The 72,089-nt window shown below is 36.7% G+C and overlaps 4 protein-coding genes across 5 annotated transcripts; 2 read left to right on the forward strand and 2 right to left on the reverse strand.

Moving 5' to 3' along the window:
• Positions 1 to 3,287: 3,287 nt before the first annotated feature.
• Positions 3,288 to 13,294, reverse strand: LOC149789740 (uncharacterized). 2 transcript variants are annotated; one of them, XM_089971759.1, is made up of 11 exons: positions 13,082 to 13,294; positions 12,316 to 12,447; positions 11,037 to 11,204; positions 10,585 to 10,721; positions 8,253 to 8,336; positions 7,872 to 8,052; positions 7,494 to 7,583; positions 7,182 to 7,267; positions 5,944 to 6,005; positions 5,068 to 5,252; positions 3,288 to 4,657 (listed from the first exon to the last, which is right to left on the reverse strand). In XM_089971759.1, the coding sequence occupies exons 5-10, from the start codon at positions 8,262 to 8,264 to the stop codon at positions 5,207 to 5,209; spliced, it is 477 nt and encodes a 158-aa protein (XP_089827885.1). In that variant the 5' UTR covers positions 8,265 to 8,336; positions 10,585 to 10,721; positions 11,037 to 11,204; positions 12,316 to 12,447; positions 13,082 to 13,294; the 3' UTR covers positions 3,288 to 4,657; positions 5,068 to 5,206. The 2 variants fall into 2 exon arrangements, with proteins under 2 accessions (XP_089827885.1, XP_089827884.1); XM_089971758.1 differs by lacking the exons at positions 10,585 to 10,721; positions 11,037 to 11,204; positions 12,316 to 12,447; positions 13,082 to 13,294 and having other exon boundaries at positions 7,872 to 8,663.
• Positions 13,295 to 13,762: 468 nt separating this feature from the next.
• On the reverse strand, positions 13,763 to 15,985 carry LOC149789741 (uncharacterized). Its single transcript, XM_089971760.1, has 3 exons — positions 15,778 to 15,985; positions 14,450 to 14,706; positions 13,763 to 13,871 (listed from the first exon to the last, which is right to left on the reverse strand). The coding sequence occupies exons 1-3, from the start codon at positions 15,929 to 15,931 to the stop codon at positions 13,824 to 13,826; spliced, it is 459 nt and encodes a 152-aa protein (XP_089827886.1). The 5' UTR covers positions 15,932 to 15,985; the 3' UTR covers positions 13,763 to 13,823.
• A 2,078-nt stretch (positions 15,986 to 18,063) lies between these two features.
• LOC149789742 (uncharacterized) lies at positions 18,064 to 20,287 on the forward strand. The gene has a single exon (XM_089971749.1). The coding sequence runs from the start codon at positions 18,209 to 18,211 to the stop codon at positions 19,622 to 19,624; it is 1,416 nt and encodes a 471-aa protein (XP_089827875.1). The 5' UTR covers positions 18,064 to 18,208; the 3' UTR covers positions 19,625 to 20,287.
• Positions 20,288 to 47,705: 27,418 nt separating this feature from the next.
• Positions 47,706 to 54,524, forward strand: LOC149789743 (uncharacterized). The gene has a single exon (XM_089971755.1). It carries the CDS (start codon positions 48,688 to 48,690, stop codon positions 49,498 to 49,500), a length of 813 nt encoding a protein of 270 aa, XP_089827881.1. The 5' UTR covers positions 47,706 to 48,687; the 3' UTR covers positions 49,501 to 54,524.
• Positions 54,525 to 72,089: the final 17,565 nt, after the last annotated feature.

Genomic DNA, 72,089 nt, shown 5'->3' on the forward strand with positions numbered 1-72,089 from the left:
AAAGTTCATTTCCAAATGCCGTGCTCACAGGGGGCCCGGCCAAACAGGTCCAAATTGACCCGCGTTTAATAAGGCCGTTCCTGCATACACAAGTAAAATAGCAAGTGAATATATGCCATATAAAACAAGGAATGAAATAAGATGAAGATTAAACACACACATTTTTGAAAGTGATAGTATTCATACCATTAATACAATGTGCTCCCAGTAAAAAGTAACAGAGGGTAATTTAAATACGATAGATTCCTCTTACATTTAATTATACATACCTATTTTAAAGAGAAAAATTACTAGTTCTACAAACATGAACAAAGTCAAATCACTTGAATTAAATATCTTTGTTACTTTTCTGATGGATGGATTAATGGATGGATGGATAAGATAAGATAAGATAAGATAAGATAGATAGATAGATAGATAGATAGATAGATAAATAGATTTAGTTAATACTAATAACTTTTCAAACGAGATGTTTACAAAATTACAAAACTCATGTCGGAACTGTGTTTACCCTGTATTTCGCTATGGATTATTTTTTTTGCACAATTTGCTAATGGTAAAGAAGATTATAGCATATAACAATACATGTCCTATTTTTAATTTTTAAAAAAGGCAAAGTCGTGCTAACGATACAATATAGAACAAGCATAAATAACATCATTCACTGATCGTGAGGTCTCAAAATGCATTTCGTTCGGATTAACAGAAACATATCTTTTTCTCAGTTTCCGTACCTACTCTTTTTTTTGGCGTGCAGGTCAAATAATTTTTTTCTGACCATAAGCAATTTTCTTCCCACAATAAAAACAAGTTCCTAATTTTCCGAATGCTATAAGGAGTCCGGATTTATTTCCTCCAAAGGTAACAGCATTAGACATCATGCTAGATTAAGACGCTTACTATTTCTCCAAACAAATTTAAGCGTTTAATAGACATAGATTATATGATACAATAGTTTTGCTCACAGTTCCAGTTTAAAGCAAATAATATCAGGCAAAAGTAGATTTATGTAATTTATATACACACTGATTAAATAACGCTCGCATAGCATCGTTTTGTTGAGTAATAACAACTAGGTTTTATTTTCTTCTTCAAATGAATAAAATTCTCTCATGCAGCTATGATTAATTTTCAGTAACTGGACATACCGATCGGGAAATTTAAGTTCCAAGACTGCTAGTCCTAGATCATGCTATCTTACACATGATCTTTCGTTAATCGGTCATTATTGCAAGCTTGCTGTATATACTCCTTCAAAACTACTATGATGATTGTCATAGAAAAACTTAAAAGACACGTTTCTGAATGAAAATGTCTTGGACGTCTAACATTGCTCAGTTAAAAAACTTATCACTACTACCCTTAAGATGACATATCGACATGGAGTTTTCACCACAGGGGCTCGTACCTTTGCTTATACACGGTACTTGTCATACATATACTATTATCGATTTAGTATATGTATGACAGGTACAGTGTATAAACAACGATATGAGGCCATGAGGTCTTCACTACAAGATTCCTAATTTTATCTGTTGTTGTTGGGTTTAACGCCATTCTTCAGCACAGGATAGGCTATATATGGTGGACAGTATTACTGGTGGAGAAAGAACCCGGGAAAATCAAGGAAAGAACCACCGACCCAGGAGAAGCTACTGGCAAGCTTTCTCACGAATATTGGCCGAATCCAAGACTAGAACCCAAGCAGACAGATGTGAGATGGCAGTGATCCGTACCGGACAGCGCTTTAGACCACTCGGCCACCTTATTGTTATCTAAACGAAAAGGCAGATATAACATGTAAGGGCAAGACTATATGGGCGGGAGGGGGTAGGATGGGGGCCACATTTTTTTTCACCAAATTTGGGATTTTGCAGTTGGCCAAAATGAAACTGTTGACAATCTGACATACAATATTGCTGGTAAGTATGAAAATCTTTTAATCACTGCTTGGGAGAAACTGATGGTTGTATTGATATGGTTCTTTTCATTGCAAGGCTTCCGATAATGTCTGGTTGGTTATAAATGAAAAGGATAATAATCACATATATATGCAAGATGACTGGAACACTCAGCAGTTGAAATAAAAATAAAAGGTCTTATCTTGATGGGTCTAAAATCCTTGTGACCAGTAGAGCATCAGCCCCTGTTTGTGACTTCTGCTTCAGCATGAATCCAGAAATGCAAGTATTGTTGCCTTTTTGGAGTCGTATTTGAAACACTCATCAAAGGTAAATATGAGTTGTTGGAATAAATGTGAGAAATCATGTCACCATAGGCTCATTTCTCACAAATCTATAGCAATTCCTGAACTAAGTGCAAGTCTGTATTGATGCATGGCATTCTCTTGTTGCATGTGTACATCTAGCGCATATTAATTTCACCTCATTTGTTTAGATTATTTGAATACTGTAAACTGCGCATGTACATTAATAGTTATTTTAGCAAATGACTATTTTGAGACTGTACTCAGTACAATGTTTTGCAAAAGAATGTTCAGTACGATTAATGAGTTTTATTCCTGGCTATGTTGGATTTCAGACATGTATTTTATAATGTCTCCTTTATGTGTAAATGTATGTGAACATAAATGAGTGTTTAATGCGGACACAATTTTTCCTAATGATACAATAATCTACTTTATACCATCTCTGACAAAAATAAAATACCCGCATTGTACACATGTTCACGTGTAATTATACACTATGTTCCAGTTTTGCAAATCAGCATCAAAATTGGGTCAGAAATGTTGTACCCATAATGGTTATTATCTTAAGACAGCCATGTTTGAAAATGTACATTACTGCAATTACAAGTATTTAATAAAGTAGAAAGATTGCACACGATAATTCTTTGAATTTGTTTGTTACAGGAATTTTAATGTTACTCATGTGAATGAAATCTTGTGAGTAAATTTTATGTGATCACTATTATTTAATACAAGTTGCTGAAATTGTTATTTCGCCATGTCATGAAAGAGTGAGAACATAAAAAAACGTTGTTATAAGGCTTAATGCCATTTTTTAGCAAAAATTAGGCTATAAATGACGGTCAGTATAAATGGTGAAGGAAGAACTGGGTAAAACTCCAGAAAGAATCACCGACCACTTGGCCATTCAGAAATAAGACATGTAAGTCAAAACAGTGAAATAATACATCAACAAGTCAGGTAATTTAAAATAATACATCAACAAGTCAGGTAATTTAAAATAATACATAACCATATGTTTGTGTTATATACAAAACAAAACACAGATATGTTTGACAATTTATTGTGAACAGCATAAAACTAAACATGACTTGCCTATTTCAATGATTAAACAGAAAATGTATTCCATGCAATACGGCCAAGTTAGATAAATATGATAGTGTTACATTAGATATGCAACATGAATGTAGAGAATTCAAATCAAGTCAAGTCGATGAAGGATGAACATTTTCCACATGCCTAGTTGTGTATGGTTTCATTTATTACAGCAACTCTCAGAGACATTGCTTAAAGCAAAGTTGATGTGTGCTATTTACCATTATTCCCAAGATCAAACGGTGTTTTCTACTAATTCAAGGTAGTTGTGTATACAAGTTTTATTTGCAGTTTCACTGACCACCTGTCCTCCAGATTGGTTACATTTCAATGACTGTATGATCAAAACAAGGCAACACAATTTTTAAACTGCACTATATATACAGAAGAGGAGACTGAAGTGATTAGATACATGTACATGAAATGCATGCTTGCCAACACTAAACACCAAATATGATACAATCCTTCAATGCAATCAGGGTTAATGATCATATGTAAAACCTTTAGACTGAGGTAAACCATTGATGCAGTAACCAATTATATATGATAACATCTGTGTCTCTGAATCAATCAGGACCAATAAATAGAACAGTAATCTTCAAATTTACGGTTCATACCATGTCAGTAGATATTATATAAACAGCAATAATTTGCACAACTAAATTATATTCAAGGAAACGTTTGCCCTGCTAACGAATGAGTATGTAACAGTGATAAAATTATTACATAAAAAGTGGTTAAAATTTAGTCTTCATCTTCTTCTGAAGCTTCAACTTCATCTTCCAATTCATCCTCATCAGCTTCCATCAGATTCTTTTAATTCATCCTCATCAGCTTCTTCTAGTTTTATTTCATCAGATGCCAAATGAAGAATAATTGCATCAATGTCTCCTCCCAAATAAGGCTCAGTCAGTTGAACAGTTGTATGGAAGTTCAAGGGAATATGTTCAATGTCAATTTTTCCTTTGAACATTTCTCTCAGGTATGCCAATTTTTTCTCAGTATTAAGACCCTCAGACAAAAGAACTGACTGGTCTACTCTATTTACAGAATTGTGAAATACATTAAACAATGACTCATGCTGCGTCTGGTAATATTTAATTGTGCAATTCATCTCTGTTTTTATCATATCAATCTCTTCCTCACACCTATCAATGGTTTCAAGTAAATCAATCAAAACTTCATCAGCAACATCTGGACCTGTTGTACTAAGCTTTAAAGTATCAAAATCTAATCTCTCTGGGTTAGGTGACTTTGGTCCCTCCTCCAAATTGTACTATGTAAGCATTCGCTTCAATGTGGCATTAACCTTTTTCAACAGTTTTCCTACCCTGATTGCCAGAGCTTGTCCACCTAAAAGAAAATAAAACAAGAGCTGAATCACATTTCTTTATGAAAATTCCAACTTGTTTATTATCAGTAAGATATAACTGGATAATTAATAAGATGTAACGGAATCAGGAATACGATGTAACTGAACAGACAGTTCCATTGTGTATGGTCAGTCTTCTATAACAAAATTTTCAACTGGGTCTGAAATTTTCAATGTCAATATTCATAATGTAATCTGGTAAAATATGATGGCTGTGTTAAAAAGACCTTACCTGCCTATTGCTTTACCTTTGGTAGAGCCATGTAGAATATAATCCTACCCAAATCAGGGTTCATTCCACATTTACTAACCAATATAATAATTATTTAATTATTCCAATCCTGTTTTCAATGACAATTAGTCCAAATGTTTCTTGTTTACCAATACTTACGAGCATATTTCTTCATCATTTCCAACAAGAAAGACCTTTCTGACATTAATGTTTGCATTTTTTCGATCATGGTATGCAATTTTTTCTGCTTTGTAGAATCTATATTTTTTCTGAAGGCTTCTATTTCCAATGACCACCTTTATGTCTTAAAGGCTGTCTCATACCGTTTCAGATCCCGTTCTGTCCTGAAATGAACACACACACTTACACTATTCTTTGTGTAAGATATGGTAATGCATTCCAAAACTTCATCATCACAAGATTTAGTAAATTTGAAAATTAGGTGGAACAAACAAATTATGATAATTTCTAGGTCAATTATTTAAATACAAGTTCACTAACAAATCAATTACTATAAAAGTCACATTAATGAATACTTTAAAAACATATTACCATCCTTGCACAATTTATTCATAATCATTTTGAATACATTCTGGGCCATGGACATGATTTGAGGGCACTAGGAAAAACTATCCAGTAGGCCCCTATTTGTAAATTGTCTTTGGTGGTGGGCCTCCTGAACATTGGGCCTCTGGATTTTTTTCCTAGTTGTCCTACCATGCACGTGTCCATGGGTAGAATGAAACAATCTTTCTTGAAGATCCATTTTTAAAAGATGGAAAGAAAGTCAGAGATGAAAACAAAATGAGGACTAAACTAATATCTATTAAAATTAATAAAGTAGTGTTTAATGTTAATTATTTCGTCACCATTGTGACACTGAGAAATCATGATTAGAAAGTAAAATATGAAGGAAAAAAAACTCTTCTGCATGTTTGCAATGCCACACTATTAAAAATTAATGTACATGCACTAATTTCATTCCAGACACTGACATGGGTGATAATAAACAGTCAAAAGAGAAAAAGAAGTTACCTAGTTATTTTCTTCTTCATATTTTCCTTCACCTCTGGGTCTACAACTGCAAGAATGCTTGACTGAAAAGAGGCATTATGCAAAATATACTCTGTTTAAAGACATATCTGCTCAATTCATTTGAGTAAATCTAAATAATGTATTTAAAGTAAATATATGCAACAAAAGTCATTTAAGATGTTAAAATACCACCAAGATAATAATCTGAATTTCAACACTTACAGTGAGGCATAATGAAATACACTGACAATGAGTAAAATTAAAGAGAAGACCACCGCCCCCATATCTAAATTGCACCAATCTTATATTTCTTATGAATTCTGCAAAAATCTGTTAGACAAATATTTCATGTAAATTCTTTCTCAGTTGTGGCATAAGGCTACTTGTTGGGTAAATTAATATTATTTTTCACGAAGCTGAACTTGGCAGGAAATATAAAAAGCACCTGAAATGGGCGTACTTCTTTAAGTCAACTGCATAGATCTCTGATGGAGTGAACTGATTGTGAAAATAAATAATTAGGACAAAATTGTTAATTTATAGCAAGGTATTCTTATGCCTTGATTTGAAGAAAAAAAAAACACAAATAAAAATTCTTTTCTTTCTTTGGCCAAAGATGTAAAATCAGTTAACATATTTCATATACTGAAGCTGTTTTTTGCGTAGTAATGGAAATATTACTTTAAAATATGAAAGTTATAGTTCTTTAAACTAAGAACTGCAAAATCAATATAAACCTTATATGGGTCAAATAGTACATATGCACAAAGTGAATGGAATGTCTACAACATCAATCTTACACTGCCACTATGGCTGATGCAATGAACAGAAGAACAGGTCTCAATTATTATTATTATTATTATTATTATAACAGTAATGCAATCTTTGTTTTATGAAGACATATAATATACAGGAAAATTATTCTTTTCTGATGAACTTAAACCACAGTTTACTTATCATAACAAAAGGAGACTGACATAATATAAGTAAACAATAATTGTGCATGTTAACAAGCATAACAATAAGGAATTAGTCTGTCCTGCAACTTTGTTAAAACTGCTGTTAAAACCATGAGAACATGAAGCAGTAATTGGTAGTCCCAATAATCATCATAGTGTATAACAGACTTGCTTTTTTAATACTGTACAAGTGAAAATATTGAATGGTTGGTGATCATTCTTAGCTATTGTGAGGGAATACCATAAAAAATATTCTTAAAGACAATTGCATGGGCATACCTTGTTCCCCTTTCTAATAGTGCTGGTAGTGGCATGCAGCTGTTTCTTTGTTGCTGACCACTGTCTGACATCATGAGCAGAAACTCCTAAAATGGAAAAATGAATTCATATTTGACTTTAAGAATGTTCAAATATTGAAGAAACAAAATATAAAGAAACTATTTGTTGAGTGTCATATTCAAAACTATTTGTAAAAAATATAACAAATATTTTAAAAGTCAAGAAGATGTTATAAAAAAAAGCATGCTAACATATTAGGATTTTTCATTCTGGGTGGTAAACCATCAACACACAAACTAAAGATATTATTACCTGATATTTTTCCAAGTGTTTCCTGCAGCATCTGGGAGCATTTTCGTCTCAAGTCTTCTGCTCTGAAAAGCTTATCTGAGAGTGCTTTACCTGCAACAAGATATCTAAAGAGCTCATGAAAACAGCAAATTATTATGATGACTAGAAGAAAAAGCAAACATTATTGTTGTAGAAATTGCCCATTTAAGTTGTACACATGTATAGTGATCAAAATAATAACTTGGTTTCATGAAGATTGATCTAAAATTCAAAAGTCTCCATAAATCAGAGGAACCACAAAAAGATACTATCACTACTTTATTGTCTTACAAAAGTTGAATACTTTAAGATATACTTTGATATCTCATTATGTAAACAATGAAAGAATGTTTTAAATACCTTGTTTGTGAGTCACTTTCTGTCCATAATGAATGAGTCCATTCACAAGGAGGTCAGTTCTATTTTCTGGAGAAATGTCTTTGGAAATGTTGGAAAATTTTCCCAAAAATGACCAGAGACATTCAACACATTCTTCATCTGACAGTCCCAAGCCAGTGGTTCTTCGTGGATTGTACAAAATCTGAAATAAAATTATGAACTGATGTTGGCAACTCTGTATTACACAGTCAAGCTTCACAAGTTTAACAACATAAAAAATACACAAGTATTGTTCAGTTAACAATTTATGGGTATTAGAATGCAGTGTTGTATACAGGAATTTATTCATTTATAAAAATATAATATGCATTAGAAATTTAAATTATAGGAAACTATGCAAACCTGACATGACATCTTGTGACCATAACAGTAAAATGCTGGAATTGAAAGTTTCACTGCATCTAGAAGATCCACCCACTGATTTTTCTAAAACAAACATATAAAGACATAAAGAAACAGAAATGTTCTTTGTATAAGTAGTGGGAAAGAGACAACAGTGAGTTGTATAATTTTGCCATAATAATAGTGCACTTTTAGAGATGCATCTGAAAGAAAGGTTCAATAGTGTATATAAACTTAATGATTCTGGTTTGATTCCCACAATCAGATCAAATGAATCAGCTAACTTGCTTTGTCCAGTTGCTTTACTCAACCTTCTTCTGTATCATATCAACTTCAAGCGTTTCAGTGCAGTAAAATACAAAATCCATATAAATAAAAAATCTGAAGCATCTACATAAGTATGCATGATATTAAACAAGATTTAATATTTCTAAAATAAATAATGCTAAATTTGTGCTTTATTGCTTTGGAGTGTCTAAATATATAGATATGAAACATGACTATTCCTTGAAGATATGTCTTAAAATGACTTCATTTTATGCAATGTCTAAATGTTTTAAAAAGCCAATGAAATAAAGCCAATATTATCAATTTAATTAAAGGTTTATTGTTAGCAAATTTCCGTATTTAAGAAAATAGTTGCCCAATTAATGAGATACATGTTGCATAAGCTTAAATTAAATTTTGCAATCATAACATGAGCAATACACCTTATGTTTTTAAAGTATTAACTCTCATAACTGAGGAAATGTGTTATATTATTTAAATCCATAAAACAGCAAAGTTGTACAGGAGAAATATTCTAATGAAACAGGGTGGTCAATACCTTCAGGTGGCTTTCTAACACACAAGCTATATCATACATAACATGTAGATCAACATTCTTGTTTTCCACTACTACCTTTTCCAAAAGTATCCAATTATGTAAATAAATGAATATAGATATACTAGGATGCTAAAATCTACTGGTTATTCATTTCAAAAGTATGAGGTATGGTTTTAAGATGGGCCAAAATTCAATAACTCAGAACGAGTTCATATGCATAAGTACTCCTGTGTCATGAATTGTAATAGAAAATCATTTACGGTAGGTGGAATACTCTCAAGTGCTCTCCATTTGTCGAGAAGAAAATGTTCAGTGAGGACATAAAAGTTTAGAACATTTATTGATATTTAGTATAATGATCCCATATTGTGATACAAGATATAACTTGTCAGCAGACTTACAAATTTGTCTCCACAATGTATTATTCATCTTCTACATATGTTTCCTTCAAAGACATTTCATCAATTTGAAATATTGCATATAACAAAAGAAGTTTGGAAAAGAGGGTATAAATACAAGGAACTGAAATTCTTAAAAATGTATCCATGTGAATAAATGGAAGATGGTCTTCGTATAGTATCACGTGCAATACCTGTTTATCTATGTACAAAATAATTCATAATTATCAACTTTAGCATAGTTATTTTCCATTATTATTATTATTGAAAAAAGAACAATGGTATGAAAGCAACAATGTACCTATCTCTATGCTTTTCATGTGATAGTCCTCTATGAAAACAGCGCATGCTTTTCTAATTAAAAAATCTTTATTGACCAGTCAAACTAATACGGAAAGGGGCCATCCATTTAGTATGTATGCATGGGTGTGTGTGACCCAAATGTATACGCTTGCGTATGGGTGGGTGTGTGTATTTACTGATAATGTATGTACGCTTAGATAATGGCGTGTGTGTGTGTGTGTGTGTGTGTGTGTGTGAAGCCTTCATAATAATTCATCTAATGCGTTACCTGTTTGATTGGGTTCAGTCGGCATTTGACTTTTAGCAGACACTTAACAAACTGTTTAAAGTTATGCAGCTTATTTCTTTGATGCAGCCAGACATTCAACGTCGGTGGACCATCTGTTTCATTAAACAGGTATTATTAATCCTTTATAGTTTCTGCATGGATGAAATATAGACCGTTCTATAGAATTCGGGAGGGGGGAGGGGAGGGGGGCGTCAAGCGTACGTATGCAAGGTGGTGGTGTAAAAAAGTATGCATGTGTACAGGGAGGGGGGAAGGTAGAGCTTTGCCAGATTTTTGCGTACGTACTAAATGGATGTACCCAAACTCGGTAATTAAAAGTTGTTACAGTAACTTCTCAATTAGCACATTTCTTATTTTCTGAGTGATTCAAATACTGCATAAAGCATGAAGTTACTGTCAACCTTACTCTATGAAAATAAAACTCTTGATATCCCAGAATGCATATTTGTTATATTCCATATCAGGAAATCCCAAAAAGAAACATTTCATACCAAGCATTAAATTTACAAACATTACCTTTCACCATGTTTACGGTTGAAGAAAAGGTACGGGAACTCATGGCGGAATGCTGATCCAAAGACTGCTGTAACATTAATTTTTTTGTTCTTGACTTTGGATCTAAGTGCATTTCCTGCTTGAAATTCATTACAGTCCTGCAATACAGTAAGGACTTGCATTTAAAAGATCAATCCATGCACATAAGAATTCATACCAAGGCCTTCCACTCATTATGATCAAATTAAGTGGAAAAAGCACATCAATGTTCTACTTTGATTGTTAGCAACATGTAAGCAACTTTATATCAAAATAAACTTGAACAATTTCCCAAAGCAAATTCTTCAAAATCTCTTTATGACAAATTGCAGATTTTTCTCCATTTCTTTTCTTCTCTTTATTATAAGATTAAGAACTGATTTTTGGGGGTTCTTCAAATATCAAACCAAATATATTGCTTATATGATACTTACTACTTCATTTTTGGTTGAACCACTTGAATAATTTTCAATGAATTTATCCACTTCCATCATGTCCAAAAAGAAATTTCCTTCATGCTTGGGCTTGGAAGTGGTATATCCAGATGCAAGCCTCCTCACCAGCTGGAAATTGGCATCAAATGACACTATCTTCTTGGGATTCTAAAATATTGCCCAAAATAATATCAAAATATTTTACAAATTAATCCTGTGTACATTTATTATCTTGCTTGCAAGAATGTTGTGAAAATGAGAAACTCTAGTACTTTTAACATTAGTGATCCTGATTTTCAATGTGATGATTTAAAAATACAACATAGTGTTTAAAAATTACAATTAATTGTAATGAAAACATCCAACTAGTAGAATTAACAGTGAACTTAATCTCAGCCCTCAATGACATTAAGAATGATTGGTGCCTTTCTTATTCTAAATGTATATAAAATTTGGTTGACAGAATATAACTTTCACTATTGCATTGAGAAGAAAACTTGTAAGGAGGAGTCCATTTAGAATACATGACAAAAAATGGCCAATTTCAATCCACCTTCCCATATTTAATGGTGTACTTTTTCCTACCCTGTGAGTACACTTTGGCTTATACTTGATCACACCCACTTAATATGCAAGTGCAATGCACTGAATGGAATACTGCCCTCTTACAATAAAAAATTATCTACTGCACATATTTATAAGTTATTTCCTTGATGCTTTTCATTTTTAAAATGAGTAATGGGGTGTAAACAAATTGGAAGGTGTGCCAATACTATGGGCTATTTGTTGCTGGCTAAGACATATAAGTTTTACTCACAGCTATAATATAGTTTATGTCATTAGGCACATATGTACTAAATGGTCTTATCTCCCCTTCCCAATGCACACGTATGCAAATTTCAAACCCACCTATCCCCTTTGTGCACCATTACTAAACGAACAGCCCCTAAATGTTCAATAAGCATATTTCTGAGATCAAGAGGTATAACACCCAACACTACCAAGTATAATGTATAAACAACAGTATTCAGCTGGAGGGAACCAAAACGTAAGGAATTTACATGTTCTAAAGTTTATTTGTTTACATTATTTATTAGTAACACAGAAAGGACATGCATTAATCTCCTGGTTCATTATTTCTCACAGCATTGGACTCGTATGTTATATTTGACAAACAAAGTTTAATACTGACAAGAAAATTAAGAAAAAAAAAAGGTTGAAATATTTATGAACATTTATAATTCATTTTTTATATAAAAAAGGAAGATAATAAATGTACTTAAAAGCATGCTGGACACTGAGTCCCTGTACCAAGATCTTCACAAAGACGCTTGGGGTGGCGAAGTCTGTGTTGGAAATTTTGATACTGGATCAGGCACTCTTTCATCAAAATTTTGTACACATTGTTCATCTGGAAAAGAGAAATATATAATAAAATTGAAACCAGATTTATGTTCACTTCTGATTCTATTAATAAAATCTGCCTGCTTAAAACAGGTTTCCTTGCAACATGCTATATTACAATACTTTTTCTCATGACAGTGATTGAACACAGCTACACAATGTAGAAATTATGTATGAGACTTAGCACAACACAACAAAGTATGAAACACTTGGATGCAAAATAGAACAATTGCAATGAAGAAATCACTGTAAACTCATTCTAAAATTAATTATCAGAACATCTTTTACATTTCTAACTTAACAATATATACAATAATAAAATGAACCTTAGACACAGTTTTGAAAAGCAAATTTAAAAAAAGCCAACATTAACAAACTCCACTTATCCAAATGTCTCTGTGTCTATACAACATGTGGAAACAAATTTCAACTAGTACTCTTCAATGATACACTGCAGCATTAAAACTTCAACGTAATTAGAATTAAACAAATTACTTCAAATCCAGCAATTAAGCATTTCTTATTAAAGATAGTGTCTACAAGAGTTTAAGATTTCTCTATGACATGCCTTTGACTAAATGTATATACATTTAAGAAAATATTTCAATCTACCTCTTAAAATTTAAAATGTAAGCATCTACCTCTGACTCAATCAGGCCTTGCTGATGTTTAGAGTGCTTAGCTTTCAAAGCTTCACAAAATCCTTTAGCAGACACCTGGCACTCCAACATAAGTGCTGTCAACCACTCAAGAAGGCCTATGTGGAAAGCAAGTACTGGCTTCTTTGGTGATGATGGCCACAGGTAGCTTCTCATCATGGTCTCAGCTGGAAGTTCACAACTGCAAAATTTCATGACTCGCTTATGTTGTCTGCCTGGAAAAAATGCATGTAGAATGTTCAGTCTTTGGTTCCAAAGATATGAACATATTTACAGTCATTTGTTGATAAATTCAACTTACAATAGCAGGGAATACAGACAACTGTATCATTTCATAGAATGCATTGGAACAATTGTTCCTATACATTGTTTCTTGGAGATCAAGGATATATTAAATGTCTTCCCAATGTTAACATTTTAACAAAAATCAATATATTTCTTCCTTAAACCACATATGTCACTGTATGGGTAGTCTGTATAATGTATGCTTAACCTCCTAACATGATAAAAAAATGTTAGCTCTGAACAAAATCTTAGGATTAAATTCACTGGTGAATATCGGATCAATTGCTCCCACACTGCAGAAAGTGACAGCTTCTTTCTAAAATCACAAAGGTTTCAAACATTTAACTATTTATATATTAACATTTTATGACATATTACCTTTGTCGTCTATTATGACAATGTCTTGGTGATAGCTGGATACGCAAGTATGATTGTCTGGTCATGTCCATACTGGTGTATCCAAGTGAACATATATAAAGGTACCATTCTGGGAAAAGAGAAATCAGTGATTAGAATCTTATTTGAAAATCTGAATATGTGAAAGTGAAAATAAAAGCACGTTGTATGACCTGTCAGCACAATAAAGTTGAATAAATTAGCTCTTTTGTTGACATAATCTGAAAAGTGAAATTGGACAAAAACTAGATTTACAGCCTGAAGTTTAGGTGCCAAAGAAATCTAGTACAAGATCTGTCCAAGCAGAACTGGACCTTACTGTATTTTCAAAGCAAATTTTCTGCCAATAAATACACAAAATTGTACTTTTCTGATTGTTTTCTTCTTCTTTAAGTTATCAGCATGACTATTTCAATACCACCATTGTTCAGATTATACCGTATCCATCCTTGTAAATTTTCTTAACCAAAGATTTGCAAAAAGTAAGTTTATATACAGTTGCATCCAGATACATTCCTATCTAAATAAGCATATATAAACTTTACTTAAAAAAAGCACAAATGCTTATTATCAAGGCTCTACAGTATTTTAACAGATTTCTGATAAACAAAGAATAAACCTTTTAAGCAAGATGTATGTTGTATAATCTATTTTCCTTTATCGTTATACCTTAAATGCTTCAAACGTGTGAAGATGAGGCAGGCTGTGGAAAATACCTATGCAAGCCTGACAATATAGTGCTGATGTACCATAATCCATACAATGAAAAATTTGGTCAACAGTCTGGGTACATGAGATGCAGGTGTGGCTAGGAGGCATGAAGGTCACTTCCATTCCAATATTCAAAAGTTGATCCTGGATTACAGTCCAGTTTTCCACTCTTTTGGACTTCTGCTTCTGGTATGTGGTCAACTGGGCACATGGATCTAAAAATAAAAAAAAGAATTTAAGTTAACTAGCAATGTGGAAGTGTTGATAAATTCTTGCTTAGCATACTGTCATGAAACCACACTCATGGATGGATAGACAAATGTGTAAAACATCATGCAACCAATGTTACATATTGTGAGTACTTTTGAAAACAAACCTATGTGCACAACACTACCAATATAGATCAAAACTGCAATTATTGCTTAAAAAGTGAAAAATATGTTGAAATATGCATTTAAAGAAAAAAAAAAATTCCCAGACCATTAGGCAGGACGGGTTGCTGGTTGCATGTCAGAGTATAATAAAAATAAGTGCACCCTCTGTATGAGAAAGGGCATCTGCTACACACACACAGATATATATATATATATATATATATATAAATAATATATATATATATATATAAGTTACTTTATTATATTTATTAAGTTATGACTCTGAGGCTAATTTCTTGGTGGTGAGGGCTGTGGGGAGGTTACAGAGATAGACCCCAGGGTAACAAGGTGTTCTAGTATGATATGTGCTGACATCTTGGTCACTTTATCACAATGATCGCACATGCCAACTGTCAAGTATTTCTAAAATCACAAATACTATTAGCCCATGGATGAATAAAATTTCAGAAAGTGTGCATACAATAAAAACATAACTATTATTGACCTAAGTTTTATGCACCTAGCTTGAAGGGTCTAATATAGAGAATTTACACTACATAACACATGTACAACCATGAAGGTCTATATCACAATATCCCAGCACTTAATCTATGAAAGGGAGGGCATACAATTAATTAAACATTCAGGTGCAAACAAACAGGTTAAGAAAAACTGTGTTTTAAGCTTACCCATCTTCTCTGACAAACTGCTTTTGTCTTTTACATGTACAAATGAATGGCTATTTACACCCTTTTTTTTACAGCCATATCCTTTTAATTTATGTTGTGGAGCAAATGACATTGAATAGCACATAGAAACAAGTTTCCCTGTACCTTATGTTAAATCTCCATGGCAGAAAAAGCTCCATTAAATAACTCAGTGCAGCCGAACAGTTTCAACATTATAACTCACCTTCAAATTCTTTATTTCCTACATCAAATGATGTCTGCATGCCTGCTTGTACTGGCACAGTATGATTATCTGCTAAAGGCACATCATGCGAAATACTTGCAACTGAGTTGTCACTGGCAAATGTATCTGAAAGCCTTTCATATCTGATCCTCATACAGCCACCTCTCAGAGAGATATATCTTCTCTTGGCTCGTTTTCTGCATTTTGTCAAAACCATTATGCTACAAAAAAATAATAATGGCAATAACATTAATAATAATAAATCTACAATTAGAGTAGTTAAAAGCCACCAGAAAAACATTTAAGAAATCAGTCCAAACATGATGGATAAATGACCAAGTAATTCCTTAACTACTCCACAAGAGTGTAAAAGAAACTTACATATTATAATAGAGGATACTACAGGCTAATGGCAGTTTCAAAATGTGTAATATTTGAACTGAATTCCCCAATAGTGGTAATATGAATTTAAGCTATGTGAATAAACATCAAGTTCCAAAAAGTATGATAACATGTACGATATGGCCAATCATATTACACGTTTTTGTGGTATGAGTGTTTTGACAACATAACATGTAGGCTATTAAGTGCTTAGGCAACTGAAGTAAAGTGTCTTCAAGGACACACAACATTTAACTGATCCAAGCTGATGTAATGGTAGGGTTTGAACTTGTAATCTTCTGATCTCAAGTCTGGCACATTCACTATTAAGTCACTTTTAATGATGGCTGCTTTGGTGGCCATACTGGATGTAAAATCTACATTTTAATTTAGGAGAAACTATGCATCATTTAAATATCTTCTAGTGAAAACTCCTTACTGACATGTGTCCTTATTGGATGTCAGAGCAGTGCTATTTTCATTTAGAAAATGGGATGGATGTGTAGAAAGTTTTATGGCAATCTGATATGTATTTTAGGACATGCAGCAATGGCAAGTTTGTGCTAATGGATGGACATACACTGTATGTTGGAAGAGAGATGAAAGAAGAACAGACCATCTCAAAAGACCTTCTGGTCTTTGACCAGCAGAGCCAAACACTCCTCAATTATCCTTAAGTCGATTAGCCCATGGCTAAAGTAATTTGTTGCTCCATGTTCTGATGGTGATATGTTTTAACGCAGTGTCATCAACTCAAAGTTCACCAAATAATGTCATAAAAATGTTTTCACTAATCATCATTGAGACTGAAAAAGTCTTTGAAATTTCATTAATACTTGTGAAATGAAATAAAATATACTCATACAAATCTTTAATAACAACTCGAATATTAGACAGCAAATCAGCTAGTGAACATGTTATGAAAATGTGAAACACAGTGGGTGACAAAATCAGTGACACTGTTTAGAATACTGTGATACATTCTTAAAGTTTTATGTGAAGCTGTCTTTACCAACTTTATTTAGGTGGTTCTTTCTTAACATAATTTGTATATATTTAAAAAGTGCCTGTAAGGTATATTTCATAAGTAAGTATGCAGCCTCTAATTAAAAATCTCCTTTAATATTATATCTTTCTCAACGATTATTTGCACTTCTACAAAAACAAGTATTGAAAGTTGCCCAACTGTTCAGAAGCACCAGAAAAGTACATTCAATGCCATATTCTGCATAAATGACATAAATCTAATTATTTTTTATTTACAAGTGAACAATTTTTGTTGATGCTTATAGCTTCAAGGACAAAATCTTTATATAATAAAAAAACTATGCTTAAAATAATTAGTTATGAACTGTTGTTGAAATGCTAAATTATGTTTGTTTCATTTTCCCAATAAACTTTGTGCTTCCTATGTGCTACTGAAGTTGCCCTGGAATATAACTTTTTTTGGTAGCAACGGACGTGAAGTGCGTCTAAAAAAGAGATGCACAACAAGAACTTAACTGAATAAAGGGTCGCTTGGTTGAAAGCATGTGATTAAGAGTACTAGAAAATATATCATTGTTATTTATTATCCATACTTTGCAAAAATAAATAAATGTTTTCAAAGGAAATGAGATGTATCACTGTGAACGCTTTACATTTCTGAAAAGTAAAAGTTCTTAAGTGCGTAAAAAGCGATGACTCCAATAATGATGTCTTAGCACATTGATGTACAGAATATTACTTTTAATCCTACTTGGTTACAAACTAGCCCATTTTTTTCTTGTATTTAGAACCCTATTTACAAATGTAAATTTACTGACAATTTTAATTTCGTTTGGAACGTACCCGTTTATTCGTCTAGGCAAAGTTCTATCACTGACCGGATGTTTGATAGAAATGACGCACATGCGTAAGAACAGTCCCAGTGGCAGTTAACAATGTTAAGCCTTGAAGGCATATAACGTATACTGTACAGTAGAAACGTATACGTTGCTCACGCCTGCGAGCTTTAACAGTGCTAACAAATTTAGCATTGAAGGCTTTAACAATGTAGGGATCGGGTGAAATGTTTAATCGGAGTGGATCTTTAAAAACTAACATGAGGATACATACTGGAGAAAACCCTTTCAAGTGTGAGATGTGCGATAAAATGTTTAATCAGAGTGGATCTTTAAAAACTCACATGAGGTTACATACTGGTGAAAAACCATATAAGTGTACAATATATGATAAAATATTAAAGCGGAGTGGACATTTAAATCATCACATTAGGATCCATAATGGAGAAAAACCATTCAGATGTGAAATGTGTGACCAAATGTTTAATCGGAGTGGATCTTTAGAAACTCACATGAGGTTACATACTGGTGAAAAACCATATAAGTGTGCAACGTGTGATCAGATGTTCAAACATAGTGGAGTTTTAAAACGGCACATGAGAATTCATACTGGAGAAAAACCATTTAAGTGTGAAGTGTGTGATAAAATGTTTAATCAGAAGGGGTTTCTAAAACAGCACATGAAGATACATACTGGAGAAAAACCATTCAAGTGTGAAGTGTGTGAGAACATGTTTAATCAGAAGGTGCATTTAAAACAGCACATGAGGATACATACTGGAGAAAAACCATTCAAGTGTGAAATGTGCCATAAAATGTTTAATCAGAGTGGATCTTTAAAAACTCACATGAGGTTACATACTGGTGAAAAACCATATCAGTGTACAATGTGTGATAAAATGTTTAAAGATAGTGGAGTTTTTAAAGGGCACATTGGAATTCATACTGGAGAAAAACCATTTAAGTGTGAAGTGTGTGAGAACATGTTTAATCAGAAGGGGCATTTAAAACAGCACATGAGGATACATACTGGAGAAAAACCTTTCAAGTGTGAAATGTGCGATAAAATGTTTAATCGGAGTGGATCTTTAAAAACTCACATGAGGATACATACTGGAGAAAAACCTTTCAAGTGTGAAATGTGCAATAAAATGTTTACTCGGAGTGGATCTTTAAGAACTCACATGAGGTTGCATACTGGTGAAAAACCATATAAGTGTACAATATGTGATAAAATATTTAAGAGGAGTGGACATTTAAATCAGCACATTAGGATCCATAATAGAGAAAAACCATTCAAATGTGAAATGTGTGACAAAATGTTTACTCGGAGTGAATCTTTAAAAACTCACATGAGGTTACATACTGGTGAAAAACCATATAAGTGTACAATGTGTGATAAAATGTTTAAAGATAGTGGAGGTTTTAAAGGGCACATGAGAAGTCATACTGGAGAAAAACCATTAAAGTGTGAAGTGTGTGAGAAGATGTTTAATCAGAAGGGACATTTAAAAGAGCACATGAGGATACATACAGGAGAAAAACCATTCAAGTGTGAAATATGTGATAAAATGTTTAAGCAGAGTGGACATGTAAAAAAGCACATGAGGATACATACTGGAGAAAAACCATTCAAGTGTTAAGTGTGTGATAACATGTTTGATCAGAAGGGGCATTTAAATCAGCACATGAGGATCCATAATAGAGAAAAAACATTCAAATGTGAAATGTGCGATAAAATGTTTAATCAGAGTGGATTTTTAAAAACTCGCATGAGGTTTCATACTCGTTAAATACCATATAAGTGTACAATGTGTGATCAAATGTTTAAAGAATAGATAGTGGAGTTTTAAAACAGCACATGAAGACACATACTGGAGAAAAACCTTTCAAGTGTGAAATGTGCAATAAAATGTTTAATCAGAGTGGATCTTTAAAAACTCGCATGAGGTTACATACTGGTGAAAAACCATATAATTGTACAATGTGGGATCAAATGTTTAAACATAGTGGAGTTTTAAAATGGCACATGAGAATTCATACTGGAGAAAACCATTCAAGTGTGAAGTGTGTGATTAAATGTTTAAACAGAGTAGAGATTTAAAGCAGTACATGATGATTCATATGGGGGTGGGGGTGGAATCATTCAAGTGTGAAGTTTGTGATAAAAATGTTTAAACGAGGTTGAACATTTAAAACAGAGGATTCATATTTAAGTTAAATGGTTATCAACATATGGTAACTTGATGACAAAAAGAAAGATTAACGTTACAATTATATGTTAAAATAAAAATGATCATTTTAAATTAGTGGTAATATGAATTTAAGCTATGTGAATAAACATCAAGTTCCAAAAAGTATGATAACATGTACGATATGGCCAATCATATTACACGTTTTTGTGGTATGAGTGTTTTGACAACATAAATACATTGTAGTCTTTTCTTTGTTAACTTCACTTGACTTGGCCAGACTTTGTGCAACTTTGTCAGGTTTTGTGTGGCTTTGTTAGATCTAGTAGTATTTAGTAGAAATTCAGATGAAGCACATGGAGTACTCGCTCCATAAAAAAATTGCCTCTCGTGAAATTGCCCCATGGAGATTTTGCCCCAATATATCTGTAGAAGTCTCCTCATGGTGGTTGGAGAAATCGCTCCAGGTTGAAAATCCAATTTATAAAATGTATGACTGCTGTGGTGGCCTAATGGTTAGAGCATCCACCTTGGATGCAGAAGGTCACTGGTTTGAACTTTGGCCAAGTCCTACCAAAGACTAACAAATTTAGTACTTATAGCTACCTCACTAGGCCCTCAGCATTAGGAGATTAGTATTAGGGCTGGTCGGCCTGGTGTCAAGATAATGTGGCTGGGTGGGAGATCATGCTACATGTCTGTGGCATGATGCCTCAGTTCCAGACATCACTATCAATTGACACACTGCTGATGTTGTAACAATATTGACTGAAAAATTCTTAAAGCTACATTTAAAATCCAAACCACTTACACACACACACATAAAATGTAAAAACATGTTCCGTATTTCTATTCTAAATGCATGTGTAAATGTGATTTCTGACTGTCAACATCAAGACCCACCCCATGACCATCTTGAACTTATAAACCAGAAAAACCAATTTGATATTTACCTTCTAGGCTCATCCAGATAAATAAATTATTTTAAAGATATAAATATTTACCTGACAACAATAGTTGCATCATAAAGCAAGTTTTTAATTTTACAAGAAGTTGTAGCACAACTACTTTATTGTTTGCTAATGAACTTTTGAACCTGTATTTGAGCGAGATTGTCAAGAAATTCCCATGTGTCTCTTCAGTTCAAATTTGCAGTAATTTTAATTTTTGCCATGAAGGAAATGTATACACACTACATACTATTCATTGTTGTTTCAATTCAGCTTAATAACTTATTAAATTTATCAAATGTTGAATTGTTTAATATTTTAAAAATATCAGATTAGTTTGCTAAGACTTAAGTATCTCTTGCCATTTATGTTGAATTTTCTAAAAATGACTATAAACCTGACCTAGTTCCTCGTTTAAATTACTGATGGATTAAGTCTAAAGTAATGTATTCCAATGTCATAGCCCAATGTTTACACATTACATTTTTTCAAAGACGTACACAGAATAGGTGGACACACTGTGAGTCATGAAAACACTAGGGTAATATTATGTGTCCAGAATTAATTTGAACAGAATGTTCCAGTGCCAAAGCACATTTCAAACCCTAAGCATTGTAGTATTTTATTTCAGTTAATTCTTTATGAAAGTCAGTTAGGGTTTTCTCTGGATTTTACACCTCACTAAGCATGTTACAGTTGATGGGAGGGGAAGCGCTGATTCCTGTTGGTGAAGTTAGTGGACAAACAGAGGGGTGAAGCCTTCGGATTATCCGCAGATAGATCACTTATTCTAGTCCATGATTGTTTCTATTAAAAGAGATATTTGGTGATTTAATTTAGAAATTACTAAAATAAGAGGCAAAGATTAAATTCTATTAAAATCAATGGGGTTCAATTACAATAAATAGGTAACTACTTACAATGAAGGGTCTGTTTCTGATGGAGAAAAAATTGATGAGGGAAATTAGAAAACTACAGAATAGTGTGATATATTATGTAATAAATGGTGTGTGTGGTTTGGATGTTTAACATGGCTTTAACAATTTTTCAGTCATATCGCTACGATGGCTGCAGTGTGACATTTTATAGTGATATCTAGCACTAGGGCATCATGCCGCAGACATGTAGAATGATGTCCCACCCAGTCACATTATTCTGACAACAGGCTGACCAGTCCTAACAGTAAACTCTTAATACTGAGTGCCAAGTGAGGCAGCTGTTAGTACCTATTTTGTAAGTCTTTGGTATGACTTTGCCGGGGATCAAACCCACGACCTCCTGCATCCAAGGCGGATGCTCTAACCACTAGGCCACCGGAGTGGTCAGTAATAAATGGAGTTGCGCAGAAGTTTGGACTTTTTTGGACACCACACAGATCATGGTGACAGTACTATACAGCATTAACAACAGCAAACTAGGGGCCCCGAGTGGTCTAAAGCGCTCTCCTTTACGGATCACTGTCATCTCACCTCTGTCTGCGAGGGTTTTGAGTCTCAGAATCAGCCAATGTGGGTATGTGAGAAAGCTTGCCAGTAGCTTCTCCTGGGTCGGTGGTTCTTTCCGGGGTTTTCCTGGGTTTTTCCTCCACCATTAATACTGGCCACCATGTATAGCCTATTGTGTGCTGAAAAATGGTGTTAAACCCTACAACAACAACAGCAACAGCAACCTTCAATTCCACAATGGGTTGTAATAATGGTCTGACATATACAGAACTGAAGTAAACTCTTGCTATTAAATAAAAGGGGGCTTTGTTCGAATTTCAGTGAGAATGTTACACACCATGAATTATAATCGCAATTAGGTAATATAATAATTGAAGGTGTGATATTGTAGACAACGAATTGAAATGTTATATATATGATCTGATGTTTAGTCATAGTGGAAACTATAAGGTACACATACAGATGTAGAAAAAAGCATCAAGCATCAGATATAATGTCTGGTACAGGTAGAAGTGAAATCCAACATTTTTTATTTTACATGGGCTCTCTGGGTAACATAAATCAAAATCTACTGTAGCTCCATTCAAAGTATTTATTAAGAACAAGTTCACATTTAGTTTGTAATGCTTTACCTTAACTATTTTGTATCCTGAAATCTCAGCAGAGTATGTAATCACCTTTATTTAGTGTTTTTATGCACCATAGTCGTTCTGCCACGGATGAATTCATCTGTGATGTATATAAAGTATATAAATTCAATTATGTAGTCCAGGTCAGTCACATTTTATCATCCAGACATGATAATACAAACATTTACATTATTTATATTTAACTTCTCAGTTACATTTTAGTCTTACTATCTGGAACCTCGTTGCTACCTGCAAGCACTATTTATGATGTGTTGTTTACATGAACAGTTTTTCTAAGGCTAAATTCCCAAAAATGGCATGCAAGCATCATGTAACAACTTGGAATAAACCTCATAGCACTGTAATATAACCCTACTGGGCAATAGCAACAGTAGTGTAATATAACCCTACTGGGTAATAGCAACAGTAGTGTAATATAACCCTACTGGGTAATAGCAACAGTTCCTTGAGATTTTTATCATCTTAATACAAGTTGTTGGAGACTTTCATACTCTCATTCAACTTTCTTGGCTAAGCACCGTCTATCAAATAATTGCTCTTTTTCTCTAGCAAATTTGACATGAGTTTGTCCAGCTTCTTTTATATAGTTTCTGAATTTTTGCCGATAAGCTTCAGGGACTAACTCACAACCCCTTTGGAAGCATTTTTTAACCACATCATAGTAACCACTTTGGTGAATTGACAATGAGGTGTAGATATCACTAGCCTTAGCAGTGAGTGCACCTTGCAGTAATAGAGTTCAATGCTCCCTTGAAGATTCATATTTGTGATTTGTTTTCAATGTTCATATAAGGTTTTTCCTACTTTCAAACTATTCTTTTAGGACTCCTGCATTTAATTTTGTCCTTCTTGGACTAAAGTTTTAAAAATGGCATGCATCAACATGGAATAACCTCCATTGTGAAATATATGCATCATAACAATACATTGGAATAACGCCATAACTGTGAAACACAAGTCTATGGGGCAATAGTAAAATTCACTTTAGACATTTAATATCTTCCTACTATTCATGTCATGCAGCATTTCCGATCTATGTCTCTCCTTTAAAATAGTCTTTTCAGAACTAAATTCCCCCAAAAGGTACACAGGCATATTGCAACAACTTTGGAACAACAATTTAGGTTGTGAGATTAAAACCTACAGGACAATAGTAGCAGTCCTTTGAGATTTTTAATATGTTCCAAAGTATTCGTTAAGTCGACGACGGAGATGTGTACAGGACAGGCCCTCTGTCTTGGCACCAGTGGTGAAACAGATGGGTACAAAATAGCAAATAATACGGGGTAGTGGGTGTCAAATCTAGGAGTAAATAGACGTGTGGGGTTTGTGTGGCATCGTCGTATGCATGAGTTAACCAAGGTGTTCCTAACTGTTTGGCTAAGACTTGCACTTGCGATTTATCTATAGGGCTTTTAAACAAGACCACATAATGAACATTGAGGCTGATGGTGTGATGGGCTTTACTTTGTTGAAACAAATTTTGAGTAATGTAAAAAACACTGGCATTACGATGATGCCCTTTGCGCGTAAACCATAGTCTAATTTCTTCCTCGTCTTCTCCTAACATGTCATCAAAAATGACCAGATGGGTTTGACTGGGGTCAGACACGATTCCGTCGTCTTCGCTATGAATGCCTTCCACAAACACGATGGAATCGCCTTGACTTTCTCGCAAGAGGCTGTATGCCGATTGCCACTCTTTGTAACACCACGCGATTCATTGAGGTGGACGATCGATCAAATGTTTGACAAGTTCGGTTTTGCCTGAACCGCTAGGCCCTGCAATTATTATGTTAAAGGGATGGCGAAGATACAAGGCCTCGAAACTGGCACGATCTATGTGTTCGTTGATGACATTGAAAGTGGAGGAAGAGGGAGCAGAGACAGCAGAGATATACATAGTGCAAGGAATATCACTTTTGACATAAAGACAGACGAGTTTTTTTTATACTTTTTTCAGGACACATTTATTGCAAGTTAAAATGGAACAACACGAAAGACAAAAATACATAAAGGCCAAATGGTTAAGTACAACGATAAAATACTCATCAAAACGATCTAAGTGGAATATAAACAAGTCACTGTACAACATGTTTTTGGTAACCAAGATGTCATAGGGACAGTGTGTAATGTTCTTACAGGCTCTGCATGGGGTAATGTCACACAAGTGTCCTCCCTGAATGGTCTTTTAGGAATGTCCATGACAGTCCTGTCCTGAAGGGACCAATTGGCCTCGGTGACGGGTTCTTCTGGTACTGTCACTAACACAGGTTTAAAAGTGACTTTTTCCTTGGAAGTTTGAATAGAGGATCACAACTCTTGAGCATCATGGGCAACTTCGTTTGGTCCAAGCCTCAAAACCCCAATTTTTCCAGTCGCGTACATCTGTCTAGTGAGCGTGTAGGTCACAAGATACACACACAAACATCATCATCATCATCATCATACACATCTTCAGTACCAAAAAGTTGACGAATCTTTTTTTCCCGTAGAGGTCGAAAAGTATCCAGATGAAAACGCAAGGCTTTTAACAAAATGAGTCTCTCGTGGACATTTAAAAGGACCACTTTCATGTTTTATTTGGTGACAAGTACTGATCGTAAAGAGTCCACAAGGAATCAGCAGGTAAACAAAAAACCAGAAAACAAGTCACTAAGACACACATCACACGTCGACCCAAATTCAATGGACACATTTCTCGTAATAAGTGTTGGTAATCTTCCACTATTTTAATAGTCTCATTGATTTCCTTCAACGGAATCTGTTGTATCACTTCTTATAAAATTGTGGCATGGTAACCCGTTTTATTCTCTCTTTTTTCGGAGTTAATGAGCGTACTTTCTGCACAGAGATGATCATATGCTCAGAGATGCTCCAGTGACGAATATAAATTGTTTAGTCACTAGTTCACACACTACACATCGCATAGAATGTTCCTCTAAAAACATAATTCGATAACGTAAAAGTTTTTGGTAATCCTCTAACTCTTCCTCTGGAATTCGTTTTAGTATGACCAACATGTAACAAGTAGGATGAGTAGACAGCAAAGTCTTCTGGTCCTCGTCCAGTTATACAATGTCTGACCGCTAGAACAGTTTCATATGAATCAGTCCTTTTATACCATTCAGGTACCAGTGGTTTAAACATCGGTGACGTAACGGATGCAGTTGTTTTTTGCGTTTCACTTGTATTTTAACCCGCTCTCGGTAAAAGCGTTCTCTCAACTCCACAGCCAAACCACGAATGTTCTCTTGTAGAGTATCAATGATTATTCAGTCAGTATTATTTTATTTAAAATCTTCTCCTAGAGCGAAACTAATGAATATAATGAATAATTTCTGACCACTGCAATTCAGGGTGTCAGTCAAGAATGTCAATAAAATCTGTTGTAACGGTCTAAAGCGGAATAATAGGGTGAACGCACACTTGATACAGAGAAATCTGATCCTTTTGTTAACTTGTTTCACTTTCCTCTTGTGAATTTCTCGACACAAAAGTTCCAGTCACCCATTGAGATTTTGCTCTGGCAAGTCCCTGCCAAACTTCCTTGTAGATCTTCTCTAGTAGTCTGATTGGTAATGATTGAATATTATTGTTCTGGTGTCCAACGTTTGATTCCTAGCCAGTCTGGTTTCTTAAACGATATGGTTTGTCACTTCAATAACTTGGTCCCATTAAAGGTAGGTAGTGACAATTCGGAGAATATCGAGCATGTTCCATGTATGCCGAATCTTTCTGTTCCCACTGGTGAAGTGGCACACCGCAAATGAAGCACTTGACGTTATCCCCTTCGCCCAAGTTGAAAAATCCGGCTCTGGCTAATTCTTCGGGGGTAGTTCCTCTCAGATATTTAGGCCATTTTCCTTGGAAGGTTTGGAATCGACTTTCAAAGTTGCAGTATTCAGGCAAACGCACAGGGAACGAGGGCAGGGTGAAATCGACAGGAGTGTGCTCAGTTTTGGGTGAGATCCGTATGGTGGCAGACCGTTGACCTCACGTGAAGGTTGACATCCACAATGAAAACCAGTAAAGACTTCACGATAACGAGTGGCATCACTTTCGCGTCTGTTAGGTTTGACACGTACAGCATCACTTTGCATGGTAGGTGTAGTGGTAGTAGTAGTAGTTATAACAAAGATCTCATGATGCTTTATTGTATCGCTCTCATCGCAAGGCACAGCATCGCACTCCACTTGAGAATTACCGAACTTGAATGATGTCTGTTTAAAAGGATGTATCTTTCTCGCTTGGTCTTGGTAGTGACAATGAACTATAGATCTTGGACGTTGTCCCTTTTAATACTAGCCATAATGCAGTCTCAGGCTTGTACATCTTTCCTTTTTTATGTCTAGTTTTGGAAGTCTTCTTTTTTGTCTTCCTGGAAAACGGTGCTACCTTCTCTAAGGTACCGTCATAAGTGTACCCAGCGGGAAAGGTCATAGAAAGGTTAGGACAGTGCGGAGACCATCGAGTATGTTCCAGAATAGCTGAATCTTTATACATACATTGATCCATTCGCAACTTCAGGCCACATCTGAAACACTGTACTTCGTATCCCAATCCAGTCTCATGTCCCAGGTAGACAAATGCTGTTCTAACTAAAAACATTCGAAGTAGGTAATCCTTCCCTATCCGTGGGTCATTTTTGAAAAATTTCTAATCGACGGGAACAATCACAATAGTCAGGCAAGAAGACCGGAAAATGGAATGGTTTGAAATTGGAGATCTCAATGGGTCTCTCACTCCTTCTTTTTGGTGGCCATCGTCTTGGAACCATTTTTCTTATACCGACATGTCCGTACGGTAAAGTGAAGGGGTTGGGAAGTCGCTTCTGGCACACGATTTCATACACTTTTTCCAAAGGCCGACTGACGATTTGGTGAGTGGGTAAACGTACAATCGTATGTGGTTCGTAGGTAGTCACTCTAAAGTTTCCATCCTGTCCAGACTGCAAGTCTTCTTTCAACACCCCATAATTCACCACTCGGCTGATACGACAATTGAGAGGCAATCCTTTCACTTTACACTGAGCGTGCGCTTCTCCTCTTCTTGTTGGTCCTGGTATTCGTAGCAGTAATTGTTCGGACCGCCACTAGCGAAACTTCAAACCTTCTTGTCGGAGTGTTCGTCTGTCCAGGCTCCTAAACGATCTCTTTCTATGCCAGAGTGACGTTGACCCGGGCGATCGATGTAGATGGAACTCTCCATGTCAAAGTACAGGAAGCATTCACCTAACGTTTCTAAAGCTTCGTCCAATTTTAAGCAAGCATGGGCTGTCACGTAAGCCGCAATGATGACATTTCCAAATTCATCAGCTTGTACAAAGTTCAGATCTTCTTCGTAATTGATTAAGATCAAATCCACACGAACGACGTCCACGTGTTTCACGTATTTGGCTTTGTCGTGAATCATCTGGAAGTAGTGGGAAGTTTCTGTCAAATACTCCATCTTAGGTAAACACGGTCGTTGTACTATTTTGCCTCACAAGAAATTTAACATCACTTTGGCATACGATCGCCTTCCTTCGTTTTTATTGATGTGGGCTAAAGTGATGCCTTCCTGCTCCTAGTAACTCTGTTTGAATTTATTTTGGTCTTCGAGGGTTTTGCACCAGGAACGATAGCTGATACCTTCTTGTTTCAGTTTAAAAAATGAGTCCACGTAGTCTGCGAAAATATCGTTTTGAGTCTCATCGCCCTTGTGGTATGTTTGTGTCTTGGGAAAGTGGTAATTTTCGTACACTTCTAACAGTTGGTATCCCAGGGTCAGAGCTTTGAACAATTCCACGCTGACCCACGTTCCCATCAAGGAGCGTTCTTCCTGGGTGTGTTGACAAGACCGGTCTAGATTGCACGTTTCGGTACAAGTACGACAAAAGGGAAACATCAGTTTTCCTTGAAAATGGTGAGGTTACACGGGATGGTACAAGTTCTTGGGAGGCAAGACTTTGCACTTGATAAAGCCTTTGTATTGTCGAATGTTGTCCAGGTGGATGTGTTCTGTCAGCAATTGCGAGTGACCTGCGGAAAGCGACAATATTTGCACACGTAACGATACAGCGAACACACATTCAAGTATTTGATTTGTTTTCCTTTCCCTTCGTCGGCTTGGTACAGCAAACAGGTGGCATTCGTCCGTCCTCCGTACAAACTATCCCGCGGGTTCAGTGGGTCCATCAACGTATAACTTTCCACGATGCGTTTAAGCTCGGGATCGGTTTTCAAACGGTGATCGTACTCGTGTTCCCACATTTGTACCACTTGGTATCCTTGCTGTTCTAACTTCTAGCGTCGCTGACAAGTGGCCTTGTACAAGTCTTCCATGGTCCGTTGCAAAAACTGATTTTTAGTGTCATGTTCAGGGTAGCAGATGGGGCAATCGTGAAATAAGCGTCCGTTACACTCTTACACAATCTTGGGGTTTACTAAGTCATAGCCATCCACCAAAAAAGTTCCGATGGTCTTTTCGCCTCCTCCTTTGCGGGCGTGCTCAATCCGTTTGTCTTCCTTGTCACACAAGTAATGTAACCAGCGTAGGGCTTTTACCAAGTACTGACGTTTGACAAAGTTCTTTGTTTGAGGACTGATGACAGCGAGAATGTTTTTGGGCATGAATCGTTGGTGGTACGGCAAGGAACGCGTTTTGGCAATGGTGTTGGCTTCTTTCAAAGGATCTACCCCTCCGTGTTCCATGAACAATTCTCGAAATTTTCCACAGCAACGTCGTAAAATGTCCACGTTGGAACCAGAATACTTTAACGTTATTCCTGAAAGTTTAAGAGGTCCGAGGAGTGAGCCTGGTACAAACCGTAGAAAGCTTCTCGTTGCTCGGTACGCATGTTGTCTGGGTCGTAGTCATGAGCATCAGGCAAATGGGGTAGAAAGGAGTGTTGATTGGCTTCGGTATTGAAAAAGTGAAGAAAATAACCTTTAGCAATTTCTGTCATTCCAAACGATTTAGGCATTCGACTCAAAGGCCTGGCCAAGTAACTCATTGAATCTTTAAACTGCACTTGACCCACTTGCATGAAAATGATTTTGGCTCTATTCAGAGTGACTTTAGGACGTTCGGTGCCTTGTTACATATAGTATCTCAAAAGAAACTGTCCATCGTATCCCGAGACATTGTGAGCCATCACTGTGGCATGGCGATGACAATCTTCTTCCAGGAATCTTGCTGCTGTGAGGGCAGTGACTAAAGAAAGGCTCTTGGATGCCTCAATTTTGTTTTAGTCTGTTGTATAGTAGTTTATGTTTGTCTGTAGTCTATGTTATCTCTGTCCCTCTATGAATGGTAATCCCCCTTGTCCTTAAACAATCCCTATTCCCATGTTAAATTTCCCTTGTCGCTAGACAGTCCCATACCCTTGTCGCTAGACATTCCCATTCTTTTTTGTCACTCTATAGTCCCATCCATGTTAAATTCCCCTTGTCGCCGGGTACAAACCCCCTAGTTTAAAAAAAAAGTCCCATTGTCACTAGGGTATCCCAGTATACTACTTCTGATAACAGACGAGATCCCTTCAAATGTCAATAAATAATTTAATATAGTAAAATGTACATATTCTCTTGCTATTCAATAAATAAATGAATATAGCCAAATGTACTTTTATTTTAACCAACAGTCTCAATAATAAATATAAAATACAAATATTTATCAAAATAGAATTTATTATTACGATTTAAGAATATACAGTGGGGTAACATTAAAATCACAATAAGGTAACATTATAATCCCAATAAGGTAACATTAAAATCCCAATAAGAAACGGATTCAAATAAAAAGAATTAACATGCTAAACGATGACCATTTCCCTTACGATAGAAATATAAAGTCATACAAATGTACAGAAATAGCTTTATGGAGGCACTCTATCCCTACGTAAAAGTACTCTATGCTATTTCTTTGGCTTTAATTTTCTTTAGTACCGAAATTTATTAAATATTTATATTGCAGAAATGAGTGTGTATTTGCTGATATGATTACTTTCAAATAATGTCTATTTAGAGAATGGTGACATTTCCTAACACCGCTGGATGCCGAGTATTTATTGCAGTTCCATACGAACCTAATGCCGGTTCAAGGAAAACTGACTGGTGCGCATGTCACCGGTATTTATATCAATCGATTGCACGACACCTTGTAACACTCCGCCAAAAGAACACAAACTGGTAACTGGTATTTAAGACACAATAAATATTAGATGACGTTAAAATACTGAGATTCAAGACAAATATTTGAATGCTATTTATACTGTTACACGCTTAATTACAAATGTGTGACCATACACTAAATCATTGAGTCAGACGAGTGAACAATACAGGAAATATTGGCCTCCAATTGAATTATAGGTGCTTGAAAATTAGGACATGCACTATCCGGATGCGTTTTTCTTGCATGACACGGGAACCGCATTATTGTATTGTTAACCAAAACTTATTCTACGTAAAATGTAGTTCTATCAACGGTTTATTGGTGTTCAATAATGGTTGTATACACCGCATAGTGAAAATCTGAGGTGCCTTCAATACATAAAGTGCCTCCAAAACGATGATGGCGGACATCATAAAATACATTGAACATTGTACATAATATCATTCATAGAGAACATTTGTTTTACAATTCTTCTACTTCTTTTTCTTCTTCTTCTTGTCTTTCTTCATTATCATCATCTTCTTCTTTTCTTCTTCTTCCTCTTCTTTAAAGTATATTACTCTGTATTTCTTTATATTCAATTAATGAGTACATTACTTTTAGGTCATTTGTCTTTGGATTTGTTTCCCCATCTTTGCTGACACGGACATATTAAATCTAAACAGAATGATAATTAAAGACGATGCAAACTATTTTAACAAGCGGTACACAATGATTCCGACAAGGATCGGTGCTTGAAAATGGACTCTTCCAGAACTCAGGACGAACATGGCGGATGTTACCAATAAACAATTGTTATTATTATATTATCCTGTAGCGAAACATACAATTTGGGACCCATTAGACAAGAAATATAATAATAATAATAATAATAATAATAATAATAATAATAATAATTATTATTATTATTATTATTATTATTATCATCATCATCATCAGTGGTTGTAGTAGTGTTATTATTATTATTATTATACAAAGCACATTACTCTATCTCTTTTTATTATATGCTCTTTTTTCTCCGTTATCTCTACATTGTCAGAATCGTGTAGTATTTTACGATATTGAATTCGCTTGTAATTCATATTGGACTCACATGAATAAAGAAACTACTTTCTATTTGTAAACAAACAATGGACGCAAACGCCAGCACTTTTGATTATTTTTTATTTGTATGTGGATGAAGTAAACCAAATGTTTGAGCCATTTGAAAGTAGAGATGCCAACGTTGATAATGTGGATGAATTCTAAGATATACAAAAAAAGTAAAATAAAAATACTTAAAAACTTTCAACACAGCTGCTTTGCCACAATCCGTGTTAACATTTTTTTATACAATGTTTCGGATTTAGGAGGGCGATAGACGCCATATTTCATAGAATTGCTGGGTTCCTACAAATAATATGCAAGTGACAATGTATAAACTGTCTTCTTTAGCTGGCAATAAGAATGCCCCCCCCCCCCAACAAAAAAATACACACTTCGCACTTATATGGATGTTCTCCACTAAATTCAAATTTATCTGGGTGGAGTTATGTGCGTATTAATGTTGTTGTGTAACGATGAATCTGCTCTTGTGTATTTAGTTTGGAATACCGCATACAAGTAGTGAATGGGGTGAGATTAGCGACAATGGGAATTAGCATTAAAAACACCCCCTGGGTAAGATTAGCGACAATGGAAATTTAACATTAACCACCCTGGGTAAGATTAGCGACAATGGAAATTTAACATGGGCAAAAACCCTGGGTAAGATTAGCGACAATGGAATTTAACACTGGAGAAAGGAAAAAAAGGAAATATCCATTTTAGCGACAAAGGCATTCGAACAATGGAAAAAAATATCGATTCTAGGGACAAAGGCAATTGAACATGGGGAATAGAGTTTGGGTCTATCTAGGGACAAGGGGAATTGAACATGTTAGAAAAAAAAAACTACTTTAGGGACAAGGGGAATTGAACATGGGATTTTTAAAAAAAAAAATTAAAAAAGGGGTAGGCAATCGAAAGGCTGTCTCTTTTCGAGAAATGTGGGTGGCCCTGAAAAGGGCCTTTGGGTTTCTTCTTCTTCTTCTTCTAACTCCTCCACTTCTTCCACCAAGTCCTCACTTTTTCCATTATTCCTTTCTTCTTCTTTTTCTCCTCTGGCATCCAGTCTGGTGGCCCAAGGCTCTAAACTTTTCCTGGACTTTGATCCAATTCTGATTTAGCCTTTCAAAATCAGCCTGTTTCTTTTTGTTTTCCTGATCTTTTCTTTCTTTATTCCATCTCTCTTTAATCTTCTTTACCTCTACCTCCATCACTTTTCTCATCAACTCCTCTCCTTTTCTCAGTCTTTCCTGACCTCTCTCCACAAAAGAGCACTCTGTCCCATGTGACATATTTTCAAGAAAGCACCTGACTTTGCTTGCATTGTCAAGTTCTTCCTTTAGGCTTCCCACTCTGACATAGGTGGGATTTATCATACCTCTCAATCTCTTTTCCTCCTCTTCTATCATTTCTCCTATCACTTCTTTTGCTACGTTTAGGCATTTAGCATAGTCCAGATACTCTGCTATCTTCCATTCTTTTTCTAGTCTCTCCACTACATAGATACCATCCATTATCCAATTGTATATATGTACCAAATTGTTGAACAACTCACTTGCAACCACCATCTTCGTTTTTATTATTCCGTAGAATTGTTCGAACATCAAACCTTGTGGGTTCTTATAGTTAAAGTACGGACGTGAAGGAAAACATCCCCTAAAAACATAAAATTGATCTTACCTAGATCATGACCAAACAACGCGCGGACGTGAAGGAAAACATCCCCTAGTTTTTTCATTTCATATAATATACTATCCACATAAGTGAAGCAACAATAAACAAACCCCAAATCTACTATTTACACACGCAAATCATTAAAACAAAATCCATAATCTACTATTCACACAATTGTACGTGAGCGGTTACAAAACCCAAACTATACTCTCCACATACGCTAAGAAACAATAAACAAACCCCAAATCTACTATTTACACACGCAAATCATTAAAACAAAATCCATAATCTACTATCCACACAATCGTACGTGAGCGGTTACAAAACCCAAACTATACTCTCCACATACGCTAAGAAACAATAAACAAAATCCATAATCTACTATCCTCACAATCGTACGTGAGCGGTTACAAAACCCAAACTATACTCTCCACATACGCTAAGAAACAATAAACAAACCAATTATCTACTATTCACACAAACTTACGTGAGCGGTTACAAACACAAACACACAAACACATACACTCGCACTATGAAAAAAGAGTCAGTGTTTATATTCACACTACTCTACCTACACACATTGGCAAATTGATGGTTATTTCTTTTCTAGAGTAGTGGGTAGCCCTGAAAAGGGCTGGTTTTTGGAACTTCATGGACACCTGGTTAATGATGGCACCTTCAATGCCTGGCGCCACATACACATCTTGTTCTCCAGTTGCTTTTTACTTTTTTTGGGGAGAGAGCAGAGGGAGGATAAATAGCTTCAGAATCCCAATTTTCTGTCTCTGGGATTCTGAAATTTCTTCTCTCCTTTTCCTCCTCTTCTTTGTTTCTTCTCTCCTCCTCCTCTTCTTTGCATCTTCTCTCCTCCTCTTCTTTGTTTCTTCTCTCCTCCTCTTTCATCCTTCCCTCTTCCACAGTGGCTTCCGCGGCCAGTTCGTTCAACAGGCGCCTGGCATAATCCAGATGCACATGAAGTTCCAACAGTTTCGCTAGTCTGGTGTTCATTCTGGTGTTGATCAATCAACAAGGGTAGCTGGACTGCCGATCGAGTTTCAATTTATACTAAAAGTGCGGACGTGAAGGAAAACATCCCCCTAAAAACATAAAATTGATCTTACCTAGATCATGACCAAACAACGCGCGGACCTAAAAGAAACACTCACTCACTTTTTTATACTACCCATTCCTATTCTAAAAATTTTTTTCATTAATCACTTCAATATACTATTCACATACGCAAAGCAATCCAATCAAACCCCCCAAATCTACTCTCCCCACACCTCAAACAGCAAAAAAAAAAAAACATGATCTTAATCAACTATCCACACCAACGTACGTGAGATGTTACAAACACAAACACACAAACACATACACTCGCACTATTAAAAGAAGAGTCAGTGTTTATATTCACACTACTCTACCTACACACATTGGCAAATTGATGGTTATTTCTTTTCTAGAGTATTGGGTAGCCCTGAAAAGGGCTGTTTTTTTTTGTTTTTTTGTTTGCTATGGCAATCTTTTAGTTTCTAAGAATGCGATGTCCTCTGAGGATAGACTTTCTGGCGATAGGTCTGCTTCTTCGGAAAGAGAAGAACTCTTTGGTGTCGATACGACAATCGACAAAGGCTCTGTCAGGTTCAGGTTGCTGCTGCTGCTGCTGCTGCTGCTGTTGCTGTTGTTGTTGCTGTTGCTGCTGCTGTCTCTGAAGTCTGTACTTCTCTGTCCATTCTTCTTTCTCCCTGTTCACTTCTTCTCTGAAGAGCTCTTCTATCAGGTCTTCAGTAACTTTTAACATTCTCACATTCTCTATCTCTTCTGGCTTCGGTATCAGACTGTGTCTGACCCTATGCAAATTCACGTAGGCTTCATTTAGCTTAGCTAGTTTGGAGCACATCTTCGTAGGAGGATGAGTCGACAATGGATGGTTAGACTGGAAACAACCCGGTTCTTAAAGTCAAAGCGCGGACGTGAAGGAAAACATCCCTCTACGGTTTTCGAGCCGCAACGTTCAATGAGTGTCATGAGAGGGATAGTAAGAAGTCAAAGAGCATAAATCAACATTCTTATAGCCAAACAAACCACAAAGGCATTTTTTTTTCAAAACACAACATTTTTTATTCAAAATCACTTAACATTAATCAACAACTCTAACATATTTTAACAATAATCCAACAATATAACATCAAACATTTTTTTCAAATGACAAACATTTTTTTCAATTTACACTCTACTTTAAACAGGGTTGGCAACGTTGTGAATGAAATTGTGATTTCCACTGTTGCAAGTCATTGAGTCATGGATGGACACTACGTTTCCTAGCTGAAGACAACAAAATAAGCATACTAGTCACAAAATCAACGATTTACTTTCTCATCGTTTCTAGAAAAATCATGATCAAAATAAGTCACTAAATGTTCTTTTGCTGATAATAAGTGATCAATTTCGATCTCGACTTTCTCTTTGAATTTGTTAAAGAGGGCTTTGATGTAATGGATTTCTTGAGTCGTTAATGGAGGACAGAAATGTTCACGCAAGTCTTTATACCACCAACGTAACACGTCTTTTTTAAACAGACTCCAAGCTTCGTCCAGATATTCGTTGAAATTTTCTTCTTGACTGATGTTTTGACATTCATAGTAATCATGCTTCATCCATATCGTAACTGTGTCTGCCAGGTATGTAGCACAGTAGGAGACCAATTGCTGTTCTTGTTCTGGACATCTCGACTTGATCATGATGTCCTTTTCGTCTTTGTCTTGGGATTCTCCTTCCACGGTCTCCTCACATTTCATGTCTAAAGTTTCTCCACTAGGCAAAGAGGGATAACAGTCTTCCATGGCTTCTAATAGTCTAAAATGACTTCTCTCAAACTGTTGATTTCTATGGTATTGTCGAATTCTGCATACAGGAGGACGTTCACAGTGTGATCTGGAGATGGATTTGCAAACTGAAGTTCCACACGAATCTGGCCCGATTTTATAGGGTGGAAATGTCCCTCGTCGCTGCCTTGGTCTGGAGTGAAATCAAAACCCCACAAAGCATAGCCTCCTGCATAATCGTCGTACGAAATACCGTGACTGGTGTTGGTTCCTAACTGTCCCGTGGCTTCGTACAGGGACAAGTACGATCTCAAATAATTCTTTGCGACACCAAAGTTGGGCTCAAAGGGTCGGGTACACAAGGTCTTGCCGTCGCGACTGACTTCGATCTTGGACACATTGTAATGTTGAAACTCAAAAGGATTTTGATCGTGGGTTCCGTTGAAGGCTGAATTCCTGACGATACCAACAATCAAACGCTTGGGTAACTGTCCTTGGAACAGATGATCTTCGATCATAGATCGCTGTCCAGCGGGAATGGTGAATGTTTTCACTTCTACGCGTCGTATGGGATACTTGGCGGTCGTTCTGCTCAACGTCTGACTGACGTCGTTTCCCACTTTAGGTAACACTTCCACACGACGCACGTAAAGTCGGGCTTCTTGAATGATAGTTTTGTATTCGTTGGCATGGGCCATCAAATGGAAAGCGGCACTGCTACGATTCAGTCTCAGACGGATATCCACCCCGTTCAGCAAATACTTTTCTTGTAACCACATGTCCAAATGCAAACGATCCATCAGTTCTAAACTTCGCCCGTGCAGAATTTTCTTACGACGGTCGTTAAACCCCACATTGTGAGGATTGTCATCTTCTGTCAGGACTGTGTCGCTAAACGTGCCTACACCTGCCGTGTCAGGTTTCCATACCACGCAAGCATCCAGATGAGTATTCTTGGCTTCTTTTCCGTACGTCAAGAGATTTTCCAAGTAGGCACGATATGGGTAAGTATCCATGCTGCTGCTGACCAGTTTGTTATTCAAGTACAAGTCCACTTCGCTGAACAAGGAATGCATGAAATTGTTGACAGGAGCTACTCTAGCATCGCCTCCTGGATTGGTGTTGTCCGTTTTGATCACTTTCACTTTCAAATACAGGTAACTGCTATTCAGATCGATGTAATCTTCGGGTTGTCCTTTGATTTCAAACTCGATGGGAGCGGAATCCGTCAAAGAGGAGACGGGATGAAATTCCACCCATTGGGATTCTTGCATCGTCATCATGGTAGGGTGCATGGCAAAGAGATCCAGTTCCGACTTGGAACAAGCACAAGACTCTCGGTGCATCATTTTGTTCTGTGTCTCAATAATCGAAAACGTCTAAGTCTCGAACGGTTCTTCTTTTCTTTGTCTTTCTAGCTTTAGACGTGTGAAGTCTGGTGAAAGGGTGTTTTCTTCGTCGTCTCTTTCTGCCTTGTCCTTGCTGAATGCTTGACGCGGTAGCGTGCAGGGCATTTATAGGTGTTTCGCGTCGGTACAAAAGGTCTTTGCCCGTTTGCAGCAAGACATTTTTGCCTGCCCTCATGAAGGCTTCTTTAGGGTTTTGTTTGTCGATGATGACATTTTGGAGAAATTCTTTGCCTTGCGTCAGTGCCGCATCTTTCAAGGCGTGCAATCCGCGTGTCACCATCGGTTTCAACACCGGGGCCACCGAACGAAAGGCCGATTTTAACATATCTCCTAAACCGTGTCCTCGCTGTCGAGCAACCCTCGGTACACTGGATACATGACTTACGAGTCGTGAGAGAACCGTTTTCGAAAATGGAGTTTCACCGTGACTTTTCCTTTGGTGAATGGAATATTTTGTCCCAAATCTCCTTTTATAGCAATGTTGACCGTGTCCAAATACGACTTGCTGACAGGCAAATAGTGAGGATGGACAAATTCGCGGTGAACGTGATAAGTGTTTCCACCTTCCTCGTCAGTGACCGTGGCAGAATCCACTTTGAAAGGAATGACACGCAGTAACGGTGCGGAGGTGTGTCCCACCACGTTGTACTCCACCACATCGGAGTACACAAACATCAAATTCAGTCCTTGGTTCAGTTCTACCGGGGCACGAAATAACTTGCTAAAAGACTCGTTGTCGTAAACGATTGGTAATTCGTTTTCTTGAGCATGGCCATTCTCATGTCCATGTCTCCGCCCAACATGTCAAACAATTCAGGACAAAATAAAATGGACAGGATTTTACTCCCGTCAAATTTCATCAAGAAGCGACGAGCTGCTTTGTGGTATTCCATGGTGATACTTTTTTTGACACTCTCCAAAGCTTTCAGAAACACGACATTAAATCTGGAGGTTATGGTGCTCACCAAATGTTGACCACTAAAATAATAGCCTGGAGGAATGAACAAGTGATAGGTGGTGTACTTTTGATTTTTTGTGCCAGGGGTTTTCTTGTCATATTGGCCATAGGTATCCAAGTACTGTTGCAATTGTTCGTCATGAACTTCTACATCAAAAAAATTTTGATTGGGAAGGACATTGAGGACTTGGGTCGGGTGAATGATTTCTGCTAAAGCCACTTCCCAATGGGCTTCGTGATCTAAGGGGATGGTCTGAGGTAATTTGGCCGTGTAACAGCACAACGTGTTCTTGGGAAACACCTCCATGGAACTGTCACTGGGTAAGGTTAAGTAAAATTGGTTTTGGTGACTCATAATTCCAGAGTTCTGTGGCTGTCCGAGGGGTTACTGGACGTCAGAGGCGTGTCTCCGCCCAAAATGGGGTTCTGGTTGTGGTTGTTGTTTGAGTGGTGACTGGCACTGGCACTGGACACAAGGTTCCCGTGGTTCCCGTTCGAAGAGACTTTCAGGGAGGGGTTAGGAAGCAGGTAACCAATGCAACTGCTCAATAAAATGGTCCACAATTGTTTGTCTCCTTGTTGCAAACTCAAATTGGCAATGGCTGCCCCGATGACACAATACACCACGAAGATTTGGCAGAAAAAGACGATTTGCGTTTTAGGCACACGTTCTCCACACCACACCCACAAGGGTTGCTTTTGTAAATCTTGCAGAGAAGAACTGGGTGAAGGAGTGGTCGACGTAGGTGCGTCTGTGTGAAAGGGCATGATGGTCACTTCTTTTTATAGTCGATGACTTGCGAAGCGTCGATCCAAGAATCAAAACTGGGTGGATATCCTTTCCAACGTACTTTGACTTCTTTGACACGTCGTTTGCCTACTTTACGGGTTCTGCGTTCGAGAATGCGTTCGATGTCGTACACGTCGTCTTCTTTTTTGGTGACACGTTGTAACTCGGGCAAATAAAACGTTCTTTTGAGCACCTCTCCGTTCATGTCTTCCAATTTATAGACGGCAGGACGACGGCCATACACTCGTCCAGTGACACGAAACAATTCGGTCGTCCAGTTAGGTAAGTAACCTTTGTCGAAAGTGCGTTTGGTTTTGCCAATGCGCACCGAATCTGCTACGGTCAACTCTCCACTTTTCTTGGGGAAAGCCCTCGTCGGGGACGTACCAAACAGGCGCTCAAACACAAACACTTCGTTGTCGGGAGTCACTTCTTGCGGGGCACGTCCGATGCTTCGATGGTAAGATTGGTTGTTCGCTTGCACCAGGTGCGGTAAGATGTCGATGTACTTCAGAGTGTGGTGATGCGTAAAATATTTCCACATGCGTTCTTTCAAAGGCGTTGAAAACGTTCCACGATGCTGGCTTTGGTTTCAGGATTCTCGGTGGTAAAAAAATGAATGTCACGTTTCTTTAATTCTTTTTGGAAAGCTTGGTTCAGAAATTCGGTACCTTTGTCCGTTTGCCATCGAAGAGGGTGACGACCACTTTGTTTCAACACTCGTTGCAGGGCTCGCACTAACTCGCTGCTCGATTTGGAAGTCAAGGGCACGACCCAGGCAAATTTGGAAAAGACGTCGATGACACAAAACAAATATTTGTAGCCACGATTGTAGCTGGCCAAATGAGAGACATCGGCTATATCGGCTTGCCATTGATGATCGATGCCTTCCACTCGGGTGCGGCTTCTGGCAAACTTGCGTCGAATGGGTTTGTGAAAAGTGTAGGTAGCTTGTTCTTGTAACCATCGTTGCACTTGAGGTAAACGGAGACTTTTCAATCGAGTTTTGGCAGCACGATACAATTTTTGAACTCCTGCGTAACCTGCAGGATGAGAGGGATCGTAGTAAATGCTGGCTAAGACTTTTTCCATTTTTTTTGTGTTTGTGTGTTAATAAGACACCCACTCTTGGAGGATGCTACTCTTTTTCTCTTGGGGTACTTTCTTGGATTGCAATGCTTTGCGTGTGCGACCGGCAATAGGTGATGAAGAGGAGGATGTCTGAGTGGGGGATATCGGTTCTTGTTTCACTTCTGTTTTCACTTCTGTCTTCACTTTCTTTTTCTCTTGTGATGAAGAAGGGGTGGACATCATCTTTTTAATCCATCCAATTCTGGAGGTAGGTGGTGTTGTTAACTTGCGTACTTTTTCTGGTGCAGTTTGAAACCCTTCTTCTTCTTCTTCTCCTTTGTCTGTCTTGGTCACTGGTAGTGGTGGTACTGGTACTGGTACTGGTGATGGTGCTGGACTTTTCATCAAGGTCTTAAAATCTTTTAGAGTGGGTAGAGCTGTTTCGTCTAAAGCTTTCTGGTGAAAGAGTTGCAGTCGTTGCAAGAGTTGACCGTACTTTTGCGATTTTTCTGTTTCGGACAAATCTTGTATATCCATCAAGGACTGCAATTCGTGTTGCAACTGGGACATCTCGCTCAAATGGGGATTGGGAGGTAAATGCGGGGTGCGTTGTTCTTGCCAACGATGGTATTCCATCCATCGTTTGTAAGGCACTAAAGCTAGTTTTCATCCTTCCATGGGGTTGTCAGGGGTCAATTCTGAGATCTGGGGACTTCCGATGGCCTTTTTATCTTGCTCCCACCAGTCCTTCCAACATGGTTCCCAAGACTCCTTTCAGTAAGGGACCTAACAAGAGGGGTAAAATGCCTCCACGTTGGACCAACATCTTCTTCTTTTGACGAATGGGAATTTTCTTTTGAACCATTTGGCGAAGAACGTGACGATGTTTACCTAAGCATTGTTTCTGGTGTTTGGACAACGGGATCGTGCCTTTCAAGACGTTCAAACAGCATTCGCACACGGCATCGATGACCTCTTTGGAGGCCGATTGAATGAGTTCTTTTCGTAGGGGTGGAGAAGCTTTGGACAGGACAGATAACATGTCCCCATGTTTAACTAAACGAGGAGGCAGACCTTTTCTTTTCTTTCCTTGGGGCTGTTTAGCAGAGGGATGTTTTCTGGAGGGTGACATCTTTGAGTCTTCAGCACCAAAACACTGATACCCCTACTTGGTCACAGACCTTTTTTTATACTGGAACGCGTCGCCACTGATTGTCTTTACGTCGTATCAGTTTGAGGACAGGTATGACATGTCGTGCAGGGGTACGTAACGGACTAAATCGAGCCAGTTCTTGCTTGGACAAATCCAGTAAACTTTGTAACATGCCCGATCTTTCTTGGACTTTGATTTTGGGAGAAGGTACTTTGTGAGCAGCAGCCACTGCCACTAAATTGGAGGGTCCTGCCACTGAGGAAGTTCTTCTTGGGGTCATCAACGGAGATGTTCTTGGTGTGATCAACGTCTCCAAGTACTCTTCAGTTCTTGGTGTCATCAACGGAGAAGTGGATGAACTTGAGGATGCCGAAGACGCAGTCACCGCCGTGGCAGGTCGTGGTTTGCGAGTGTAAAGTTGCTTTCTGGCCGAAGTGCCTCTCTTGCGACTAGTTTTCTTTTGTGGACTTTTCTTTTTCTGGGGGCTTCTTTTCTTTTTCCGGGGTGGCGTCTGGTAAGAGGAGGGTCCCGCCACTGGAGAAGTTCTCCTTGGGGACCTGGTCTTTTTCTTCTTCTTGGAGCTTCGTTTGACTTTTTTCTTGGGGAGAAGTTTGGGGGCATTAGGATCCCATCTTAAGAGAGAGCGAATGATGACCCCTCCTAGAGTACCGCTTCCTCCAGGTTTCAGAATGATTTGTTTTTTGGTTTGAGTGTCGATGCGGGGATCTGCCAGTTGGGTCAAAGCGACTTTGTTTCGATCAAAAAAGCGTTTGGTTTGATGAGGAATCTGAATGATTCCTTGGAGTAATTGACGTGCCGTCACCGTGAACCATCGTAAGACTTCTTTGAGACTAGCTTCTAAGACACGAGCTCGTGTTTGTGGATCTTTTTCTCGACTGATGCCATACAAGGCACGAATCAATTTGACGGGAAGATGCGACTGAAGGGACGTCATGTTCAAAATGTGTGTGAGACAGACGAAAAGGGTCTGATGTTTTTATAGATTTTTTTGTGGAGTGAAATTAAGTCGAGGACGGAGACGTGTACAGGACAGGCCCTCCGTCTTGGCACCAGTGATGAAACAAGTGGGTACGAAATCGCAAATCCTCGGGGGTCGTAGGTTTCAAATCGACGAGTAAATAGGCGTGTGGAGTTTGAGTGGCATCGTCGAACGCCTGAATCAGCCAAGGTGTCCGTAACTGTTTGGCTAAGACTTGCACTTGCGATATATCTCGAGGGCTTTTAAACAAGACCACGTAATGCGCATTGAGACTGATGGTGCGATGGGCTTTACTTTGTTGAAACAAATTTTGGGTGATGTAAACGACACTGGCATTACGGTAATGCCCTTTGCGCGTGAACCACAGGTTAATTTCTTCTTCGTCTTGTCCTAACATGTCGTCGAAATTGACCAAATGGGTTTGACGGGAGTCAGAGACGATGCCGTCTTCTTCTTTAGGAATGCCTTCCACAAACACGATGGAATCGCCTTGACTTTCTCGCAAGAGGCTGTACTCCGATTGCCACTCTTTGTAACACCACACGATCCGTTGAGGTGGCCGATCGATCAAATGATGTTTATGTTCGATCAAACGTTTGACGAATTCGGTTTTGCCTGAACCGCTAGGTCCAGCAATGAGCATGTTAAAAGGATGGCGAAGATACAAAGCCTCCCAACTGGCACGATCTAAGTGTTCGTCGATGACTTTGACAGTGGAGGAAGAGGGAGCAGGGACAGCAGAGGTAGCCATAGTGTCTGGAATGTCACTTGTGACACGAAAACAAACAAGACGAGAGTTTATATACTTTTATTCAGAACACGTTTATTGAATGTTTCAAACATGAATAAGAAAGACAAAAAAATACATAAAAGCCAAAGGCTTAAGTACAAGGATAAAAGGCACATGATAACCATAAACGTGGAATAAACACAAGTGTCTGTACAACATGTTTTGGGTAATGTTCTGACCAGTTCTATATGGGCTAAGATCACACAAGTGTACTCCCGAAAGGGTCTTTCAGGTCTGTCCACGACAGTCCTGTCCTGGGTGACGGGTTCTTCTGGCACCGTCACTAACACAGGTTGAAAAGTCGCAAGGCTCACAATCGCATTCCAATTCAGAAGCCCCACAGTTGAATTGTGCCTGTCTAAACTTGTTTTGTGTTTCTCTGAAAGTATTCATCTTGTTCGCTCGGTCCTGGTAGTCACAATGAACTATTGGTCTTGTCTAGGGTTCCTTTTTATATACAGACCAATACCGACGTGTCCATACGGTAAGGTGAAATGATTGGAAAGTCGCACTCGCTTCTGGTACACGATTTGATAGACTTTTTCCAAGGGTCGATTGACGATGTGGTGAGTGGGTAAACGTACAATCTTGTTGGGTTGATAGGTGGTCACTTTAAAGTTTCCATCCTCTCCCGATTGCAAGGCTTCTTTCAATACCCCAAAGTTCACCACACGACTGGTACGATAATTTAGAGTCAGTCCTTTCACTTTACACGTCGTGTGCAATTCTCCTTGTGGGTCCCGGTATTCGTAGTCGTAATACATGAAACACGTGGACGTCGTTCGTGAGGATTTGATCTTGGTCAATTACGAAGAAGATCTGGACTTTGTACAAGACGACCCCTTTGGAAATGTCATCATTGAGGCTTACGTGACAGCTCATGCTCGCTTAAAATTGTACGAAGCTTTAGAACTGTTAGGGGAACGTGTCCTGTACTTTGACACGGACAGTTGCATTTGCATCCATCACCCGAGTCAACAGCACCCTGACATCGAAGGAGACCGTTTAGGAGCCTGGACAGACGAACATCCCGACGACAAGATTCTAAGTTTCGTCAGTGGTGGTCCCAAAAAATACATTTGTTTCAGACTTCTTAACTCCGCTAAAATGTCCAACAGTACCGTGGCCGTTTGATTTTCACCCTCTTGTTTCTTTGCTGCTACTTCTTCTTGTTGTTGTTTTTTTCTTACCTCTTCTTGTTGCTGTTGCTGTTGCTGTAGGAGAAAAGCTTGTTCCGCTTCCTTTTGTCGTTGCATAAATTTCTCCAATTCTTCTTTCTGTCTCTGTCTAAAATCCTCCACTTGCGGTAATGAAGAATGAGACGAAGGTTCCGGAACAAATTCTTGCGAGGTAAGAAAATCCACAAAATCTCAATTCACCTCTTCTGAAAGTAAGTCCGGGTTCCCTTGGGCGGTCTCCACTGCTGGTGCACCCCAGTGAATCGTTTTCTGAGTTTCCGTCATGTTGAATCACTGTCTCTCATCGATTGACTGCACACAGGCGCTAGCGAATCTATATAGACCACGTGACGTCACAGACTACTCTCTTCGGATTGGATGCGGGCTGACTGAATTTTGTAACGCGTGTTTGGATTGGTCAATGAACTCAATCCGTTTCAATCCTTCCTCTCCCTATAAATAAGCGCAGTTCAGTGCATTGATTCACCTGTTCGCGGAGCCTCACGATGTGGACCACAGTTGAATCATCCACCCTTGTGTCTTCAATGATGTTTAGGACGGACATACCCATGTATGTCCGATCCAAATGGACTGTTGTTGATAGGACAGATACTAGTCTATGGATGAGAAGAGTTTACATAGAAAGACAAGGATGCCTCAAGAGGGTACTTGTGTATGGAGCTGCAGTTAGAAGGAGTTTAAGAAGAAGAAGATGTGACAGATGCCGTCTATGTTAATATTAATATTAACATAAAACCAAAGGCCCTTTTCAGGGCCACCCACATTTCTCGAAAAGAGATAGCCTTTCGATTGCCTACCCCTTTTTTAATTTTTTTTTTTAAAAAAAATCCCATGTTCAATTCCCCTTGTCCCTAAAGTAGTTTTTTTTTTCTAACATGTTCAATTCCCCTTTGTCCCTAGACAAACCCAAACTCTATTCCCATGTTCAATTCCCCTTGTCCCTAGACAGACCCAAACTCTATTCCCCATGTTCAATTGCCTTTGTCCCTAGAATCGATATTTTTTTTCCATTGTTCGAATGCCTTTGTCGCTAAAATGGATATTTCCTTTTTTTTTCCTTTCTCCAATGTTAAATTCCATTGTCGCTAATCTTACCCAGGGTTTTTTGCCCATGTTAAATTTCCATTGTCGCTAATCTTATCCATGGTGGTTAATGTTAAATTTCCATTGTCGCTAATCTTACCCAGGGGGTGTTTTTAATGCTAATTCCCATTGTCGCTAATCTCACCCCATTCACTACTTATACATTCAGTTACTTTGTTTTCTTTTTTTGTAGTGTATTTTTGTTTATTTAATTAAGTCTTAGGTAAAATAAGAAAATAAGCATATAATTAAAAGGTTATTGCATTTGTATTGGGAAATATGAACTCGTTTTTCGGATGGATATCCTGCACTCACAAGGTCGTGCAGTATTTCCATCCGAAACACTCGTTCATATTTCTCCAAGCAAATGCAGTAACCTATAATTATTATATGCTCATTTTTTCCCGTTAACTTTACATTGTCATAATCGTGCAATATTACCATATACTGAACCCGCGCGCCAATACACATATGGACATAGAACACAATTAATTTTACTATATGTTCTCTACATTTGTTTCTCAGTACTGACCTTTCCACTGTGTGACATTCAATGCAACTCATATGTTAATCTAACATACCTTCAACGATGACTTCACGGTGAAGTTCTTGTCAAAGGTTGACCTGCTCTTTTTTGAGATGCTGGACTGTCAACACAGCAGCATGTAAACAGAACATAGATTTCAATTCCGGATCATCACCAAGGCCTTATTACTCACTGTGCACTGTCGCCGAAATACACACAGACAACAATACCCTGATCTCATATTATCAAGAATGAACAGTTGCCTTTAAATCCCTACCAAAAATGCATAAATAAAACTCTTCTATCACCACCAAAATGAGAGGGGAAAAAATGTTCTAAAAATAGACTAGAACTACATTCTTGGGTAGAGATCTGGAAGTATTAATTGTGACCCGATTCCATATGGCATTCACATGCATAAAGGAACTACGTTCTATTATAAACAAACAATAGACTCGTTTTGTCGGATGGATATACTGCACTCATATTTTCTCTTACAAATGCAGTAACCTATAATAATTGCATGATTTAAAAAAAAAGAATATGATGTGTGCATATATAAATATGGAAATACTGATTACATTAAGTTAGGCCATTGTCTTTAGATGTTTTCTTATTTACTTTTTTCTCCCTCTTGGCACACTGCTATTCCGACCAGGATCGGTGTTCCTGTATCGAAAATGGACTCTTCCAGAACTCAGTATGACCATGGCGGATTACTACTATTAATTGTCTAGTGAGGTCCGTAACAGTGAAAGTTAAACGAGCACATGGAGTATATACTAGTGAAAAGTGGGTTTTGATCTACGTTGAACACTACAGAAGCACAAAATGCTAGATACTGGAGAAAGAAAAAGAAGAGAAAACAACGTTCAGGACCTATGTGTGAAGTGTTTGATAATTTTATAAATTATTTAATCAGAGGAAGTTTAAAACGGCAGGCAAACAAGCACAATGGAGAGAAAACATATGTGTGAACCATTTGATAGAATGTTTAATCAGAATGGAGATTTGAAATTGATGACACATGCAGAACAAAACCATTTAAGTGTGTAGTGTGTGATGTTGAAAAGGAGTGAGATTTGAGGCTGCACATGAAGAAAAAATAAAAGCATACTCCTGAAAAAGCATGTAAGCGTGTTGTATTTGATGAAAAGTTTAGTAAGAGTGGAAATTTAAGGGTGGTACATCCTGGAGAAAAAACATATAAGTGTGAACTATTTGATGGAATGTTTATTTAGAATGGAGATTTAAAACTGAGGATGCATAAGGAGAAAAGCATTTAAGTGTGTAGTGTGTGACGTTTAAGAGGAGTGGGGTTCGAAACTGCGGATGAAAAAAAATAAGTGTGTTGTGTATGATGAAAGGTTTAGTCAGTGGAGATTTAAAGGTGGTACATACTGGAGAAAAACCATATAACTGTGAAGTGTGTTATACAAAATTTAGTGTTAGTGGAGATATAAAAAGGCACACGAGGATGCATACCGATGTGAAAGAGAATGTTTAATCAGAATGGAGAGTTGAAACTGAACATGAAGATGCATATTAGGGAACAACCACGTAGGTGTGGAATGTGTGATAAAATATTAAATCAGAGTGGACTTTTAAAACTCACACTAAGATTCATGCTGGAGAAAAACCATTTAAGTGTCAAGTGTATGATACAGAATTTAGTAATAGTGTACTTTTAAACAGGCCCATGAGGATAAGTGCTGGTGAAAAACCATACAAATGTGGAATGTGATAACATGTTAAGCCCGAGTGGATATTTAAAACAGCACATGATGATACATACCGGAGGAAAAACATTCAAGTGTGAAGTGTGTGATAACACGTTTAATTGCAGTGGACATTTAAAACGACACATGCGGATTCATACTGAAGAAAAAACATTCAAGTGTGAAGTTTGTGATAAAATGTTTAATCAGATTGGATATTTAAAACAGCACATGCGGATACATACCGTAGAAAAACCATTCAAGTGTGACGTGTGTGATAAAATGTTTAAATATAGTGGAGTTTTAAAATTGCACATGATTATTCATACTGGAGAAAAATCATTCAAGTGTGGAGTGTGTGATAAAATGTTTAATCAGAGTGGAGTTTTAAAGCAGCACATGTGGATTCATACTGGAGAAAAACCATTCAAGTGTGAAGTGTGTGATAAACTGTTTAACCAGAGTGGACTTTTAAAACTGCACATGAGGATTCATACTGGAGAAAAACCATTCAAGTGTGATGTGTGTAATAAAATGTTTAGTCAGAATGGATATTTAAAACAGCACATGAGGATACATACTGGAGAAAAACCATTCAAATGTAAAGTGTGTGATAAAAAGTTTAATCAGCATGGACTTTTAAAACTGCACACGAGGATACATACTGGAGAAAAACCATTTAAATGTGAAGTATGTGATGACAGATTTAGTCAGAGTGGAACTCTGAAGAAACACACAAGGATACACACTGGAGAACAGCCATATAAGTGTGAAATGTGTGATGAAAGATTTAGTCAGAGTGAAACCCTGAAGAATCACATGAGGATACATGCTGGAGAATAAACCATTTAAGTGTGAAATGTGTGATGAAAGGTTTCAATACCTTGGATATTCAAAGTTACACATGAGACTGTATCATTAAAGGTTCTAAATAAGACAGTAATGATGGTTCAAGACATGAAAGGATATGAGTGCATGCGATTATATCAACTGACAGTACTTGAAATATTGAATTTTGATACAAGTTTTAAAAAAATAAATACATGTATATCAAAATTGTAAATGCTTGTATTGTCTAGGTATAAAGTTATGGAATTATACAGAATGATATGACTGACACATATACAGACGATGTGTGTTAATTATTGCCAGTGACAAAGCAATTCAAAAGATGATTAATTGTTTTTCTGATTAATATAAACCTGAAAACTGTCAATGTTGTTGTCATTATGGATTTAAAACCATTTTTCAGCATATGATCGGCTAGACACGGTGTCCAGTGTAATATTCGGTGGAGAACGAATCCAGAAAAGAAAAAACTCATTAAGAACCACCAAGCTGTAAGAATCACGTGGCAAGCTTTCTCACATACCCACACTGGCCAAAGCCAACATTCAGAATCTCACTGAGGTCAAAGATCTGTAAAGGCCTTAGACAAATCATTGCTGCCTGGGGATCCTCTCTGAATGTTGATGAGACAATATGTATATTTTTTAGTAAGAACATAGAGTTGTAGATGGGTACAGTCATTTTTATACAAACACATTTATAATTTGAATTTTTCAATTGATTGTCAGCTTTATTTGCGTAAACTTGGAGAAAGACGTATATTTTTATGTATGTATTACAAGTGTATTTTTCAATCACAAACTTGGGGAATGGTGTATATTTTTATGTATGCATTACAAGTGTATCTGTCAATCACAAACTTGGGGAATGGTGTATATTTATGTATGTATTACAAGTGTATTTGTCAATCACAAACTTGGGGAATGGTGTATTTTTTATGTATGTATTACAAGTGCATTTGTCAATCACAAACTTTGGGAATGGTGTATATTTTTATGTATGTATTACAAGTGTATTTGTCAATCACAAACTTGGGGAATGATGTATATTTTTATGTATGTATTACAAGTGTATTTGTCAATCACAAACTTGGGGAATGATGTATATTTTTATGTATGTATTACAAGTGCATTTGTCAATCACAAACTTTGGGAATGATGTATATTTTTATGTATGTATTACAAGTGTATTTGTCAATCACAAACTTGGGGAATGGTGTATATTTTTATGTATGTATTACAAGTGTACTTGTCAATCACAAACTTGGGGAATGGTGTATATTTTTATGTATGTATTACAAGTGTATTTGTCAATCACAAACTTGGGGAATGATGTATATTTTTATGTATGTATTACAAGTGTATTTGTCAATCACAAACTTGGGGAATGATGTATATTTTTATGTATGTATTACAAGTGTATTTGTCAATCACAAACTTGGGGAATGATGTATATTTTTATGTATGTATTACAAGTGTATTTGTCAATCACAAACTTGGGGAATGATGTATATTTTTATGTATGTATTACAAGTGTACTTGTCAATCACAAACTTTGCACCTAAATTATTTTGTCCAGTCTGTCACATCATATGATCCATCAAATTTCACTACAACAACGCTATAATCCAAAATATATATAAATCAAGTCACATCCAAATTATTTATTTTATCCTACAATTAATGAGCACCTCACAATTCAAATGAATAATTAAAATAAAATTTCATTATGATCTTTGTGCTTCAATGGTTTGTTTGTCCTATGCAATATTTATACAGAGTTTTGCACTTTCAATTGTACACAGTTATAAAAATTAACATTTGAATGGCTGTGTCTCTGTTATTATCGTTATACACACGCATTTATCCTAACTTCAGATGGTAATGTTTTTCGGTTCTTATTTCCAACATGTATCCTGATGTGAAACATTTTATCACATACTTGTATGATAACTCTATTTATGTTTTTCATGTCCATTTGTACACCAGAATTTAGAAATGTTTTTCAGCAAAAAGAGAAGGCATCCTTTTACTTTCTTCCAGAATGTATTATCATCTGAAATTTCGGGTGACCATGCGCTCAATGTTTAATTTGCAAAGTTCACATTATCCTGTCCATATCAACTTGGGAATGTCATTAGGAAAGAGTTGCAGGTGAAGGGAGATGACTCAGGTTTGTGGTCCTTGTCAAATGTTTCAGAGTTGTTTCCCTTTGCTAATTATGTAACTGATGTAACCACCCATAAACAGGAATGTATAAGGGGGCGCTCAACAGCTATTATGAATTTTTGAGAAAGTGGCAGGTGTAAGATGATGTTGTTTACATGAGCAACATGTAATCTTGATTTGACTTTTAAGTTTCTTACATGAACTGTGGTTGAAATATCTATATGTTGTACTTGTGAACATTGTATCTAATCCGTCATAACTAAAATGACTGGCCTCAATTAGTCTGAAGTACATTATGTTTTACAGTTATTAAAATACGGAGAACAGATTTTGCCATACTAGAAAATACCAGTGTCTGAGTGAGCAATGAAAGAATTACCAAAATTATAAAATGAAAACAACAAAACTAAATGGTAACAGCTCTTTTGTTGTTGTTGTTGTTGTTAACTATTTACCTCTGAAGTCCCGGAAGTGAAAATGATCAAGCAAAGCTAGCAGCCTTTTTATGAATGGAGTAAGGCCAAGCTGTGTAATCTATAACCGATATTACACGCATCAATTTTGCACCATTATAAAGAGAATAAAAAATGTTATGTACATTACAATATCTAGGATAGATAGATAGATATTACTGTCACAGAATTTTATAAATCCCTTTACTCATTAAATGCATGTACTCGATTTTGTTTTTTTTTTTTGGTGTACAATGATATCCGAGGGTGATTTATGTATATTGTACAATATTTTGAAACATTGAGTTGGGTTCATCCTATGTTGCATGTGCAAATTACTTTCGATGTTAAACACCGAATACTTCCTGCACACAGACGATGTATGGCTGTATCGTCTCTGTATAAATACATCAGTCTAAGACTAAATCTTCACATTACGGAACATCTTGTCAGTGCACGGTCTACTCCACACTCTATCTTTAGAGAATTCTTTGTGTATGAGAAAGGTATCATTATATTTCCATTATTTACATTATGTAATTGCAATTTGTCTTCTAACAAGTACTGTTGACATATTTTCACATTTCATAGTTATTGCCGAATACTTCCAGTGCACAGACAATATATAGCTGCATGATCTGTGTATAAATATCTCACCATAAGACTAAATCTTCACATTGCGGAACATCTTCAGAGGTCTCAGAAATGCTTAATCACGCATATTTGGACACAGTTGTTTTTATATGTGATGCACAAAATCACTTATACAGGAGTCCTCCATCTGCACAAATTTTCCGGACAGCAAATTCAAGGGCTTGCTAGTCCTGCTTCAACCATCTGCTGAGTGGGAAAATGTGTTGATCAAATGATCATTTTAGCTGTGCTAATATTTACAGTGAGATAATTCAGTGGCTGAACGACCCTTAGATGGTGTCATTGTAAGAGTACATCTGGAGAACATGACCCAATAGCTTGGCGGCAAGTTCAAAGGCTTGATTAGTTGTAGAGTGGTGGGAAAATGTACTGATATTTACAGTGACTGAATACAGAGGCAGAAAGACCCAGTGATGTACTTTTATGAAAGAGTACATCAAATGAACAACTTTACCTTTCATTATTGTGTTCGTTTCCAAGTGTAGCCGAATAAGCAGTGCATGTGACCTCGAAATCAAGACATGTTGAGAAATATACAAAATGCTGTTTGCAAATTTGGAGAAGTATTTTGAGGCAGCAGAGTGCTAGAAGTGATGTTCCACATGGAACACTATGTGTGATGCTTAGCTTAGTGCATAGAGTAAGAAATTTCCTTGGCCTGTCATAATTCACTCTCACTTTAATGGACAAACAAGATTTATGTCAGTGGTGTAAAGAAGTTAGAAAATTAAACTCAGTGGTAACCACTCGTTATACTCATCTAGAAATTTAGCTATGTCCAGTATGCTTCTGGTAGTGAACTGCAACTTTTGCTGGCAGGACTCCTGTTTTTTCCAAAATAGTTCTGGACTCCTAGTTTTAAAATCTTACTGTGACCTGATTTTGTCAGTGAGCGGTCTACTTAGGAACTTGCACACCTTCAGCTGTAGAGGTATGTGAGTTATTTATTAAGTTATTTATTAAGTTATAACTATTGTACTACCACGTTTATTTTTGTATATTTTCTATGTAGCTTTGGCTTATGTAGCATAATGCAAATATTTTCTATTCTTGTTTGTCACTTAGCAAGAGATTCATATTAGCAATATAAAGTTGCATTTTTAAGGAAAGCTAGTACTGTAGGATTCTTATTGGACAAGAGTAGGTTCACTTCTGAACCTGTTTATTGCTTTGAAATCATTGTTCCGATAATGTAATTTGTATATCTTATTGTACATAATGTCATTATATGTTATTGTATATGCCCGTGTCATGCATATTACATGGTGTTAGATTATTTTTAGCTCATTGGAGTCGATGAAGTACTAGCTGTAGAGCTAACCATAGAAGTTCACCATAGCAGATGTAAAGCTGAACCATAGCAACCACAGAGCTGAGTAAACATTGTTGCTGGTCGAGTAGCAGGTGATCGGACGTTGCTGACCAATTGGTGGGCGCTGATTGCTTGATTGACCGAGGAATTGAATGGTGGTCGGTGACCACCTGGAATACTGAGTGCTTGATTGACCAGTGTAACTGGTAACCAATTGTGCTTGTGACGAAGTTTGGACTCCGTACATGTAATCTTTTAGCCGTGGGATAATTTTAGGGTTTGTACTATCCAGTGTCTTTCGGATTGTAAAGATATTTTGTATGATATCTGTCCATTTGTTTTCATCATTTTACTATTTGAGTAAAATACCTCATTTTTCACTATTCGTGTAAATTCAATTTTACTATTTGAGTAAAACACATCATTCTTTTAGTCTTGTGAAATTACTATGAATCATTCACCATTGTCCTTGTACTATGTAAGCTCATTTATTTGTATTTTTATTTGTTGCATTATTAGGTTCGTGCAGATTATGTTTATTTGTCTAATATTTGGATTGCTTCGGTGGCCTAGTGGTTGGAGCGCCCGCATCGGATGCGGGAGGTCGTGGGTTAGATACCCAGCCCAGTCATACCAAACACTTACAAAATTGGTACTAGCAGCTTCCTCACTTGGTGCACAGCATTACGAGGTTAGTGTTAGGACTGATCGACCTGGTGTCAGGATAATGTGACTGGTTGGGACATCATACGACATGATGCCCCAGTGCTAGACATCACTATAAACTGCCACACTGCAGACATCGTAACGATATGACTGAAAAATTGTTAAAGCTACTTTACAAATCCAAGTCACACACACACCAATATCTGGATCTTATACATGCACATATTATAATTCTTTCCTCACTGAATTCATTCAAGCAGCAGAGAGGGTGAACAGACCACTTGCTGGAAGCTCCATTTTTGAAATATAAGGCTTCCTAAAAAAAATGAAAAAATAAGGTCAATAACGTCAAGCCGAAGACTTTATCTTTGTCGTTTATGTTTTTCAAAATTCGTGTTTACCTGTCGGGACACGTATTTGTGGTCGCACCCTCTTTGCTGTTAAAATGAAATCATTATTATTTCAATAATGGAATCTTACACTAGTAGATTAGCTCGAGAAAAATTAGAGGCAATTAGAAAATATCTCCCTGTTCGTGACGCTCTCAAACAAAAGCTACAATGACGTCAAGAAGCACAAGTTGAATATGCAGAAGAGAAAGAACGATTTTTAAAACCTGTTACGAAGGCTACTGAGAAAGTTGCGGAAGTTACTGAGATTCTTCTTCCAGTGTTAAAACAAACTGCTGAGCAAACTGAAAAGATAGCAAGAACTAAACAGACAAAAAACTATTTTAAGAGATCTTCCAGCTGAAATAGCAGCTACTGAACCAAAAATACTTGAAGGTGCTGTTGGCGAAGAACATTTTATGAACAATGGCGTAAATGGGTGTGTCGTGTACATGACAAAAATCATGCACGAGATGATACATTTGATAAATATTTACAACAATCAGATGACTATATTGCTTTTATAGAATTCAGAAACAAGTATTACCTTCTAAAACCTCACATTCATCAACAACAAGAACAAGAACAATTACAACAACAAATACAGCAATTACAACAAAAACAACAAAAACAAAAACTACCAAGTGAACCTGAAGCTAGCAGCAGGGAGGGCGAACAGACCAAGGATTTCGACGGACCAAAAACCCTTCCACAGAAATCTCATCCGGAGAAAGGTTCTATTTACCGAATATAGGCTTCCTAGAAGAGTTACCTCGTTATTGACCCTCAATCCTAGAATAAACACCTAGTTCGAAGATCCAGCTGCAGAATAATATGTTCATTATTTTTTTTATTCGCTGATTATGTTTTTGTCGACCGACCTGAGATAGACGCCCTCCCTGCTGCTGTCGTGTTTAAATGAATTTTTAAGATTTTCATCGTTAATGAGATATAATATCGAATTAAAAAATATTTTAATTTTCAATTTCAAGATACAAATAAAAATAAAATAATATGGATGTTGGAGAATCACTTAGATCTAAAATAGCACGAGAGAGATTAGAAGCAATAAAGAAATATATACCAACAAAGGAGTCAGTTAAACAAAAAATAAAGGCTGTTCGAGATGCGAAGGAGGGATTCGCGGAGGCAACTAAGGAATTATTTAAACCAGTAACTGAAACGACAGAAAAAGTTCTCCTAGGTGATGTAAAAGATCTCGAGGTGAGAAAACACGGTATCCTTCCTGTGCTGAAAACAATTGAAGAACAAACTCGACCGCAACCTGCTGCACCCGGAGTTGTACCTCCACCCGGAGTTAGACCTCCACCTAGAGCCAGAAGACCTGCAGTTGGTAAAACTAAGGTAGGATTTACACCCAAACCCAAAGCCGCTAAATATCAGGAGGCAGGTGATGGAACGATAGTACTCAATCCTAAACAACAACAACAGGTAGATCTTTTATTTAACAGATTTAATGATGAAGGTAAACAGATGATAAAAGAATTACCCTGGGGGAGTGAGGGAGAAGTAGCTGAGGCTGGTGCTCTTACTTATCACTCCTTTAGAAATCGATTTAACTATTTACATGAGGGAGGGAGAATTAGGAATCGAAATGAATGGGCGGACTTGATATACAAAATAAAACGAAACATTCCTCGTAATTATGCGGGTGATCCCGTTTATCCGACTTTTGTGGAGAATATGATAGTGAAGCACATAATATGGTACGACGAGTAGAAGAAGAACAACCAGAGAGAGAACAAATACAACTAGAGAGAGAAAAAATACAAATAGAGAGAGAACAAAGACAACTGGAAAGAGAACAAAAAGAACTAGAAAAAAGACGGAAAATAGAAAAAACCACACCATCAACTCCGCAAATATATCCTGTTCCAATATATCATGTGGATACTCAACAACAATCGCAAATAGAAGCAGATATTATATTTAGTCCAAATACTATTCGTGATACTCGAAGTAGCGAAGAAAAAGCTTACGAAATTGCAGCTCATGGGCAAAAAATAGTGTTTTTTACATGAAAAAACCTGTACTTGTGAAAAGATTAGAGTGGTTAAAGCAAGTATATTCTATACTTAAAAATATAAAAACTACCGATATTGATATTGGTAGTCCAGATTATCAAAATTTTAATACCGAGGTGAATAATCGCATACGAGAGAGTATAATGAAAACACCACGTCGACAACAACCCCCTTCACCTTCACCTTCATCTCCATCTTCTCTATATTTTCCTTCGCCTTTATCCTCGTATTCACTTACGCCTTCATCTAGTCCTCCTCCTACTTCTCCTGTTGAATCAAGGTCATTAAATTATTATAAGAGTTTATTTACTGATGCAACTGTCGAGAGAATTCAGGGTAGTTACGATGACGCACTTACGATCGCAACTAATTATAACCTGAGAGATATGTATCTCAAACCAGACCATTCTCGTCATGTTAGCTACTCTGATCCAGGACTTATGAATTTTCATAGAAAAAGTACTAAAGATATTACTAGAGAGATTCTTTCTGCTGCTCCTCCTACCGGTAGCGGATATAATTCTACCTGCCCTGATAGCGTCGTTAATGATGTATCTCGACTGAAGGTTCTTACTGGAGGAAAACGAGCTGGAAATAACTCACACGAGATAGTTAATGAAGCAACCGATATCTGTAGAAGATTATTTCAGGGAAAAGTTATCGACGTATCTGTTTATCGTGATCTTATTGATGAACTCGTAGATGATCATCGCAGCGATTAAATAATCAGATTATAAATAAAATGATTATTCATAAAAGTCATCAGAGACCAATACAGGTTCGTGTTATGAACTCGAGGTTACCCGTATATAAATTCAAATACGGATCAGGGTTAGGTGAATTATTCACTCGAATAGCACCTAAAATCGGTCCGTTAGCTAAGCAGTTATCGATGAAAGCAATAGGAGTTATTCGCGATAAAGTCATAGGTACTGTTGGTGATGCTACTAGTAAAGCGTACGATGCAGTTAAGGACAGAATATTAAGATTAATAAGGCGAAAAAAACTGTTAAATTACCCGTCACTGCTGAGATGCCAGGTGATGTTGGTAAAATAATAAATAATGCAGCTAGTCAAAAACGAGCGACACTAGCGTTAGAACAACCATCAGCGGTTATACCAACACAACCTGAAATAATCAATACTAGCTCATACGGAGATGGTCTTCGTTTTAGAAGATAAATAATTTATTATAATAATGTTTTCATCAGCATCTAATGACGCTTTTAATCTGGATGAACTAATAGCAAAAGATAGATCAGTACAAGATTATCAGTATTATTCATATGATGCAGTAACACCAAACAGTCCCAGTATAATCGAATTACAAGTACAAGATACATCAAGATACTTTTTGCCGTGTGAGGCATTTATTGAAGTTGTTGGTGAAATTATAAGAGTTACACCTGCTGATGGTGGTATTGTAACATTTGGGGATGATTTTAAACTCGGATTCGTCAATAACGGTATTATGGCATTATTTAAGAGTACCGCGTACATGATTGACGGAAAAGAAATCGAATCGATTAATGATAATGTTGATGTTGCTACAACAATTATTGGCATAGCAAGATATTCTGATGATTATACTAGATCAGCCGGGGCTAGCATGATGTTTGTGAAGGATAATATTAATCACGCTGATCACGAACCGCATCTAAAGGTAAGACTAAACGCAGCAGTAGCTGGAACGATACCTCAACCAGGTGCTGATTTTACCGTAATGCAGCAAGTTAATGCAAATTATAATCTCGGATTTAAAATGCGTAGGGATATGTTATCTGGTCCTCGCAGGAGATTTTCGTGTGCCATCCCGTTATCACATATTTTTGGATTTATTAGAGATTTTAGGAAAGTTATTTTTGGTGCTAAGCACACTGTTGTCTTTTATCGAAAACCTAACAGTAACGACGCTATCTGGAGAGAGGCGGGTGCTGGCGCAGCCGATGACGCTAGGCTTGTATTAACTAAACTTACTTTGTGGATGCCTTCAATGACGCCAGCGCTACTCGAAGAAGAAAAATTATTATCTTTTATGAATCAGGGTGGTAAATCAGTAATGTCCTGGTTAACAACAATCACAGATAGTATTCCTAGTACCATTAACGGTAACTTTACCTGGCATATAGCATCTCAGCAGGGTGTATCTGCACCACGACATATATTTGTAGCTCTTCAACTCGCTAATAAATTAGATAGTCAGGTTAATAGTCATATGATTTTTGATCATTTCGAGGCTAGCGAAATTTCACTAAGGATAAATGGACATCAAGAACCAACTGAGGATATTTCACTAGATTACGCAAATAATTCAATAGCACGCGGTTATCACAGATTGTGCAGTTATTTAGGACGAGATCAAAATATTGATAGTGGATTACAAATATCTCAGATTTCAAAAATTTCTATCCGATCTATTACTTTTCACTGGAGCATATGGATCTGGTAAAACAGTCTGTAGTTGATACACATTTTAAGGCCAGAATAGTTAACGCAGCTGCTGCTGCATTTAGGGCTGTTGCTGTTATACTCAGTGATAGAACCACGATTCTCGAGGGCATCAGCGGCAGGATGAGAATTATTGATGCTCCAGTAGAGAAAATGTGATTTAGATTCAATCTAAATTTATAAATGCCGTATGATCACGTTAGTGTGACTCTGACTCAGGGTCAGATAAAAAAGCTACTATCAGAGTTAGCGAAAAGATGTGGGACTAAATTGACGTTAAAGCACGATCAGATTCAAGGTGGCCCAAATAAATTATCTTTGACGAAAAGACAACAAAAACATTTTAACGCAGCTAAATCATCCATACCGGAACACAAATTACACTATCCCCAGCTGCTATAAAGGATATGGTTAAGGTAGGTGGTATTTTCCCGCTATTAGCTGCAATACCAGCATTATTAGCTGCTGCTGCGCCTGTTGCGGCAACGGCAGCGGCGTTGGGTGCAGCTGGTTTCGCCGCTAAAGAAGGAGCTATATGGGTCGCGAAAAAAGTCACCGGCGGCAGATACAGTAAAAAAAAAGGACGAGGACTTTATCTGGGGAGGCGACGCGGCGGAGGACCTTACCTGGGAAGGCCATATCAGGGACTGGGTCTTCGTTTAACATAACGCCGATGTCGAATTACGATCAAATTAATGCTGCAAAAAAACAAAAATAAAATTCTTCAGAGGCGTATTTATGCGTGATCAATTACCGCCCCGTCCGAATAAACACGAGACAGGAATTATAAATCTCGATAACAGTACCGGATCGGGTACTCACTGGGTAGCGTACGCTATTAATCCACGTGAAATTATTTATGCTGACTCATACGGATTAGCCCCACCTAGAGAATTTTTAGATTATGTAGATCAGCTAAATATTCCAACGTGGTATTCTACGTTACCAACACAAACATTAACTGACCCTCCGATATGTGGCGATGAAGCAATACATATTTTATCGGCGATATCTAGATCAGAAAATCCGTATCATAAAATAGTTCACGAGTATACATCAAATAAATTAAATCAGCAATAATAGTATAATGTCCGACATTTACGGCAGGTCTTCGCTGGCAAGAACAGTAAGAAAAATACTAGAAAGAGAAAAAATTGGTGCTATCGATCTATCTGCGTACATGACACGAGACGATATTAATGACATTTTATAACTAGCATGAGTAGAACGTAATGATGTTGTTGTTTTTCAAGATCAGCACGAAAAATTAATATCAAGTAAAGTAAAAATAGGTGATATAATCAAACGAGATGAATGCAACGCTCATGTGGGTGATTTTAACACCACCAAAAAAGATATCAAAAAAGTTAACGAAAATATTGAACTTTTAAATAATTTAACAAAAAATACAAATAATTTAGCACGTCAAAAGGTAGACATATCAGTATATGATGGAGAGATTAACGATATTAATGTAAAAATCAATAATCGTGCAAAAATCACTGGTGATACAATGTTAGGAGAAATTAATATGAATAAAAATAAAATATCTTCACTGGGAGATCCAACAACAGGTGAAGATGCTACACACAAAATTACGTCGATGATGTAAAAAATAAATTACTGAGACTACAAGAAGAATATAATTCTCATGTAGCTGCATTTTCGAAATTCAGAGAAAATACTCTGAAAATACATAAATTACTTGAAGATCTCTGGGGGAGACCACCCGTAGTTAGTATGAAACTTGCAGATATTAAAAGTTTACTTGATAATAGGGTTCGTGTGGCAAAATTTTCCACGTCCGCGAAGTGGTCAAAAGCAGAATTCGGGATACGTCTTGCTGCAACCGTTAATGGTATTTACAGATTAACAATAATAGATAGCTCAGCAAACTTCGATATAACATCGAAAACATATATACTACAAGAATGTCGCATACACACTCTTGCATTAACTCCCGAGGATAAAAATTTAACTGAAGCAACCTACTCGTACGTGATAGAACTTCTAGTTGAAACATCTTAATTATAAATATGGAATACAGATACAGTCAGGCTCGTGCATGGCAGATGTCTCTGAAGAGTATCATCGACGTCTATCAGGTAAAAATAAAAAAATATCAACGCAGATTGGTTATTATTGATGTTGCTGTTTATTCTGTCTCAGCGGTTATTACCGGTGTTGGAATAATTCTATCTGCGTTAACGATGACTGCTCCTGTTGTTATCACGGTGATTGTTTCTACAACCACCACGTTAGCTGGTGTATTCGGTATCATAACAAAAAAAATATCCTCGTGTACCAACACAAAATTAATCGCGTATAAAGATAAACTAAATACAGCAACGGCAGCGTATTCTAAATTATCTTTGTTGCTGTCGAAGAGTCTCAACGACGGCGTCATTTCTGACGCAGAATTCGCGCTGATATCGAAGATTTATAATCAAACGATTAAAGATATTAATATAAATAATGACCGAGATACTGCAACAGATTGCGACGAACACGACAGCGATAAAAACAACCATGATATCAGCTAGTTCATTTAAGCCAGAATTTAGCATAATGTTTCCTACTCCTATCTCTATCAGCGAGATAGCACTAGCTCAGCTGCGTGTTTATCACAGCTGGCCAAATATCAGATCAAAAACATTTAACAGTCTGCAGTCGAATAATTCTTTTGTTTTTGCTTATAAAAACAAAGATGATAATACTCCTGACTGGAATATTGTTGGATTGCCAACAGGTAGTTAGGAAATCGATCAGATTAACGATGAGCTCGTGCACAGAATAAAGAATATAACGAGATCCGATCCTGGAATAAAGATAACCATGCATGAACCAACATTAAAATCAATCATCGAGATAAGCTCGAATTATCAGGTTGATATTTATGCGAGTTCAATAAGAACTATACTAGGTTGGCCTGAGATCAAACCACCAGAACAACCCGTACCGCCAGAACCCAAGAGAGATTTTGATTTTAAACCAGAATATCTTCGTAATGTAATTTATGTTATACCGTCTGGAGATGGTCTTGTGGACCTCTACCCTAAAATTAAAGATTTTATTATTAGAGGAAAAGATGATATGATATGGGATCTTCATAACAAAAAGATTATTGAATTTAACGCCGTTATTAACGTATTTAATGAATTTGAACAAAAATATAATGAAGAAATTCAGCATATAAAAAATTATTTTCAGGAGTATATTTCTGATGTACCTGATTCATATAAAAATATTACTAGACGAGTACTAAGTGTGAAAATACTTATAAATTCCGCAAAAACTGCTAATTATAATTTAATTTTGGACAGTAAAAAATTCTGGTGGAGATAATAAACAAAAATTCCTGACCGCGTACGGGCTAACTGATGAAACATTATCAGATTATAAATTTCCTGGCTATAACGCAGATAGATTAGAAACGTCCTTCACTAACTTCACTGATGAATTATTTACTAAATTACACGCAGCATGGAGAAAAAGACTACCTCCACCGGCCATTCTCAAACGCGATAACGCCGAAAAGGGTAACGGACGGCATATTTCACCTAATATATTTAATATAACCGACGTTATCGCGATTAATCTCAATTGTGATATTATCGAGAACAGCTACATCGCTGATGCATCCGTCTCTGATCGGGCGAAACAAGGATTTGTTTTGTATTCGTTTTCACCAAAAGAATCACCAGGATATTTGATTATACAAGAACCGATCAACCCTATTTATCTCAGATGTCATGATAATCTGCTACAGCGAGTAAATTTTTCACTAACTGATCAATCTGGTCATCTACTCGATCTGCGCGAAGAAACGCTGAGCATAAATTTATTAATAAAATCATAAAAATGAAAAATATTTTTCATCTGTAGATTTTTATTTTTCATCTGCAGATTTTTATTTTTTTGTGTGTAAAATTTGACTGTTTTGGTCGTTCTCTTGACTGTTTTGGTTGATTTTTTGACTGTTTTGGTCGCTTTTTTGACTGTTTTGACCTGGATGAATCACCCAACCTGGTCGTTTCTCTAAATGATTTCAATTAGAAGAGATACAAGAGTCAACAAAAACAAGTAAAATCGACCAAAAACAAACAAAATTAACTCAGAAAACAGTCAAAATTAACTAAGAAATCAGTCAAAATGATCAAAATTTACTGGTTTTTACTGACTTTTGTATCATCTCTAATTGAAATCATTTAGAGAATCAGGTATCTTACTCAACCAAACTGATGAGTAAAATCGACCAAAATCAACCAAAATAGACAAAATTCACTGAAAAAAGCAAGAAATTCACTGAAAATAGCAGAAAAAAAATATTCACAGAAAATAAAATATTTACAGAAAATAAAATATTTATTGGGTTTCACTATCAATCATTCTTCGCAATTGTTTCGCACGTGTATCTATCATTTTTTTTGGATTCATATTCATCAGATAATGATGATCGAATCCTTTCAACAACACGCGCTAATGGAGCAAAATCTGCTATATTAGCCTCATCGATATTAATGAGCGATCTGTACATCGCTGATTGTATTTTTTTGATGAGTCTGTATTCGGACGACAGCGTGTATCTGTTTTCTTGTTTATGTTGCACGATGGTATCAAAATCTGATACGATCTTATCAGAATCTAAATCATCTGATAATTGTATTTCTTTTATTTTTAGTGCCTCAACTGATTTTATTATCTCGTTAATATTTTCTTGATTCATATTCATAAATGATTTATTTATCTAATATAAGAGGAAAGTAACTGAATTTAATCCAGCTACCTAATTTATATGAGAATGTTGAGTTGATTATTCCTTCTGCACATCTTTGTACTGAGGCTGGATTAATACCGACATTTTTTGCGGCTAGACTCATAGATTGAAAATGTAATTCTTCATTTGTTTCTACATTTACTGATTTAACCGCCCTAGAAACTTTTCTTCCATAACCAGTATTTCCCCTCAAATTATTTTCGCTCGGCGTTACTGCCTGTAGATTATCTACAGAATTATTGAGTATATCTCCATCAACATGATCAATTACTAATCCATTCTTGATCGGTCCATTGAAACATTCGTATACAAATCTGTGATTAAAATATCTTGTTTTATTCTGATGCACAGTAAATCTGAGATAACCGAACTTGTTAATGTTACCAACTGTTTTTTTCGTTCTAACATGTATGACTGTACCATCAGCTGATGCTTCATAGTTATCAATGATCGGATGCTTCCTGAATTGGAAATTCATTATATATATATATATATATATATATATATATATATATATATATATATATATATATATATATATATATATATATATATATATATATATATATACCATTTATCTAAATGAAAGTTTGTCTGAGAATCTACTCAAATAATCCTCCTCGCACTTGATGGCGATATCACTATTGGGTGATTTTTTTATCGTAATGTCTTTTTAACTCTCTGTATCTTTTTCCGCCACATTCTAAACATATTCTATTTTTTCCCCGAATTCCAATACTGCATCTGATGCATCTCGTCGGACCAACTCCACCTCGCCTTATATAAGCTAAATGTATTCAGCAGTATTCTTTTCTACACAATCTATCGCAGCAGGTAAATGAACCAACCATGAGCCATTTGCAATTGTTCATCATTATTATTATTTAGATACTTGTTTAAAATATAATAAATGGTATTTGATCTCGACGAAGCAGAATATATCATTCCTGAGCTAGATCAAGCAGAAAAGAATTCTACGATGATGGAGCAGTTTATGTGTGGTCGACGTGGAAAGCAGCCGATATCGATAACACGATGAATGACACAAGAGCTAAAAAGATAATTAATTCACTCAGCAACGACAAATATATATTCAGAATAAAATTCATTGTGAATAACGAAAATGACGTTTGGATTACTCGTGATAAACGTGATCCCGTAATTAACGGAAAAAAAATCCGTCACGGTGAGTAATAATTCTAAGCCGGGATTATTGACAGGAATAGATAAACCGTGTTATGTACGAGCATATCCCGTGGCGGCTGTTGTTTATGGAATTTACAAACTGAATAAACCCGCTGTTGAGAATCTCGCTAAGATGAAAATGTCAGTAAAAATCAATTGTGTAGCTGAACGAGTGATAGAACATTTTACCAACATAAAACGCGGTAACGGTCTGACGGATTTAAGAAAAGAAAAAATAAACGACTGGGCAGAATCAGTTGTTGATGGTGCATCAATAAGCGACGTTGCTGTGTTATCAGCGAAATTAAAATTCGCTATCACGGTAAAAACTATATCAGGTGAGATATTATACTCGTCCGCGTATAAATCTAAAGGCGCGCCCATCGAGATAATTGATCATAATTCTCATGCTTGGAGTAACGCAGTAACTGTTTTTCCTCGAGAACGTAATATTAAATTCTATTCTGAAAATATGTTTGATTTTATTCACGAGATAAGCAAATTAGATCCAGTATCTGTTTGGTTATTTTCCAGCGACGATCGATATGATCAGTTCGTCAGGCCCAACGGAGATGTATATCGAAGTGATAAATTACATGATTCTATGACGGAGATAGCAGAAAAATACTCAGTAAATGAAGAATTATTGGTTAATTGCTTCACGATTCCATCTGTTGTTGCTCATGCAACAAGAGAGAAAAATTCGTGGAAGCCAACTAGAAAAGATTTTCTCAAGGACATTCAGCAGAGTTGCGTCGAATACGGTCATGGCGGATTATAGAACACAGGATATGATTTTATTGACATGATTTCATTTGACATGATAGCATGTTATCCTGGTAGTTTTCTCGGAATGGGGGAATGCAACAAATACTTCATTCAGTTTGGTCATCCTTGTGACGAGATGACGAGAGTATCAATTAACGGTCCGTTACCAGATTTTCCCCTAGCAGGATTCGCCAAAGTTATATCATTCAAATTCGCCACAGGATTACATAAAATATGTTATGTTTGGTTTGGACGACATCTATCAGAACAGAGATGGATTCCGATAGTATTATTGAGATATATGTTAGATTCTGCTATGTTAACGTCTTTAACGGTCAGCGAGGCGATTATTTCGTATCAGAAGCAATTTGATGTCTGACTACCAACCGAACATGATGACGCAAAGGATTTGGGTAGAAAAATTATTGGATAATTCACTCAGGGTGGCGCATATGATCATCAGAGACGTAATTGAAGATTGATTATGGATGATGCTGAGTTAGATTTTATAATAGCTGATACCGCTGAACGAGGTATATTTTGTACCAGAGAAGATATTTATGTTGCTGATGGAACGAAGCTAGGTACCGTGGTTAATTATCTTGAAGGAGAATCACCGCAGCACGTTCATCTAAGATCATCAATGTTAGCGTATGCGAGTATAAATCTTTTATCGATGATAAATAAATTTCCTGATACCGCAGTTAGAGTAGCTACTGATTCGTTTTATATTGACAAAAACTACTTACCGGAGCTAGAAAAACTAACCGGAGATGGATCATGGGGAACATGGCGAGTAAAGGATGAACACATCTTATGGTATTGTGAAGACGCTGATGTAGCTGATGAAGAAAAATATCACTCAGATAGCGTATCAGAAACATCAACAGCACCATCTGTTTATGATCCTGCTGCGAGACATAAAATGATCTACATAAACGGACCTGGCGGATCAGGAAAAACAACCAGAATGATTGAATTATTCGCGAATTCTGATATGATCGTGTTGACACCAACACACAGATTAGCGCCAGAGATGAAACAGCGAGGTGTTAATTCGTGTACGTATCACAGTTTTTTCAAGTATAACGGTGGTACGTGGAGTCCGTCCAGGATGGGAGAAAAATACATAAATAAAAAAATTATGTGGGATGAGATTTGTACAGTATTTGCTGGTACACTAAAAATGTTCTTGGAATGGCTATCAACAAAAAATACTGCTGTGATTATGTGTGGCGATCACAGTCAACCTAATCCTATTGATGGTGAATCTCCTCATGAGTGGCTAAAGGATTTTGTTGATTATTACGAGGAGGTTGATACTGATTATAGATCTCTCGACGGCAGATTGAGTGAATTTAAGAAATTAATTCGATTAAAATCAAATAAAATTCAATGTAGCGTGATGAGAGAAGTAATTCAGGAAACATCAATGAAAGATTTCTTATCGCGATGGACTCCGAATGATTTGATAGTTGCCAGTAGAAAGATAATCAGAGACGTACTTCAACAAAAACTCTATAAGATACATCAGGAAAAATTTCCTCTGATGCCTGTTCCGTTGTGTTATAGACCAGTCGATACCAGACTACAAAATATTGACGTCGATATACCAGGACGAGGTAAGCAGAATCTTGTGTTAAATGATATTGTTGTTGTTGATATTGATTTCGTTGATAATATGATAAATGCGGAAAAATCACCGTGGACGTTAGGATACGCTATGACTATTCATTCCTCACAGGGACTAACTATCTCTGATTGTCGAGTTTGGATTGTAGATGATAACATCGAATGGTCCAATTTGGTGTATTTAGCTGTATCTAGAGTGAGAAAAATATCTCAGTTGGGCAGAATCACCTTAGATAGATCGGTTGTTAACGACAAAACGAACGAATACGTGATTAAAAAAAAATTATTCAGCTATAAACAATCTGATAAGAAAAATAATCACGAATTCGATCTGGATGTAGATTTCATCTTATCGCTGAAAGAAAAACAAAAAAAATCACTGTTCCGGCTGTAATTGCATTATGACTTGGACGTATCAAAAGAACGATTCAAGACAATTCACCGCAGATAGAATAAATAATAATCTAGGACATAACAGAAAAAATGTTACGCTAGCCAGTTTAGAGTGTAATAGACGCGGCGTAGATTATTTGAGTGACTGAGGCGGTAATTGAGTATCAGCAGGAATTACTTGTAATTCTTCTCGAGTAAAACCGCGTTGAGGGGCGAAAACATCGAGTATATAAATTGCTGGTCTACCTGATGATCTTGTTACAGATACTATTTTATGTGTAGTCACACTCCAAATAGGATCAGTTGCTCTTTTTCTGCCCCCCTCAGCCTCACCGTGTTTATATAAATACCTGACGATGACATCACCAAGTACCGGCCGAATTGAAAAATCTTTCCTGATGATCGGTATAAAATTTTTTTGTACAGCTACTGATGGTTTCATCTTTATCGCTCTTGTTACCTCGTTATTTATCGCTGAGATAACATCAGGTAGCCTAATGACCCAGTCGCCAGATCTTTTATCCTGAATGAATTCTCTCGCGTATTGATAACCAAATAATTTTTCAGCTAGTGTTTTATTGAATCGCTCAGCAATAGCCTGATCGTTATGAATATTTACTTTTCCACGTCGTATTGCTACATTCTTTTTGTTCATCAAATAAGTAACAGCACCGAGGAATTCTCGTCCAGGATCAACCTGAAGTAATCTCAGCCATGTTAATGGACCACGATGATATATTCTTTCAAACGCGTTAGCTACTTCAGTTGCTGTTTTCGTTATTAATGGTTCAGCTTCTTTGTATCTGCTGGCAATATCTACCACGGTTAGTACATATTTGTATGTTTTATCGTTAACGGTATCGTGCGGTAGAAACATTATATCAGCCTGATGAACTTCATTTGGAACGCTGACATCGAAATGCGCGTATTCTATTCGCTTGGGTGGTGGTAGATAAATCTGCCATATAGCCTGTTTAGATAACCACGCAGCAGCTACTGATGGTTTTACCTTAGCAGCCTTCGCTAATTTCTTGATTGCGGATTTACCTTTCCAAAATGCAGCAGGAGAATAATAAATCTCTTCCATATAACTAATTACCAGCACCTAGAACTAATTTACTTTTCATCGCAACATTAATTATCCAGCTGGCCAATCTTTCTCTGAGAGTTTTATTTTTTATGGAATTTAGTGCATGAATTAAGTTTACGTCAGCTAGATGCCGCTGTTGTAGATCCTTACTTCGATATGCGATATCATGAATATAACACGCCCGATCAATTGCATTTACAGGATCTTCACCAGGGTTAGGTTGATCTTGATCGTTTAATCTGATATCGAGTCGTGTTCCTGGTCCGCAGTAATTGTATCCTGGTAGATGTTTTTCTCCGGGGTACTTGGACCAAAAGAATCCTGGTAACGACGATAACTTTGCTGTGACGTCACCTCCGTATTTTCTTCTTTTTTTTAAAACCAATTTCACTTTAATCGGTTTTTCGCCCGATGAGGAAAATCTAAATGTTTTTGTGCCACATATTTCGCATTTACCAGTAACAGCTGATCTATTATTTTTTGTAACGACAGTCGCTAGATCCACAGTTGGTGTTCGTGTTCTACACCGCACACAATATAAATTCATAGTATAATTATATCATGAATGTAATTGATTTTTCAGCTACAAAAAAATCTGTCCCGGTGAAACATCATGCTGCTTTATCTAATTTGATCAGAATGATCATAATAGGACCATCGGGATCAGGGAAAACACAGTTATTGTTGAATCTGATTATGAGATGGCTAAAATGGGACAAATTAGATTTAGTTGCACCATCCGTAGATGATCAACGATGCTATCAGGTACTCAAGGAATTTAATGAGAACTCAGCGTTGTTGAATTACGGTGAGAATATAATTGATTTTATCACTGATGTAGAAGAAGCGCCATCGGTTGATGTTCTAGATGGTTCGATAAATAATTTGGTAGTTTACGATGATGTCATGCTAGATAAACAATCTAATCCTGCCAGAATATTTTCACGTGGACGGCATAAAAATACTGACGTCGTTTATGTAACTCAGAGATATACTCAAATACCCAAGGTAATCAGAGATAATTGTAACATGCTAGCGATCTTCAACGGTGTAGATACACATACGTTAAGAAATATTCATCAAACGTGGTGTAGCGGCGACATGGACATAAATAAATTCAAGAATTTCTTTGGACGAGCTCAATCTACGCCGTATGGATTCGTGACGGTGAATTTATGTGATCCTAGAACCAGATATCGAGTTGGTCTAGATAGAATCTTTTAATAAATCTTAAAAATTCATTTAAACACGACAGCAGCAGGGAGGGCGTCTATCTCAGGTCGGTCGACAAAAACATAATCAGCGAATAAAAAAAATCATGAACATATTATTCTGCAGCTGGATCTTCGAACTAGGTGTTTATTCTCGGATTGAGGGTCAATAACGAGGTAACTCTTCTAGGAAGCCTCTATTCGGTAAATAGAACCTTTCTCCGGATGAGATTTCTGTGGAAGGGTTTTTGGTCCGTCGAAATCCTTGGTCTGTTCGCCCTCCCTGCTGCTTGAAGCTCAAATTCCTCAACGTTCTAGTGATGATATTGAAGCTGATCTTAAAGATCAATTTACAGATAAAGGTTTAAAGACTATCATGCATTTGGGTATTTCAGAAATAGTAGATATTCCTGCAAAATATGATGAAAGAGAAATATTGAAAACCTAAATATGGATCTTTGACAAACGATAATTGGATTGAAAATATATCTTTAGTCAGATTTAGTTAAAGAGTTGCAGATAATGAAGCATTTCGTAAATGATGTAATAAAAGAGAACACGAATTACAGCGAGGAGAAATAGATGTTCTTAGTGAAATGTTGGGAAAACCTGAACGAAAAACCGGAATAGGATTAGGAATTTGTCCTGACAGTGTTCTTGCTTATGTTGACCGACTAGAAATTCTAATTGGAGAAAAACGCTCAGGAAATAATTCTCCAGAAATTATTAATGACATATCTTATATTTGTCGAAGATTATTTACAGGCGGTGTTATGGATCGTAATGTTTATCATTCTCTCATTAATGAAATTGTTGGCGATTTTCACAGCGACTGAAAACGATTAATCAGCATGTAATTTAAAGATGATTATACACATCGCTCAACGTGGGCCTGTAATAGTTAGGGTAGTAATTTCGCGATTTCCAACGTACAAAGCTATTTCGGAGATGGTCTTGGTGATGTCGTTGTGAGTTTATTCAGAAGGATTGCTCCAAAAACAATATCGATTGCAAAACAATTAGGGATGAAGCTATTGTAACCATTCGAGATAAAGCATTACGTTCTGTTGGTAATGTTGCCGGTAAAGCATTTTCAGCAATAGAAGAAAGATTAGCTCGATTAGTACGAAGAAAAACCACAGCCAGTAAAATTATCCAATACTGAAATTATGGCTGAAAATATCAGCAAAATAATAAATCAAGTTGTCAATCAAAAACTAGGAGAGTTGGTTGATAATGAATAATTAGCCATGTTGACTAATAAAATCATGCCGACAAATACAAGTTTTATTTCAGGAAGTAGTCTTCGTGTTAGACGAAGTTAGTTATAATAAGATGTTCAAGCGTATATCGGATCTAGCGTTTGATATGGACACGCCGGTTCTTAAAGATG

The sequence above is a fragment of the Sinohyriopsis cumingii genome, chromosome 10, assembly GCF_028554795.1.
Source record: "Sinohyriopsis cumingii isolate HCF-2022 chromosome 10, ASM2855479v2, whole genome shotgun sequence".
Lineage (NCBI taxonomy): Eukaryota > Metazoa > Mollusca > Bivalvia > Unionida > Unionidae > Sinohyriopsis > Sinohyriopsis cumingii.

Coding starts and splice junctions, on each gene's coding strand:
- LOC149789740 (XM_089971758.1), bottom strand. CDS start 8,199: ATGAATAAATTCCTGTATACAACACTGCATTCTAATACCCATAAATTG. Junction 7,584..7,871: donor GAAAGTGACTCACAAACAAG/GTATTTAAAACA, acceptor ATCTTGTTGCAG/GTAAAGCACTCTCAGATAAG. Junction 7,268..7,493: donor AACACTTGGAAAAATATCAG/GTAATAATATCT, acceptor TTTCCATTTTAG/GAGTTTCTGCTCATGATGTC.
- LOC149789741 (XM_089971760.1), bottom strand. CDS start 15,931: ATGAGGATCAGATATGAAAGGCTTTCAGATACATTTGCCAGTGACAAC. Junction 14,707..15,777: donor AGGAAATAAAGAATTTGAAG/GTGAGTTATAAT, acceptor TTTTATTTTTAG/ATCCATGTGCCCAGTTGACC. Junction 13,872..14,449: donor ACACGTTTGAAGCATTTAAG/GTATAACGATAA, acceptor CTCTTTTCCCAG/AATGGTACCTTTATATATGT.
- LOC149789742 (XM_089971749.1), top strand. CDS start 18,209: ATGTTTAATCGGAGTGGATCTTTAAAAACTAACATGAGGATACATACT.
- LOC149789743 (XM_089971755.1), top strand. CDS start 48,688: ATGTTAAGCCCGAGTGGATATTTAAAACAGCACATGATGATACATACC.